General features: G+C 31.8%; 1 protein-coding gene across 1 annotated transcript; it reads right to left on the bottom strand.

Annotated features, from left to right (window-relative positions):
- Positions 1-58,157: 58,157 nt before the first annotated feature.
- On the bottom strand, positions 58,158-64,803 carry LOC143079377 (uncharacterized). The gene is made up of 4 exons (XM_076254662.1): positions 64,667-64,803; positions 62,511-62,638; positions 61,278-61,515; positions 58,158-58,373 (listed from the first exon to the last, which is right to left on the bottom strand). Exons 2-4 carry the CDS (start codon positions 62,601-62,603, stop codon positions 58,336-58,338), a joined length of 369 nt encoding a protein of 122 aa, XP_076110777.1. The 5' UTR covers positions 62,604-62,638; positions 64,667-64,803; the 3' UTR covers positions 58,158-58,335.
- Positions 64,804-72,089: the final 7,286 nt, after the last annotated feature.

The following is a 72,089-nucleotide window of genomic DNA, read 5'->3' as shown; positions in this document are numbered from 1 at the left end:
CAGTTTCTAACCTGTGTCGTAAGTTGAGGAAGGACACACGGGAAAACTTTTGATCCATCTTTCGATTCATTCTTGAAAAATAAATTCATATAAAATTGAGAATGGAAATGGGGAATGTGCCAAAGAGACAACAGCCCGACCATAGAGCAGACAACAGCAGAAGGTCACCAATATAGTTTGATATAACTCGTCTAAACATATATATATATATATATATATATATATATATATATATATATATATATATATATATATATATATATATATATATATATATATATATATATATATATATATATATATATATATATATATATATATATATATATATATATATATATATATATATATATATATATATACATAACATACAAAGCATTAGAATATTTAAGTAAGTTGTTATAAATCATTTATAGTCAAGAAATCAACACATTTTTGTTTAAAAGTGTCCAGGTCTTCACAAAGTTTTATTTCATTTGGTAGTTTATTCCAAAGTATAGATGAGCTATATGCAAAAGATTTCTTCATGGAATTTGTGTTCGGTCGTACAACAGCTAAATTATTATTTGCAGATGACCTTAGATTTCTACTACATGTAGGTTAACAATTGGACAACAGAGTTCCTCCAAGTAATCAGGTGCTTTATCGTTTAGAATTTTATGAACAAGAATAAGTTTATGATATGAAATTCTAGATTTGAAATTCAACCACTTTAGCTCTTTAAATAAATTTATACTAGGTGTTAGTATTGGTGCATCAAGTATAATCCTTGCAGCTCTTTTTTGCATTTTAAGAATTTTTTTTATATCCATCCTCATAGCAATTTCCCCATATTGAGCAACAAAAATCAAATATGGGCAGAATATAAGCATTATAAAACAGTTTTCTACTACTTATATCCAAAAAATTCTTAATTCTAGATAGCAGTGCGATACGAGAACTTAAGTTTTTACATACATAGTCAATTTGAAATTTCCAGTCCAAATTTTTGTCAATATATACACCCAAAAGTTTCTGTATTTCAACGGGTGTGATTGGGCTATCTTGTATACATATATTCATATCATTTTCTAGCAAAGTCCGTTTCTTATTTGTTCCAATCAACATAGAAGTAGTTTTTAAGGGATTTATAACCATCCTATTGTTCAGACACCAATTATTTATGGTGTTGGCATCGTAATTTAGTTTCCTTTCTATCTCTTCCTTATTTGTTCCATATGTATAAAGTGTTGTATCATCAGCATACATATCAATGGCTGTATGAGTGGCTTCTAAAGTCATGTCATTTATGAATAAGACAAACAAAAGGGGACCTAAAGTGAACCCTTGGGGAACCCCATATTTGATACATTTAGACTATGAGGCTGTATTACCAGAGCACACTTTTTGTTTTCTATTAGACTGGTACGACTCATTTTATTGAATGATTAGAAACTTTGTATAAATGTAATTTATGGCAGAGAATGGTGTGCTTAACGAGATCAAATGCCTTTTTTAAATCTAGAAAGACTGTTCCTACAACATTACCATTATCAATACATTTGAGCCAGGTGTCAATTAATTTGGAAAGGGCTGTCTGACATGAGTGGTTAGATCGAAATCCAGATTGTGCCTCATGTAATACTTTATATTTGTCAGATTTAGATAAAAATGTTTTGCGACATGTTTTTCAAATATTTTTGATAATGTAGGAAGTATTGATATAGGTCTGTAGTTTTCTGGCATATGTTTATCACCATTTGTAAATATTGGAGCTACTTTAGCTAATTTAAGATTTTCTGGGAAAACACCCTCTAGTATACTTAAGTTTATTAAATACGTTATACTTGGAGCTAAAGCTTCCGATGACAATTTAATGACAAACAGACCAACTTCATCAAGTCCAGTTGCTTTTGATGTTTCTAGTTTGGAAAGTAATTTCTTACTTTCGTCTAGTTTAATAAACGGAATCGTAAACCTAACACCAGCGGGTATTTTATCTTGAACATAATCATTTAATTTATTTGCTTGATATTGCGTGTTATTTGTAACATATTTATCACCTATTTTTGTAAAGTGAGTGTTGAAATGATTTACTATATCTTGCACATTATCATACTCTTTATTGTCAAAATTCATGGTAGATGGATTTTCATTTTGGGTTTTGGGTTTTAAATCTTTGAGTAAAGCCCAAATTTCTTTAGGTTTTTTGTTATTTTCTATTGCTTGCTTGAAATGGGAATGTTAAGATTTTTCTATTAATTTAATACATTTGTTGCACCATTAACGGAATTTTTCCCAATCCCTCTTGCTTTGATGATAGTTTCTTTTCTTTTGAGCATCTTTTATCTCATCTGTAAGCCAATCTGGTTGGCGTATATGTTTAATTCGTTTTACTTTGACAGGAGCGTGCCTGTTAATAACTGACAAAAATAGTTTATACCACATGTCAGTGGCAGATTGAATGTCACTTATTTGTTCAATTTGAGCAAAATTTGTCTTATTTAAATCCTCCAAAAACTTGTTTTCATTAAAGTTTTTGAAACATCGATACCTAATTTGTTTATGTTGTAAGCTTGGAACATCTTTTTGGTTTATTTTTCTCGTAATACATACTAGATAGTGATCACTAAGGGCTATTTTGGGACATTTGTTTCAACTATACACACGGAAAAAAGTATTGCAACACCTTGATTTGTTGAAACTTGAAAAATCAGCCTCTTTTTTTGGATGAAATATCATAAAATATGTGTATAATATTATTGAAACATAGTTTATGATAACATTGGCATTGAAACGAACAAAAAATGTTTGAAAAAAAATGATTTATATAATTACAATTTTAATAACAAAATGAAGTGTTTTTTTGTACAAAAAAATGCATATTACAACTTTTACTGTAGTCGAACTTTACAATGTCAGACATTTCAAAATTAATCTTCAGATGACTGTTCACATCATGGTTGATCGTTATATGCCAAAGAATTAATACTTTGTGCGCATCCTCCATTCAAACGGATAACCGCATCTTAACGTCTTCTGATTCCTGCCATAAATCGATTAATTTGTTGCTAAGGTAGCAGCAACCATTTCTGATGAAGGGCATTGTTTATTTCATGATGTGTTTGAACTGGGGTGTCCTTCCGCGCACTTTCCGCCCAATAGTGTCCCATATATGCTCGATATGGTTCAAAGTCGGGCTACGATCGGGCCATGGAAGATGAACCAAATTCCATTTGAACATTGGATCTTCCTCCACGATGCTAATTTCCAACTTTGGCGAGCTCTGCAATACATTAGATACGGAAAACTGTGTGTCTGTTCGTTAGCAAAGGTCTCCGAAATGGTCTTATCGCACGATAACCAGTAGCGATGAGTTGATCTCGAACAGTTCTTGTTAAAAGGCTCCTGTATGGACACCACTCTCTTCTTAGGATTGTCTTGTATGCAATGGGTTTCCTTCTGACCAACCTTCATTATGCTTGATTTTCTCTAGCAAATGGTATAGGGGGTCTTCATTATCTCGGAAGGTCTTTAACAGCGTTTATTGCCTGATTTTTATTCTCAAAACGACTTATAGTGGAATGGTGATGACCGACAATAACTGCAGTTGCTACAGCGACATCCCTTCTTCTCTTATGCTGATAATGTGCCCTCTTGCTGCAGCTAAGAATTGTCAGGGACCCATTACAAGGTTTCAATCACATAACTTTAAAAACTTGGTTATTTAAAGTGTTGAAAACAATGATGGTAAAAACATCTGTTTTGCTGTTTACGGGTACAGTAGCTGCATGTGCAGATAAAAACTTATCGAGTCGATATTTATTGATTAAACTCAGGTGATACTTAAATAATGTTTAACTAGTTCTATTTTACCAAATTATATCACAAAAAAATAAAGAGTGTTTTTTTAATTTCAATTTCAATTTGGTGTTGCAATACTTTTTTCCATGTGTATATATTTTCAGGGTGGTTAGTATAAACATGATCAATGATAGTACTTGATGTTGATGTGATACGGGTAGGAGTATCAATTAATTGTACAATAGATTGTGTTAGTAAAAGATTTTCCTATTTGTTGTTCAAGCACCCCCCTGTAAAATCGATATTGATATCGCCCATTATTATAATTTCTAGTTCTAATTCATTTGCCTTCTCGATTTCCTTTTCAAATTCATCAATCCACGATTGTGGCATATCAGGAGGTCTGTAGATAAAACATCAATAGGGATTTGGAGTTTTTGAAATGAATCTGAAGCCATATACTTTCCAGTGAACTTATTTCTAAATCAGTTCTTCTTTTGTATTTTAAAGAGCTAGAAACGTAAGCAACTACACCCCTCCCTTTTTCTCACCTGTTTCACATCGATCTTTGCGTTCAAGTTCAAATCCTTTAATACTAATAACACTGTCTTCCGTGTTACTTGCGAGAAATGTTTCACATATTCCCATAATATGTGTGTTGTTTTGTTTTTTTTATTTATGAATAATTTCATCTCATCAAATTTAGAAAGCACCCCTCTTATGTTTAAATGAGAAATTTTTAATCCATTTTTCTTAAGGCCAAAATATGTTTCTTCTAAACATTTTGTAGTTTTATTTTCATTATTTTGATATTTTGTTGCTTTTATTGATTCTTTTCTGTTATTATTTAAAGATCTGTTGTTCTTTAAAGTAGTGTTCTGTAAGTGTAAAATTTTTTCTGCACTTATGGAAGAATAATATTGATCATTTTCCATTTCTTTACATTTACGTTCAATATTATCACACAAGGTACATATGTTATTTAAACATTCAAAATATGTTCATTGTTTGTAAAAGAAAAGTTTCGGCATTACATGCATTGCCAGTGTCCTAATTTGATGAATACCAGCAGTTTTTCATTTTATGTCCATATTTTGAGCAGGTCCAACACTGTGTTTTTGTCTCGTGGCGGCAAAATCGAGAGTTGTGTCCTTCTTCGCCACAGAAAAAACAAACACCAACGTGAGAGTTGTTGTGATTTAAAGATGTTGTGTCAGACTTTTCTTTGGTGACTTTGACAAGTGTATCGTATAGTCTGAGAAGTACATTTGCGTATAGCTCCAACGTACGCCTGGCGTGGTAAAAAAAAATGTACGCTGCCAATACGCTAGTAATTTTGAATACATTCAACCTTCTTATCATATCTGGATCGTGTGCACAACGAGCTTTAAGCGTGTTTTGGACGTACGAGAAGCGTACCTGAGCGTTTATCGGGCGTTCAAGTAACGTACGTTGGCGTATGTCCGGCGTTTGTCTAACGTAAATGGAACGCACGCTACGGTGGAAAAATATCTTGAACGTATTTGAGGCGCGTCCCGGTCGTATCTATGACGATAATTCTTGCTTTCGGCGTGTGGGACGTTTAATTATGGCGGGTTACAAACATACCTGCATACGTTTAAATTAAAGTCTAACGATCTTGAAACTTATACAAAGTGTTTCAACCTTATATGTAGCGTTCCACGCGCTTGTAGCGTATGTATTGCGTGCGTGTAGCGTACATGTATTTTTACCACGCTCGGCGTACTTCGAAGCTATACGCTGAAGAGTGACGCCGGTATTAGCTTTTCTCTGGCGTGCAACTAACGTATACGGACTTTGTCAATTTTCTGTGTACGTCTGGTGCACGCCGGTCTTTATGCAAATGTGTGACGCCGGCATAAGGATAACAAATCAATCATTTTAAGTTTCTCGTTGAATATATGTTTTATTTTATACTTTTTTAAGTTTCTGTTAGTAAAAAAATCCAATTAAGATATATTAATAATTCATAATATAAATTAAATTTTTCGATAGCATACTAAACCCAAAATGTACGTTTCGCTAATTATATGCATATATATGTCGTGTACATGTTATAACATGTACGAAAATATGGTACATGTTATAACTAGTACAATGCTTAAATACAAGTTATAACATGTGCAAAAAATAAAAAGTTTGAAAATAAAGATATATTTCTATGTTGTACATGTTATAACATGCACTAGGTCCTTTTTTGTAACTTGTATTTAAGCAACAAATTATAAAATGATCAAAGAGGGGCAAAGATACCTTAGGAACAGTCAAACTCATTAATCCAAAATAAACTGACAACGCCATGGCTAAAAATTCAAAAAAAAAAACAGACAAATAATAGTACACAAGAAACAACAAAGAAAACTAAAGACTGAGCAACACAAACCCCTCTGAAAACTGGGGGATCTCAGGTGTTTTCCTGAAGGGTTAGCAGATTCTGCTCCACACTTCGTGTTGCTCGTGTTATTACAAACCCGGTAAATAGTCTAATGCGGTAGGTCACATACATGGTTACGACGTAAGAAACATCTTCGATACCGTCTGTGAAACGGTTATCCAATAACGGTCAACCAACTCGTGATGGCGTCTGTAAAATTAACGAAGGGATGCAAAACGCAACTTACGAACGACCTATATATGGTAGTTAAGAAGAGGTAATCCTCTCTCATGAATGACCTCTGCAAATGTACGTAGGTATTTTTTAGACAGCCACTCTTGAACAAGTGAAGTTAGCTTTTGACTGGTATTGTCATAAATTATGTCTAGCGTCTTGGATAGAATGTAAGATAATTCATACAACGGCCTTTGAAAAATTGGAGAGATATCTTCAAGTCAATATGAAAGTCTTCTCAAAACTATACAAAGCCTTTCTATGCCACTTGCTACTGTTCCATTGTTACATTCAATTTTTGGTGGGATTCCAAAAGCAACACGCAGTCTATCAATGTCCTGTTTCGCAAATCGAAACATAAATCTGCATTGTTCATTAGTGAAAACGTCCAAATTATATGTTTCTCCATTGTATACATTGCCGTGAGATTGGTTCATTTTAGTTGAAATAAGGACCAACTCGGCGTTATCTTCAATAGCAGACAACAAGAGAATCTTGGCAGAAGACATATTTAGCGAGAACAAAGTGATGAATTAGCCAGCCAATGAAATTGTTGTTTTCACAATTCAGTCATACAACTATCCGTAAAGATATTTCTTCCGTGTACATCTCGGTACACGTACCAGTACACGTGCGACAGCAAAATCTCAACAAATATCTAGATGTTTCTTCGTGTACGTGTACATGTGGTTACAAGTACCCGTGCAAGTACAAGTTTCCAATCTAAACCTCTCTAATTACTAGATCATACTCATCTTTTACCACTCTAGAATAAATAACATGAATACGTAGAAAACGTTAATGTAAGCGATGACCTTCTCCTCCAACCACAGGTATTTCAGTCAATACTATGATGTCGAAAACGTGAGGCACCAGGGGAGGCCACCAAAGATCATTAATATATAACATGTATAAGGGTCAGTCAGGATATGTTGATTAGAATTACGAAGTAAGTTACAACCAAAGTAAAGACGAGATAATTCAAAACAATAAAATTAAAGCAAGTTTATAAATATTTATAATTCGTCTAAACATCAGCCCAACAATGTTAGATCTGTAAATTTGTTTTTCGCAATTTTTTTGTTCTTCCTTCGATGGGTTTCGAACTCATGGTACTGAGATATCGTGATACTGTCACTGTATTCGACACGCTGTGTTGCTAAAAAAAGAGGCAACGATAACCTATCGCACATTCAGTGCTCATACTTCGAAAAAAAACCAAACCTATCAATTTCAACATATTGTATAGTAGAATTAAATATTGATTTCTTTGATTTCATTTGAAACTTTTAAAGTGAAAAACACCGAGTGATAATGATGTACAAATATGTCTTAGGAGTTTTATATATACTCATCACTTCTGCTGATGTATTATTTTCATATTGCATAAATACTGTTAAGAACTTCTCAACTCATTTTTTTAAACGTTTACAAACATTTTTTTAAAAAGAGTCGTGAAATACAAACGGGAAATTTAAAATTGATAAGTCCGACACGACAAAACAGATAATGGCAAAAGACGAACAAATTCCACAAACAACAAATAGGAAACTAAAGATTTAGAAATAACACCAAAACCGAAGATGAACTCAAGTGTAAGCAGTTCTTGAATTACATAGGTTTTTTTAATATTGTCGTAAGTGAACAACCATTTAACTTCAAAAAGGGTGACATGTTTTTTTTTCTAATGCAAGTGTTTTGTATGTGTTTTCTGTTGATACAAAATTCCATGCCTTGCCTAAGTGTAGCATATTTTACAATAGCAATATAAATGGTACCAATATCACTGTATGAGATGCGCTTTTCGACAAGTACTAGTAATGTCGCATCATTGATGCTCGAGGCTATGGTATTTGATAGTATTTCAATACGCTAAACTAAATACGAATGATGAAGATCCAAGCAAAACGTAAATAACCTATAGTCAAGCCTAATGTTTTCCATTTTGCAAACAAGGTCTGTATTTAGAACACTGCTAAATGTAGTGGCGTAGCTACCTAAGACTCGACTAGGCACCTGCGTATACATACATTTTGCCAATTATGTACAGAATAAAAAGAAATACACATTTGAACTTTAATGCATATGATTATTTATATGTGGCCCGCGCGTATTCCAATCTCGAGATCATGAGATCTTACTTTGATTCTCTGAAGATATTTTGTGTTACAAAAAATAGAGATTTTGTGATGGAGATAATATTGAGATGTTACATCATCTCTGAAGGTGTATGCTGTTAAAATAAAAAGATAATTGTGTCTTATGAATTGTATTGAGACATTTGAATTGGTTAAGGACTCGTTTTTATTTAAACATCGACAATGGGCGTTTCATCGACAACAAGTGAAAAGTAAAATCACAAAAATACTGAACTCTGAGGAATATCTAATCGGAAAGTCCATAATCACATGGCAAAATCAAATGACAAATCACATCATTAACGAATGGATAAGAACTAATATTCTTGACTTGGTACAGATCCTTCAGTCCGATGCGACGCGCCAAGAACTACCTGAGATCGACAATGGGAGATGAGAGACTTTCAAATTTATCTCTTCATATAGTAACCTACACCTCAGTGTTGATGTTGATTTGAGTATATCGGATTTTATTGGCAGAAACAAACGTCGACTTTACTTTGAATGAGTGTACCATTGACTTTGTGTATGAAACTCGATCTGAAAGGACCTTAGGTATTGATATTACTTCAGAAATTTTAGATTTATTTAACCAATTTTTGCCCAATGAGTTAAAAGATTCGTTCGAAAAAGTTGAAAATCGTTTTCCTTGAACCTCTATGGGCCTTAAGGTTAAAATAGTATCTGCACGCTAAGAAAACTTGCAACAACTCTTTTAGGGGTCTTCTAAAAGACACAATGTCTGTCCCTATCCATTAAAACAGTACTATATTATCAGAAACTTTTCAAACTAACAAACAGTCGTAATTCCAATCTAATACCTTTCTCCTGTGAACTAGTCCGTTGGTTGGTATGGAATTTGACTGATGAAGAATTATAGACCTTTGCAGGTAGGTTGCAAGCACTAAATTGACAATATTAAAACAGTCTTTCTAAAATACCGAACTCCAAGACAAATGTAAAAATAAGTGAAGTCTACCAAAACAGACAAAATCAAAGGTTTTCAATCAACAGATCAGTGCAAAATATTGGCTATATTCGTCATATAACACAGGCATTTTCCGAAATAGATAGTGATATAAACTTGGTTTAACAAATGATAAACAACTAATTAAAAGAATCTAAAAATGTATCGGTAATTGTTTGTTAATTGAACCGTTCGATATCAACAATTTCTCGTTAAGCTTTTTTGGATGTAAATATTGCATTTAAGAAACCATATATTCCTCGTATAACACAGACATTTTCCGAAATATATGGCACGTTAAACTTGGTTAAACAAAGGATTAACAACTAATAAAAAAGAACCTAAACATGTATCGGTAATTGTTTGTTAATTGAACCGTTCGATATCAACGTGCATTTCTCGTTAAGCCTTTTCGGATGTAAATATTGCCTTATAGAAACCCTAATTTTTACCGGATATGTATATTGTGACTCTGACCTTGCCGTTGATGGAGACATGCGTGATTGTGTACAAATTGGAAATTTTGTAAATCAGCTAGGCTGTCGACTTATAGTTTGTTGACTATTGAATATATAGATATTTATTAACGGACAGATACTCGTCGCGAGTATTACGTTTTGATGTATATTAAAGAAAATACCAAACTCTGGGGGAAAATTCTAAACAGAAAGTTCCTAAGCAAATGGCAAAATCAAAATCTTAAACACATCAAACGTCGAATGGATAACAACTCTCATATTATTTGGTACAGGGATTTACTTATGGATCAATTCAGTACCACGACTTTATATATCGCAATAAATTCATGTTTTGCATTCTGTTATTAAGTTATTCTAAATTCAATGAAACCTCATTACCCAGATCAATAATAAAGTATTATAACGTTGTATCTCCGGAAATTAAATGTCTTATTACGATACTTTCTTAAAGTATGAGTTAATAAATTTAGAAATGAAATGAAATTAATGTTCAAACAAGTTCAGTTTTCATAAGCATTGTAAATGAAACGCGTTAAACAGTCTATATTAGATGTTTCCGGAAACTAAGTTTACAATAACATTTAAGTTGACGTTGATAACAACAGGAAAACTTACCTGTGGGTCATCTCAAAATACATAATGTCTCTAAAAATGTGGCTACATGCTTAATAAACGAAAACAATGAGAGATATAATTTTAATGAAAAACAGTTATTTTTCACCATTTTTATAAACAAGTACTGTTTTTATTCGTCTGAATCAGACGAGGAGCTGACTCCCAATGCTTCCAGTAATTAAGGAATTTTCTTTGCCATAAAGTTTTCATAGGTAAGCTGATTTTTTTTACAAGCTGCATCAATGATGCTTTTTTGGACTCCGCTTTTTTTTCTTAAACGCACTAGGTCCGGGCTGCTGCTCGTGATGTAGTTGCACTCCCTCAAGATCCTCTTCCACTGTCCATATTGAGACAAATTGGAAATTATGTTTTCCAGAATGACACTGGCAGGTTATACAAACTTTCCCCGAGAAATACAGTTATGTTGTTCATGCTTTGGCTAAGATCATATCCGTGTTACCACATGCTTACCTTGATTTTTGATGTAAGCGTTACCACAATACATGATGAAATTAATCGGTGCATTCCCGTGTTTTACCAACATTTTCACCATCTGGTACATTGGCCATCTCTTAATGAATGGACAGCAAAGATGGGAAACTGGGAAAAACTCCCAATGGCAGTGGGTGCTACCTCAACGGAAATTTACAGGCCACTTGTTGAGCCTCAGGAGCTTTATTATTCTGGACATCGCCACTTTCATTGCGTACATACTCAGGTCGTCATCGATAATTTAAGCAAAATATGTCTTTTTCATTTTTAGCCATTGCGTTGTCAGTTTATTGCGATCTACGAGTTTGACTGTTCTCTGGGTATCTTTCTCCCCTCTTTTAGTGCCATCAATGATTTGAAAATTGCAATACTCAATACGTTCATCTTTGACACATAACATTTGAATGTCCTTTCTACATATCCTATTGTTGAATATATTTTAACTTCAGTATTGACAATGTTCCATTCAGCCTGGAAAATGGTTGATTTCTTACTTATAATCAACAGCATTAACGTAACATATTAAATGGTGCTTTTTGCAATTCTTTTATTATAAATGTGAACTTACATTATAATAATGTATTCTATTTCACTGAATGAGTTATATATAAAGCAATAGTAGTATACCACTGTTCAAAACGTCAGATAAACTATAGACAGATTTACAACTGAATGACCTCAAAATTTAAACATGCATATCACTCCAATTGTTCCTTACTAAAAATAGCAGTTGAAAAGGTAATTATGTAACAAATTGAAATCTATAATCTGTTGGAATACAATATTTATTGATGTATCAATGTTTAGTTATTTATAATTGTTTAAAATCTGTGAAACTCACTTGTGTATAAAACTATTTTGATTCATTGACCGAAACATTACGTAAGCATACAATTCATTTTTTACCTGTTTATCAATTTTCATTTGAACACAACACGACTAAACAAAGATAGCTGATGAACATATCGTTTTATGGACCACTGGGTCGATGCCACTGCTGGTGGACGTTTCTTCCCCGAGGGTATCACCAGCCCAGTAGTCAACACTTTGGTGTTGACTTGAATATCAAGTATATGATCTTTTTATAAATTTCCTGTTACAAAAATTTGAATTTTTCGACAAACTAAGGATTTTTTTATCCCAGGAATAGATTATCTTAGCCGTATTTGGCACAACTATTTGAAATTTTGGGTCCTCAATGCTCTTCAACTTTGTTCCTGTTTGGCTTTATAACTATTTTGATCTGAGCGTCACTGATGAGACTTGTGTAGACGAAACGCGAGTCTGGCGTATTAACTATTTACTCTTATCGAAATCAAATTTAATGTTTTTTATTTAATTTGAAAACTATTATTATTCGCGAAAGATACCAATTGGTTCTTTCTAATTTATACTTTATTTATATACAGACATAAAGGGTTGCATTCTAAATAATGGCTGGATTCCAACACCTATCAGCATTTAGCATGGGATTCACCAAGGATCACCTGCGAGGTCTATAGTTTTCGTTATTGCAGTTGAAATCTTATCATGGCTATTAAGAGAACATATTTATTTTTAAGATTTTCAAATTAAAATAGAACTTAAAAGTAAAGCCAGTTTGCTGATGACACCATTTTATTTCTATATTCACAATAATTTTATTCCCTCTGTTTTATATCGATTTAGATTTAGGCCTGATTTAAGTGATCACTTTAATGCAAAGCTTTTAATTTTATAAATATACAATATTAGGTCAATGTCAGGAAAATATAAACATTTTTGTATGAGGCTGAGAAACTTGGGAAGGACGAGGTTCTATAGAGCCCTGATTGTGAAGAAAGTGTTTCATGATGAAATTGACATTAAACAACATATAGCTATTTTACTATATTTAAGAAATAAACACAGGTAGTTGCAGTATAAAACAGAGGGAATATGACTCTGCAATTTAAAGTCTTGTTAAGATAAGGTTGAAAATATTAAGGGGCCTCAAGAATAGATAAAGTTGTAGGAAATTTTCTTTGAACTTAATGAAATCGATTATAAAAAAATTATACGACAATCTGAAGAAAAAAAAAGGAAAAATGGAATAAAAGAAAATTAACTGTAATAGGAAAGATAACTGTTGTTAAATCATTATCCTTACCAAATTTAACCTATGTTGTAACATTTAAAACAATCAAATATAGTTTTATATAAAACAATTAACCATGAAAAAAATTAAAGGGCTATAATAAGTAAAAATTATCAGAATGGCGCGCTTAAAATGATAGACATAGATAAATGTATAGAATTCATCAATATTAATTTGGAAAAAAACGACTCATTGGTAACGAAGGCATTTTATTCATTTAAATAACTTCAGACATGTTTTTTATTGGCCTTCTTGTCTGCAGATCAAAACCTTCTTTATCATTTATACTATAACGTTTCAGTTGATGCATGTATTCAAAAAGAAATTGCTTTTATAAAAAAATATGCCACAAATACATAATAGAGTGTTGCCTTAGTATTGACTGTGTGTAAAAAACCAACTTTAAACATGGTACTCTAATGTGACTCGAAATCATATTGCTATTCACATTTGTGTTGCACGTGTTTATAAATTACTAAATTACTATCGTTACCATGGTACCTGTAAGTTAGGGATGACTTCCTTTATTGATTCCAAATGCAAATGAAGAAGACAGAAATTTACTCACGTTCCAATCTCGTAAATCGATGAGGAAAGGGCAATTAAAGATATCAAACAATTACTGAGGAATAACAATGACCTCAAAGAGAGCAAGACTAGATTCGTTTGCACGATAAGGACAAGCTTAGCCAGCAACACCTGCCATAAAAATTCACACTAAGTCAAAATTGAGAATTGACAGATTTGGTAAAATTGTAGCTCAGACGACTATACATGTATCTGCAAAGAAAGATCGCATAAACATGTTGCTGATAATCAATCCGTAAACTAGAAATACTTAATAATTGAGATATATGAATACCATGCGAAGCAAATCTTGTTATAACAGTGCTATCCCTGACGCAAAAAACGAGTGACTTCAGGTTATTTAGAAGTTATAAATATTGCGTTTATAATATATAATATGGTTTTTTCGTTACACTTTGTGACTGGATATGACAAGAGAAAACTAGATAAAACTGTCTTTAGAACTGACATGGAAATTGCAACAAAGGAAAAATTACGTGTAATTATTGCAATCATAATGAAACCTTTCAAAAATAAGATCTGTTTTGCTCCTGTCGTGTTAAAAATTTCAAAATGGCTGTTATAACAATAGCAACGAAGTTCGAGTGACATCCGATCTTTTATAGATAACTGTCCTAATTCTTTCTTTTTTCTCTCGTTTTCCAACACCTTAACCTGTCTGCAGCAGATCTCAAAAACCGCCACCATGTATTTTTAATTAGAATAAGGCCTTGTAAAGGTAAGTTTAGAGGGTGGTGCAAAAGAAGGATGAGGTTAAGTAAAGAACCTTACGGGTTGTTTTATTTTAATTTCATGTTGAAATGATAAAACTTTAGAACAGCAAGGGATCCCTACAAGAAGATTAAAGACTCAATGGTAATTTAGGATATTAAATAATAAAGGCAACAATAGTATGTTTAATACCGTATCAGTACAAAGGGTACTCTAAGATTGTAACAGATATCATAGAAATTTGTTTCAGGAAAATAAAATGTGCAGAGCTACATGTTGAGTTGCCGGCAATTTGTGCTATCTGAAGAATGTATTTTTTTATTGTTGTTTTTCTTTGCTTAGTGGTCGGTTATATCCGGTGGAGTAGGATTTTGTTTGATGTATTGTTCTTTGATTACTATCCAGCTTATTGCATAATCACTTAAAATGTTAAAGAGGGACAGAAGATACCAAAGGTAGTATTCAAACTTATAAATCGAAAGCAAACTGACAATGCACTTGCAAAAACTACAAATAAACCACAAAAGATACACAACAGTCTACCAAACACAACTCATAATACGAAAACCTTAAAAAAAGAACCCCAGCAGAAAATAGAGTTTTTAAAGTTAATGTTTTAATCACCTTCGAAAGATATTAAAGGAAATAACGATGATAAAGATATCAGAAGATGTGGTATGAGTGTCAGGGAGACAACTCTCCATTTAGTTAAAAATTTGCAAACCCTTAAAGGTTAAAGTACGGTCTTCCAGACGGAGTCTTGGTTAACACCCAACAGCAAGCTATAACGTGTCAGGATAAATTGTAAGGCAATTCCAAAAAATCAAAGTGTATATATTCAAGGAAGCATGTAAAAGCATGTTTAATCTGACTTATTATGTCTTGCAAAGATTTGCAGGAGATGTAAATAGATCACACTACAAAGGAAAATTTCTGTCTTATGCGAGAAGGTATAATCCTACAATAAATAAAAGTCACTGATATACTATTAGATATCAAATTCAGTAATCACTTTTAATGGAAATATAATTTACGTAAATATATGATTCTTTTCTTTTCAAAAGAGAAATACCGCTCAACCGCAATTTCTATAATTATTTTAAGTTTTATTGTAGATGGGTAACAAAAAGGCATTTATACAAATCCTATCATTACACGGGTTGCTCAAAGTAATTCAAGTAATAAGCTTATATTTCTAATACGAAAGGTTTTATAAGAACTGACTGCATCAAATTATATAGTCATGATATTGTAACTTCACCTGCATATGGGATATATATTTCCCCACTTATTCGATATTCAAGAGCTTGCAGCTCCTACTCAGACTTTGTAAAACGTCATCAGTGTATAGGTAGAAAGTTGATGAACCAGGGGTATATCAAAGAACGTCTCGTCCTTTTTCTAAAAAAGTTCATCGGAAGGTAACAAGACCTTGTTGATAAATATTCCGTATCAAATTCACAAATAATACACGATGGTCTTGATGTATAGATTCTGCGTACTGATGTTGTTTATCATCTTAACAACGTGTTTTATAGTTCTTTCATTTATCTTTGTTCTATTATTAATATTTACTGTTGAATGGTTTTATGTGATATCCGTTTGACGTGGCTTGGTACTTATACATCTCGTCAATGTGTTTTTATTGTCTTTCATTTTTTGGTGGCGTGTTTTGTATGTGCGACTTTTTGTATTTCTGTGGTTCTTATAACGTGACTCTGTACTTTAAAGGATCCCGTCAGTGTGATATTGTTCTATTTAATGTCATTGTGATATATTTCTATTATGAATTACAAAATACGTTAAACCATAAACATCAAAATTATCAATCGCGTAGTGGAATTAACTATTTGTGGATTCTTATAAATTCTATATATAACTTTTGGACTATTTTCAATCTCGGTCTATTTCTGAAATTTATTCTTACATACTTTTGATTTTTTAACCCTTCATGCTAACATTGCCTATGTAAATTTTAAAATTGTTTGTATGCACATTGAACGACAAATCTATGTGACGTATAAAATTTTCTGACGTAAGACACACAAATCAATGAATGTGTTTGTAGATAGATGTTTTTGTGTTCTGTTAAATTGTTCCTTTTAAAATTGTTATACGATGATGACTGATGTCCCATATTTCAACTATTTCATTTATTGTGTCTGTTTAGTTAAAGCATCAATGTAAATATAACAAAATTTGATGAGACTGTCATCAAAGTTAGAGGGTTAGCGCTATAAAACCAGGTTTAATCCACCATGTTCTACATTTGAAAATGCCTGTACCAAGTCAGGAATATGACAGTTCTTGTCCGTTCGTTTTTGATGCGTTTTGTTATTTGATTTTGCCATGTGGTTATGAACTTTCCAAATTGATTTTCCTCTAAGTTCAGTATTTTTGTGATTTTACTCTTTTGTAGGCATTTGATTCTTTTTTCCTGAAATGAGACTCGTATCACAGATTTTTGTGTAAGTTTCAGAAAGAACTTTGATTTTTTTTTTCTGTTTTCCTTCATTACGTACACAAATCATGACGTTAATTTTCTCGTTTGAAGCGTTTTACATTTGAGGCACTTTTTGTTTTTTTTTTTGTATGATGATCCTGAAAAATAATATGTATCTGATATTCTCGTAAACAATATTATGAAAAGCGACATATACTGTTATAAGACTAATGGATGGATTATCCATAATCTATGTTTTCTATTAAACAAAACATGCAGTCGTGTTACAATATACTAAGGATTCAAGTACAATTACAGAAAAATTATAATCTTTGGTAGGGTGTTAAAGAAGCACAACAAAAAGATTTTATACCTCCAATTATCCAGCTTTAAAATGTCGTAGCTTTCTTTATAATGCTTGAAAATTTATAAAAGTGGTATTTATGAATAGTTAAAAGATTACTTTTTCAAATTAATACAATGTTACTATTATACAACGATTATGTAATCATATATAATGTTGACTGTTTCTAACAAAAAATACAAGAAATTTCCACTTTCCTTTGAAATTAGCTTCTTCATGGATACGCCGAGAGGGTTGATTTTATTATATGTTGTTCCTAAAACCATTATTTACAAGAGGGTGTCTCAGATTTTGTCTTGGATAGAATGTATAGATCAAATTTTACACCTAATCAAAGATTATCTACTTGTATGTGGTAAGTATGTTTACACTAATTACAGATTTATGAGAGAATGGAATACGATAGGGATAAATGGAGATACCCTTTTGTAGCTCCTGCTGTGTTGATTAAGTTACAAATTTTCTGTATAGTCATAGAGATTATAAAGCTAAATTCATTCAAGTGAAGTGACCATGATTTTGCCATTAATTGCATAATAACTGATTACATAATGATTACATAACAAAAAGAGTGCATTCATTTAAAAGATTAATCTTTTATCTACCAATATATACCTCTTTTATTATTTTTTATACAGTCTTTAGAAAGCAACAGCATTCTAAAGGTTGGAAAAATAGGAAGTAAAAAATAGTTGTATTGTGCTACCTTAATCATATAAAAGAAGATAAGATATTCTACCCTTAATAGTATAAGATGTTGTATACAAATATTTTCTTACTGAAAAATCATTAGTACATTAGTCTCGTTATTACTAAACTCGGCTCATTTGAAGTCATTATATTTTAACTACCACTAATGGGTTGTTTTCCCCATTTACAGATTCTTACAATTTTCATAACAAATGGATCAAAATAGTCTTTGTTCTAATGAAAAAATGGAAGTCATATTCTTTAATCATCACTGCCATAAATGCCTTTTTTGGCGTAGTTCACAAATACATTGATATATAAACATTGTTTTAAAGGGATTTTAAGATACAAATAAAGTAAAATATTGTATTCTTTTAAAAGATTAACCTTTTATCTATCTATCACTTTTGAGAAAGTAAAAGCATTCTTAAGGTTGGAAAAATAGGAAGAAAATAAAGTCACAATACAAACAAATTTATTCAGTAAATATGAACATCAATAAAATTATGCATACGTACAGAAAAACATAAACATGTTTAGAGGATTAAGATATTATTTTTACTTATCAATCCATTCAATATATTAATCATGCTAAATTAATAAACCGTAGCCAACTTGAACGTATAAAAACTTAAAGCAAAGCGTATCTCATTTAAATTGTAGGATCATATAATTGTTAATGTGTTGTCTACAAAATCACTCAATAATTTATAAATAATGCTTATATATTGAAACTTATTCCGATGAAAGCGAAATACAAAATTGTGTTGATTATGCACTATGAGTGAAAATCTATTAGGTCGACTGCTGTGTATCAGCTCTTTCTGTATTTGCACATGAAAGGCATCATTCAACAATAATCATAATAAATATCCTTTATAAAAATTGCAAATCAGTTTGCTGTATATCTTCAATGCAATATTCATATCTGCCGAGGTTAAAAATTGAAATAAACAATTAATTTCCCAATAGGCGACAACGATGGCCTTTTTCGAGAAACAGACATTAGAAAGTTATTTTTTAACGAAACCTTGCTAGAATTAAAGAAAAGTTATTAATTGGTTAAAAAAATATAGGTTCGCGTTGCTTTTCTTAGCGTAGTTTGTACTTATCTCCCATGCCTATCAATTTTTCACTTAAAAAAACGTGTCTTAACGTAGTGATGAAAAGACATATAAATTGCGTAAGGGTTATTGAAAATAATTTATTTTTCCTTTTGTTTAAAGCAGAATGCACGAAGTCTCTAATAATAAAAACAAAATAACGGGCGCATATATCGACCAATCAGGATTAGCCATACTCTTTTCATTCTTAATACCATATTATGCTCATAATATGGCTGCGCCCATAAAATCTAATAATTTATTTTAACCTATAGAAATCGTGTATTTTCATAGATTATTCATTTTCTAAATGCTTTGATATTACATTTCCAACCAAATAATAAAATAACGATTTATAATTGTTGAATTTCTCAGAACAGGTATTGGATAGGAAATCATACTACATGTAAGTTTACAAAAAAAAAAGTTTATTCTTGTTGTTTTTTCTTCTTTTTATTGCTCTGTTTACCTCTTGATTTTCTATTATGTCGGATCAAAATAAAGTAAAACCCTTATAATTAAAAATAGTCATTAGACTTGGGGTATTCTCAATACGGAAGACTTCGACAAACTATCGATTAAATTGTCATAATGATCCTTTGCTCAAAACAATCATAAAAAAATGTTTTAAGTAAAATAACAAAAAGAAAATGATGGATTAAACCTAGCTTTACAGCTAGTTAAACCCTCACTTGTATGACATTCGCGTACATTTTTTTTAATATTGGCAAAAAGGGGGGAGGGGGTAAAACAGACATAATACGTAAACATTTTAACGATCAGTGTACAGCAGTCGACATTGTGTTATAATCGTACTCTATACAATAAAGAAACAATTTTCTCAACAAAGAAGAACAAAAAGAGCTAATGGACACCATTAGACAAGGTACATGAGCAAAAAATGAAAGTGAAGACTATATAAATAACCCTAGAAAAATACCACAATGGTGAGATGTATAAATGATGAGCCACGTCAAAAAGATGTTAAAAAATCCCATAAAGATTAAAGATATACAAAGAGCGCTGAGATAAACTTTAGCTGAACTTAAAGTTCTTACGAAGTCAATGAGGAGTACATATGGTCCAGGTTCAGATATAGGCTGCTTAGAGGATACTAACGATGTAGTATATGTATATAGTATATGTGAGGCGGATATGAAGACTAGAGCAATCTTAAGGTGCATCGACAATGTTTTGTCTTCCTCGACCATGTCCCAAATATCAAACGCCTAAAGTATACGAATAAATATGTTATATTTCAAACACAACAACGTTAACAAAACAATGAAGGTACAATGTCAATGTCAAATAAAGGTCACGATGGTATTCGACCCACCGTCGCATGTTAATACACCTTCAAGCCAGACATTATGTTTATGTCAATGTCAAATAAAGGTCACGATGGTATTCGACCCACCGTCGTATGCTAATACACCTTCGTGTCATGACAATGTCAAATAAAGGTCCCGATTATATTCGACACACCGTTGTATGCTAATACACCTTCCTGTCAGATATTTTGTATATGTCAATGTCAAATAAAGGTCCCGATGATATTTGACACACCGTCGTATGCTAATACACCTTCCTGTCAGACATTATGTATATGACAATGTCAAATAAAGGTCCTGATGATATCCGACACATCGTTGTATGTTAATACACCTTCCTGTCAGATATTATGTCTATGACAATGTCAAATAAAGGTCCCGATGATATTCGACACACCGTTGTATGGTAATACACCTTCCTGCCAGTCATTATGTATATGTCAATGTCAAATAAAGGTCCCGATGATATTCGACACATCGTTGTATGTTTATACATCTTCCTGCCAGACATAATGTATATGTCAAGGTTTAGAACATGACAAGGAGAAGAGACACCAGGAGAAGAACAATTATTATAGAAACTAATGTATCCTTTCGTCGATTGAAAAATCAAATAAAATATTTCCATAAGAAAATAATTTAAAAAAAACTCGCTATTGATATTAAAATATGTTATATATTATGTATCTTCTTAGCTTTCAATCGATATATACATTATGGTAAGATAAATGAGTTAATGAGTAAAACGATTTTCCTATTGCACGTAGGATAACTTGAACTTCATATTACTTCCCATGTATGCTTTTTTTTGTCTCCGAAGCTGTCTTTTAGATTCGAAAACTATATTTGGTTTGGGATACTTATATCTAATAACCTGAAAATATCTTTCTTTTTTAAGAAACGTTTTATTAAAACTGAAAGTATAGCAGTTTGTTATCAGTTGTACTGCAAAAGATTGTTACGATATAGGTTTCATGTTAATATGACGTCATTAATTGCTGATACTTTATATCCTTATTTATGCCTAAAATCAACATATAATTGTCTCCCCTTCAAAACCCCTATTGAATAAAAAATACTTGTTTGTCATTGTCTGTGTACAAAGATGACTGCGTTCCATTGAGACATTCTCCTTTCAGTGTACAAACGTTTGTGTTCTGGTCATACTCTGCAGCGGAACATAAAGTCTTTGTGATGCACGTGCTTGTACACTGAATGTTACTTTTCGTTACAGATGACCTTAAAACAGGACCGGAATATCCGTATCCGATTTTTCCACATGCATAGATAGAAAGAATACTTCCCAAACCTTAAATAGAAAAATGAAACTTAATTATATATGTACATACTATTTCAAAGTTGTTACAATATTGGGTTTACAATCCGCTCCATAAAAATACCCCTGTGAGTTCATACAGTTTTTAGTCACCATAAAAGTATAAGGACATACCAGTGTTGCAATAAGGAAAACAGGTTTGATCTTATTCACTATATTGAAAAATAATCTTACATTGTGTTTGTATTGGATATCTGTACCAAATTTTGCCCACAGAGAAAGGGGGTCTTTAGAAATAATTTAAGCCTTATCGAACAATTTAGACATCTTTAACAGATATCCGAGGAATTATCACTCAAGGACAAGAATATACATTGAATATCAATCTTTCTTCGTTACATAGATTTTTTCCTGAGCGACGCCACATCTAACAGTTGTTTATTACGCATGTGGACTTGGCCTTCTTTTCGAGCTAAGTTTTGTTTACATTTGAAAACGTGATTTTTATGAACCGGGGGCCTGAAGTTGGGGAAGTTTTGCGAAAAGTAGGTTAAAATCAGGAAATATTATTTCTACTGTTGAAAGATGTCTGAAATCTTGAAATGTTGAAAATAATGCTTTTTTGAAGCGAGTTTTTGTTTTTGTTCTGTCCTTGAAATCCCGACAATTTGAAAACATGTGCGATTTCACGGAATACGTCTTTTTAATCACGCGCATTTTTATCGAGAACTGATTACTATTGAGAACAGATGATTACACGATATACCACCAATTGCCATATATTGAAATTGAAAAATCATCCAAAACAAATAATGCACAATGCTTGTCAACATGAAAATGGTAGCATACACTATAAATGTATTACTTTTGGATACCATACGACATATTTTATACAACTGTCATACAAGTTAGAGGCTAAGCTAGCTATAAAACAAGGTCTAATACACCATTTTCTACAAAAAGAAACTGTACCAAGTCAGAAATATGACAGTTCATTTGATGTTTTACTTTTTTTCTTCTCTATCTTACTTAAACATCGTTTTGCTCAATTGGTTTTAAATTTGTACAATAACATAAACTCGTGTCATCTTACTTAGACTTTTTATTCAGACTTGTTATTGGGCATACTTCTAAAGGTACATGCTTGAAGTAGATGAAGTTATTCAACTTATCCAAAATAACAAAGGTGTAATTATAAATTAAATCAATTATCATACCTGATTCATGGAGGCTGTTTACTGGATATCCATACACTTCTAGTTCACAAATGATTAGGTATCCTGTATCCCTGCGTTTAATCCTGACATACCTTCCTTTCGTGTTAGGAGGGCAGGTAACCGTGATTCTCTGACTTCCTGTTGCCTGATAATGACAACTAATTGTATCTCCTTCCTCTAGATTATTCCAATGATTGCATGTACATGTTGGCAAAATAATTTCAACATCAAAGTTAGCGAGAGCGTAAGCTGATAAGAAAATTATTAACAAAAATAAGTATGTAATTGAAATGAAATGCTACGATATGAATGCCTCAACACGAGCTCAATAATTTACACAAGAAGGTACGAATGTGAGTCGTCTTGATCAATTTCCCTTTATCGGGAAGTGTGTTTTTGTTTTGTTGTTGCAGCTCTTTAAGTTTTGGTAAGGTTTTGGAATTTCAAAGATTGTAATAAAATTGAGAATGGAAATGGGGAATGTGTCAAAGAGACAACAACCCGACCAAATAAAAACAACAGCAGAGGGTCACCAACAGGTCTTCAATGTAGCGAGAAATTCCCGCACCCGGAGGCGTCCTTCAGCTGGCCCCTAAACAAATATATACTAGTCCAGAGATAATGAACGCCATACTAATTTCCAAATTGTACACAAGAAACTAAAATTAAAATAATACAAGACTAACAAAGGCCAGAGGCTCCTGACTTGGGACAGGCGCAAAAATGCGGCGGGGTTAAACATGTTTGTGAGGTCTCAACCCTCCCCCTATACCTCTAACCAATGTAGTAAAGTAAACGCATAACAATACGCACATTAAAATTCAGTTCAAGAGAAATCCGAGTCTGATGTCAGAAGATGTAACCAAAGAAAATAAACAAAATGACAATAATACATAAATAACAACAGACTACTAGCAGTTAACTGACATGCCAGCTCCAGACTTCAATTAAACTGACTGAAAGATTATGATTTCATCATATGAACATCAGGCACAATCCTTCCCGTTAGGGGTTTAGTATCATACCATCATAACATATTTACGGTATCCCGGCCATAATACAGTACCTCGATACGGATTTTGTTTGATTTGATGTACCGTCCTCATGAGTAACTCTAATTTCTTGTTTATGTTTGGATCTACTTTTGGTTCTTTTTTTTTATTATTTAATTGTCGGAATTTTTTTTCTTTAACGATATCCTTTATCTTCATGTTTTTGTCTTTTTTCGACTTTACACAGATAAAATATAAGTAAAATCATCCAACATATTTATGTTAACATGTAACACTTTTGAACATTACCCAATATGGATCAAATACACAGGTAAAGAGTTGAGAAACATTTTGTTTTAACTATTACAATATTACAATATTATGAATGACTAGTATAGAACAGCAATACTATCTATCAAGCAAACAATATTTTAAACTGTCTTCTTCTTACAAACATTATGTAGCTTTCGAAAAAAATTAAAAGTAACAAAAGCACCCAAACAATTATACACATAAAATACAACTGATGTGCCCCTATTTTAGACATTTTTACCTATCATGTCTGTTTGCTTTGTTCACACATCGTTTTCAATATAAAAGAATTTGATGCGACTGTCATACAAGTTAGAAGCTTAGCTAGCTATAAAACCATATTTAATCCACCATTTTTTTGGCAGAAGCTTAAACTACAAAATACCTAGGAAAAATACCTGTACATAGTAAGAAATTATGACAGTTGTTGTCCATTCGGTTGATGTGCTTGAGCTTTTGAATTGCTATTTAATTAGGAACTTTCCGTTTTGAATTTTCTCGGAGTCAGTATTTTTCAATGTCCCCGTGTTATCTTTCGCTCCTCTTTTGTTTTACCTTTTTTTTCTCAAAAATAATCAAATAATTTTCGTATTATACATGGCTCTCTTTTAAATAACTCAATTACATAATATGGGGCATATCGTCATTCAAACATTGAAAGTCAACACTACTGATACTAATTTACATTCAGTTATATTGAAAAAAATATATTTTGAAAGTCATTACTTTTGAATTTTCCAGCCTTGAAAGCAGCTCTCCTACTTCAAAACATCATGTTCCATAATATTTGTGTAGAAGATGTTATCTAGGTATACATATCAGAATTCTGAAAACCCTTATTCGTGCAATGAACAATTAGTTTTTGGCACTTATAAATATCACATGTTATATTTATAGCCATGCAATCAAAATATTTTATCTTATTTCATAGGTGTTTTTATGCTACTCACGTATTTATATCTTCAAGTAGATCCAGACATGTACTTTTTATACTAAAATATTGTGCTGTATTTGTATATTATAGTTAACCAGAGAACATAATAACACTTACTGCAACAATCTGTACGTCCAAAAATATCTACTTCATTAATGACATAAACGTTTTGAAGGTCCACTACCCACCATGACTGTTGATAATCAAGACTGTCTGACTGTGCGCAGATAAATTCCCCATGTACTGATCTATCTGACCTATCTCCATCCAGGGCAAATGTAGAGTAATATTGTTGAAATGTGGAAGAAAGCTTTGTTGGTTTCCTTAATGCTACATTTACATCCGCAAAAGCTTAAACAAAAACAATGCTCATAAATATTATGCGTATAAATATTTAAGTATTATTTATATTGTGTGGCAAATTAAAAACTAACAAACCTGATATGTCTCCATCAAAGGCATGTGTAGAGTTGCAACATATATTAAAAATCATTTCTCCCTTGACTAATTTAAAGATAAAATATAAATAAAACTATGTGAGTCTCTTGAATACACTATTAACAATTGCATCAGCTTAATCTTACAAATGTAAATAAAATATCATACGTATATTTGTAAAATATATATATAATATCAATTATTATTTTAAAAAAAGAGTGAGAACCCTGATTGGTTAGGTAGTATTTGATGATTATTTTACACAAAATTATAGCTTGAATTTTATTTTTAGATAACAGCAAAAGTATGAAGAATTCAAAGAGTCTGATGCGGAAATTAAAAACTCTTAATAATATTTGTTTATTGTTTGATATGTTAAACAGATTTTATCAGAAGATGCAAAACTCGTAGAATTACCAATTGTATAGTAAAGTACGTCATAGTGGCGTGTCATCATCAAATTCAAAGTGGAAAAGCTTTAAAAGCCTACATTACAACAGGATGTGTCCTAGTCTCTCTGTACGCCTGGGAGTGAACAAACCGTGGTGTTTCAAAGTGAGATAAACATTCTGCAATTGAGATCTCTAATTTGCTTTAAAAACGGGCATAAACTGCAGATTTCAATTCTTCAAAACACACTTTTTAACTTGAATTCTGAGATTTTGGTCCGTTGGGAATATATTTCCCTATTTCGTATAGATTTTTCCAATTATTTTAATACTTCTTTCAATGCCTATACCAAGTCAGGACTATGACAGATGTTTTCGCATCGTTAGAATTTACCATTGATAAACGTCTTTCCGTTTTGATTTCTCCTTGGGGATCGGTATTTTTGTTGTTATACTTTCTGTCTTATAAATCACATCAAGCGATATAGTGCGGTGACTGAAGGCAGATTTTTTTAATTTAATCTCCCCGCCGAACACACACCTACATAATATATCATTGGAAAAAGGAAATCGTGTACTATAATAATATGCCTCTCGTCAGGACTTGATGTGGTCACATTTTTTTTAAATTGAGGTCAAAGGTCATATGTAAAAATCTGTGAAAATTTGGGAGGTTTCAATTTTGACATTTTTTTCTATTTCTAAACTCTACCTAAATACAAATGATACCGTTTTGGCTTTAGTAATGTTTGTTATTATACATAAACCTTAATCATTGAGATTTTTTTATCAAAAAATTCCTAAAACGACGTTTTATTAACAAAACTTCAAAAATCAAGTTTTCAACCTACATGTATACAATGTTTAGAGCACCTTAACCTTAAGAAAAATATCAATTTCAGATACAAAAAAAAGTGCCATGCGTACAATACTTTAAAATTATTTTTTAAACTATCTTAGTGGGTGAGGTATCAAACCAAAGCCATAGAACACTACAGTCAAATATGACCTCAAATTGAATTTGCGGATACTTCAGGTTTTTTTATAGACTACTCGTTGCTTTTGGAGTTTTTTTTCACAATTATTACTACTACCATAGTATTATCTTTTGTTGTATATTTAACTTTGGTTAATATCTATTACATTATAGGTTTTGCAACTATATCCCCCCTTTTTTCGCTTGCAACGTACCACAAACTTCAAAAGTATTCCATATACAAAAAAAAGAAGATGTGATATGATTGCAAATGAGACAACTATATATCCAAATGAGACCAAATGAGACATAAAACAATTATAGGTCCCGTACGGGCTTCAACAATGAGTAAAATTCATACTGCATAGTCTTCAATTCCCGAAATGAATAATGTAAAACAAACAAAAAATCTAACGGCCTGATTAATGTACAAAATAAATAAGAAAGAAACAAATATAGTATATAGAAAAAAACGACAAACACTGCGTTACCGTCTCTTGACTTGAAACAGACGCATACAAATAGTGTTGAACTTTTTTAAGGGCACGCCTACACTCCCCTAACCTCGGGGCTGGAACCGTGTGTACCAGTGCAACAACCTTTATACCAAATCAACCGCTATCTCCATCATCTTCATTTTCATCAACAGTCAAAAGATATGTTTTAATATTTATACACATTTCTTTCATGGCCACAGGTCTGCATATGAAAGGTTCTGCTCAAAGCAAACACGTTATTTTGAGTTTTTCTTTACAAGTACAGTTGTTCCTAAAAAAAAATACCAGGTTCAAACCATCCCTATCAATTCATTCAAGATTTAACAGAGATCTAAAAGGGGGTTAGGAAGGTGTGATGACATTCATATGCTTGTCTGCAAAGATGCTGGGGAAACATTATACGAGACGTACACACTATCTTGGATTCGCTCAATGTCATGGTTGGCAACAAATTATATAGCGTCGCACTTTACTTTAAGAAGCATAAAATCCATTGGCATTCAATGTTTCAACAAGGTGTTTTGAACCAATTTTAAACTCATCGTACATTTGTAAAGTCAATTCTGAATGAAAAGGAGTAAAACAAAAACGATTGCCTCAACAATTGCTTAGCATTTCCACAATTTCTCTGGTGCCATTTCCTGAGAATAGTCTTGGCTGTATGCAGTTTCAGTGAGTAACCATAGAATGAATTGCAATAAATACGAAGGCATTGACTGAATTAAGAAGGAAGAAACAATTCATCCGAAGTTGGGTAGTCTTCTTTAGAGTTTCGATGTCTTTTCTGAGTAAACTTGCAGCGGAATGAAATATCTGTCCGTTATTTGTGTCTATTACAGTTGACATTGAGATTTTGAGGTCAGTTTTCAATTGACTAGAAGCTTTTATGGCATCTTAAATAGTTATTTAGCTACTAAATATTATGTTATATTTGCCTTGAACTTGTTGACGTTGATTGACAACTGAATTTCTATAGAAATAAATAAGTTTAGACTGCATTTTACATGTAGAATATTTTAAATTAGAATCAGCCGGAAGAAATGATCTATATTTATCAAGTAACGGTGCCATGAGGAATGACCATTAAATCGTTGTCAATAGCCAAAATAAAATTAGTAAAAGCAGTATCGTGTTCTGAGATATCTGCTTCCACAGGTTTGGAATTTTTTTTATTTCGTTTTTAGCAAATAATTTGTAATACAACCAAAATGACAGTGCTTGAAGTTTAAAAGATGGAAACTATTTCAACTTTAACTTTATCTGACATGCATAAAACATTTTTAATACGCTCATCTGATTCAAACTTGAGTATTTTTTTTATCTTTCTAAAATGTTTTGTTGCAACAAAATATACAAGCACTCCAGTTGAACGACTGCATTCTTGAACGTGTACAAATACCCGAAACTGAGGGATAACAGTCAGATAATTGTATGTCGTCATTAAATATCAGACTAGAAGCTTCCTCGCTCTAAAAGGGGAAACAAATATGTTTACTTTGTAAGTTTTGTAGCATGAACGATGATAAACTGCCTGCACAGAGTGCTTCAAATTAACAGCTTTCCCATGAAACATCTTGATGTTCACCTCATGATCATCCAATCCTTTGTGCAATGCAGATACAAAAATCGACTTCCTTAAACTGGTAAATTGACTCAAAATGTCAATCGAGGGTTTTTTTTTGGAGGGGGGGCATATTATGCACTGCATAAAATTTAACGACAGTTGTCTTTTCTTTGGACTTAATGGAGCAATTTGCAAAGGACTTGACATATCATGGAATATTTACTGAAACTATCCGTCAATTATTTTGATTTTACAATAAGACTTTTCTGACAAAGTATTTGATGTTTTATAACGAAAAAAACATAGAATATAAACATATACAAACAAAGTATGTGCATATATCAGTGCACTTTAATTGAAAATATGTGTATATAATAGCGAAAAAGGTAGTAATTTCATATATCATTTGAGAGCAAATAATGGACTAATACACAAAATGTGACGGAAGGCAATTGATTGAGTTCCGTGTTGAAAATGAAGATTTTTACTCGATTCTTTTTCCGTTGATTTCTTAAGGTTTTTTTCATATTTTGGTTCCAAAATTTTTATCACTTATAAGTTTTATTAAATACTATATGCTTAAAATATTATGGGATAATTTTAATTACTACTATGAAGAAGAAACTAAAGTTTGAGTTTGGATTTGCAATTAAAATTACCTCAATTTTAAATAGTCTAAACTTCGCAAATTTTATAGATTAGAAGAAAATAAAATACTGAATAGAATATTTTGACATATATAAATAGCTTCAGGAAAACATATTTCAATTAAATGTAAGCAAACATACACATTTTTTTCATTTTGAAAAAGGGGGGTTGATACTCTCCAATATATTACCAGTCATTAAAACGACTTTTTAGAAAAAAGTGACCGTACGAAATTCTGACGACAGGGCAAAAACTAAAGAAGACATATTTGTCCTTAAGTTAAGACCATTTTTAGCCGTGTGTTATTTGGGGAGATTAAACTCGCGATCTAGACGACTTTTTACACTTCTGTCACCGCACTAATAAACAGCTTATTCTGAATTCGCCTTCCTCAGGTAAGTATGACATAAAGTATTGTCATAATTTTAAAAAGATGTTGCACTTTGACGTGTATTCGAAATTTAATGTAAAAAAAATGAAAGAAGATGTAAGGCTAATTTACAGTTAGGCCAAATCCATTCAAGAAGATCAAAGAAACCAGATTATTTGATTTCACTTTTAGACGATCCGAACTTTTCTGATTGGGTTCCATAAATATATTCCCCTGAACTAGAAATTAAAGAATGTGTTTTTTTTTAATTTGATAGATGCATTTTGAGTTTTTTTGTTTATGTTTGTTTGTCTTGAGATTGTAATGACTTCTGTATCCATATTTTGCCTAATTGACCGATTATGTCTGTTTTGCTCACGCATCGTTGTAAAAATAACGGAATTTGATGCGACTGTCATAAAAGTGAAAGGTTTAGCGTAAGAAGACCCGGTTCAATCAACCATTTTCTACATTTGAAAATGCCTGTACCAAGTCAGGAATATGACAGTTGTCCATTCGTTTGATGTGTTTTATCCTTTGACTTTGCCATTTGATTAGGGACTTTCCCTTTTGAATTTCCCTTAAAGTTCAGTATTTTTGTGATTTTACTTAACAATTGACAGCCTTATAATCTAAAACAGTACAGATGTAGGAGTGATAGAATCGTTACAATAAAGTTGTCAGGACATTCTAAAACATCTGCTGGAAATGTAGTATGGCAATGAATTATTTAATTCATGTCAAAATCGAGACACCTTTCTACTGGGACCTTGACATTATAAGTTGTTAGGATAAAACTAGAAACATCAAAGTGTACGTAGAAAATTGACAAAGTGTGAAAAGAAACAAATTCTACTTTAATACAAAAGTAATGTAGCTAATGATATCTATATATTATAAACCTGGTATATTTGAATCCATTTAAACCTAGAAAGGGGAAATTATTTCATCAGAAGAATATTGTATCACCATCAAATTTGTATAAATGTTCTGCATATAAATGTACATTTAAATACAAAAGAATGATACTACTGTAGTGATAGACTACCAAATAAACTCATCATAAATACCAGGATCAAAATTTTATATTTACGCAAAATTAGAATAAAGTCATTCAATAAAATATTTGTACTAGGTAATCAAAATAATACATTACCCCACGACATCATTAAATATATCAATCCTAAAACATTTCTGTCTAACATTATGCCAAGCTATATCCACTGTAAAGTTGACAGCAACCCGTCCAAGAGAATAAATAAAGTCAACGTATAATTATTGTTTTTACTTTTTACGTTGATTGACAGAGCTAGAGTGTATCAGTTTTCATGAACTGCTCCATTTTGAATTTGGGTTTTTTGTTATTATTTTGTTTTATATATATTATTCAACAATCTTATTATGATTGGTTGTTAGTGGTGTAATAAATAGTGTTAGCAGTATAGAAATTATCCGTTTTCATTTTCAAGTTTTTTTAGATTTCGATAATGACGCTATAAATTCCTCATTGATTCTGATTGAAAAATATATATTCTTTCAGAGAAAATTATCAATTAAGGATGTGTAAGAATGTACCATTTTACAGATACTAATAAGACATTTAAAATTCAGATAGATTTCCTTTTAAAAATATTTTAAAACGAATTCTTTTATCAGATGTACTATTTGCAAACTGTTCTTCTTTCTTTATTTCTCATACTTTGCAATAAAACTCGTTCATTGTATGATTCTCTTGTATTTTTAATTTTTCTCTTTATGAATTTTCTAATGAGTTTTGAAATCAAAAATGTAAACGAAAGCGATGGACAAATACAAATAAATTGTGCCTTCTCAAATTCTATAAATGAGTTGTTGAATGTTTGCCTTTTACAACTTTTAGTTTCAAGTACTGTAGTTCACAATTGACATATTTTTTTAATTCTAAATTTGTTGTTTAGTTTACAAGAAGTAATAGGTTTACAGAGAAATTCGTGGCTTTGAATATCGTTCTTGGGATAAAAGTGAATGAGGTTATACTTTGTGAAATCGCTATAAAATAATGACTGTCGCTACGCAACAATAAACGTCTGCCAAATCAATTACAGACGTCTTTGTTTTGTAACAGTGTTGTATACGCTTAACTCGTATTCTGGTTATGTGTTATACTTTGAGTATTGGTACTATTTATGTCGTCATGTCACTTATGGTTTTTCTTTTCATTTAAAGCGTAAAATGGTTTTTGCATAGAAAAAAACATTGACACATGTCTGTTTTATATCATAGATACTTAGTATATACATGTTGATAACGACATTGATTTAACCGGAACTGCCTCTCCAAAAATGATCGGTAATTAAGAATTTCAATATTCGAAGAAACCGTAATTTCATTAATGTTTTTCATTTTCAAAAATACGATGGTGAGAAAATATTATAATCATTTTTTTTTTCTAGTGGACTTATAGAGTGAAAAACACTTGTTTGTGTGTGTGCATGAATAGGTGTTGTCACGTGATTTATTAAAATAAATCCTCGATTTGATACCCCTCTTGATGTTGCCTTATAGACTTGTTTGGAAAGGTATTTAAATAATGCGTTGATGTTAAATAAAAATACCGGAACAAGTTTTAATGGGTAATTACTTCATCCTAATGTATTTTTTTTTTATTGTAATGTTCAGGTTGCAGTTTTGTAAACATAGACAATGTAATTTCCCTTAGGAACTCCCTTTTCGGCTAAAACCGTGCCACTTTTACTATGAACTTTCGTGAAAATTACATCCCATAACGGAAAGTGATATAAACTATTATTTTATTCAAAGGTCAAAATATACAGCTGGGCGGCATATTTTCAACATGTACATGCTCTGAACTCCTAAGAGTTTAAACTCTTACTAGAATTAAAAATACACCTACCGCAACTTTTGGACTTCCTATGAGCTAAATTTTAGGCGCTATCATAACTTTCTATACTGGTAACACGCCCAAATTATGTCTCCATGAGATGAAAAACAGAGATCATATCTGTTTACTAGTACGTTAACATATTTACATATCTTTGAATATTATATATCTCCCCAAAAGAGGCGTGACTTGTGAAACAGCTATATTAAACAAGTGCAACCTTTAGGTACAGAATGGTGCTATATACTATTACGAAAGACCACCAAAACAGAATACAACTATCCTATACAATATATGTATATTACGTTATTAACATAATACTACATTACCCCACGACATACTTAGATATATCAATCCCAAAACATTTTTGTCTAATAGTTGCATAGTGGACAAAACAAAATGTCGAAGAGTATAAACTTATTTATAATTGGATTTTTTTTAGGCGCTATCATAACTTTCTATACTGGTAACACGCCCAAATTATGTCTCCATGAGATGAAACACAGAGATCATATCTGTTTACTAGTACGTTAACATATTTACATATCTTTGAATATTATATATCTCCCCAAAAGAGGCGTGACTTGTGAAACAGCTATATTAAACAAGTGCAACCTGTAGGTACAGAATGGGGCTATATACTATTACGAAAGACCACCAAAACAGAATACAACTATCCTATACAATATATGTATATTACGTTATTAACATAATACTACATTACCCCACGACATACTTAGATATATCAATACCAAAACAGTTTTGTCTAATAGTTGCATAGTGGACAAAACAAAATGTCGAAGAGTATAAACTTATTTATATTTGGATTTTTTTTCTATTTCATTTATTGACAGCTTGATTTTGTCAGTTTTCATGAACAAACCCTTTTTGAATTTGCTTTGGAGTTCTGGATTTTGGAAATATTTTTTTAATCATACCGCATCTTCGTTTTTATTGGTTGTTGATGATGTACTGAATAGTGTTAGCAGTATATAAAGTAACCTTTATATTTTTTTAAGTTTTTTGGATTTCCTTTATGAAATCATCATTGATTCGGTTTCAAAAAAGATTTCAAATAGTATAGTTTTCATAGGGAATTATTTAGTAGGAACTATTTGCAAAGACAAATCTTCAATCTTGATGTTTTGTCATTTACCGGTCACGGCAATTTACAACTACTCAAAACGAATTATAAATTCTGATAGATGTCATTGTCCCATAACAGCTTATATCAAGTAAAGAACGATTTTTAATCCCCATAGATGTCATTTAAAGAAAATATTCTATAAAACAATGCTGTTTACAAATTGAGTATGAAGAAATTATGTCTCATACTCTTCGTCTGAAATGTGGTGAAAACGTCATTTATGACCCATGGTTAATAACCAAATATTCATCCGAAAGTCAAATTAGTAATACGGAGAAGCACAGCCATAAAATCAAATCAAACCTTTGTACAGACTTATTCACAAAGGAGATACTTACTAATAACAATGAAGTCAAATCCATAAAGATGTTCTATTTGAATTAATATTGATTCATTCAAGAGGTTTTTGCATCGAAAATAAAATTATAATATGCAACCATTTTTTTTACATTATACGGGTTATATTTTTCAACCAGACTGATTGTCGTTTATTTTCATTTGATGAAGACATATTTTTTCAATCAGTTAAAAACATGTTTTGAACCGACATGTCGTTAGCTACTGATTATCTTTTGTGATTTTTCGTTGATCATTGGCAGTTTAGATTATTTCTTCTGTTGCCTAGTTTTGTATCGAACTCGGATGAGTTTTTTTTTAATTATTGTGCGTTACGCTGTATGTTAGTTTATTTAAGGAATGACTGTCATATGTTTTCAGTTGAAAACAAAACTTTACGACAAAAGAGATGATTTCAGCTTTCCAATTGTGAACTTTCCATTTCTAAGTAGCAACATTCCAGCAGCACCTGCATACGGGGTATATATCTCCCAATTGATACGATATTCCCGTGCTTGCATTTCCTATCATGATTTTCTTGATAGAGGTTTGCTGCTCACAAGGAAGCTATTAAACCAAGAGTTCCAAATAGTGAAGTTGAAATCATCCCTTCGTAAATTTTACGGACGCCATCACGAGTTGGTTGACCGTTATGGAATAACCGTTTCACAAATGATATCGGATATGTTCCTTACGTCGTAACTACAATCCCCTTCCCTTTCATGAATATGACCTACCGAATTAGACTATTTACCGGATTTGTAATCACATAAGCAACACGACGGGTGCCACATGTGGAGCAGGATCTGCTTACCCTTCCGGAGCACCTGAGATCACCCCTAGTTTTTGGTGGGGTTCGTGTTGTTTATTCTTTAGTTTTCTATGTTGTGTCGTGTGTACTATTGTTTTTCTGTTTGTCTTTTTCATTTTTAGCCATGGAGTTGTCAGTTTGTTTTAGATTTATGAGTTTGACTGTCCCTTTGGTATCTTTCGTCCCTCTTTTCTGTCTATGAAGAAATAACATAAAAAATGTGGTGCATACTGAGTAACGAGCGTAGCGGGTTATTTAACAGTGTGCACCACGTTTTTTAGGTTATTTCGAATAAACAGAAAAAATATTACAGTTATTTCTTATAATTTAATTCTAAATTCCAGTTTAAACCGTAGAAAACCACGAAAAACGTTGATGACGTCACGGTCACATGACTAAATAATTATGTCTATGGGCTCATAACAAAATAATGTCAGCCAATCAGAAGACGCGTTACATCCAAATTTAAATTATTCCACATTGGCTACAGGTATTTGGTGAGAGTGTGAACTCATAAAATACGTTCAACCTGAGTGCATTGTTTGCACCTGTCTTAAGTCAGAAACATCTTTTTTTAGTTATGGGTGTTTAAAAACGTGTTTATTGTATGTTTCGGAGTTTCGCATGGCGTCCGTCTTGCTGAACTTATATTCATTATAGTTTAGTGTCATAATGAAGTGCGCATGTCAATCTGGTTCGGCATTTAACTTGTAAATACACCAGCTGATTTTCATTTCTGTCACGTAGTGTTGTCATTTCAATGATATGGTCTTTTTTTAACATGGTCAAAAAGTGGGGGGTTGGGCTAGCCGTTAAACCAGGTTCAACCAACCATTTTTCTACAAATGTCCTATACATTGTCAGGAATTTGACAGTTGATATCAAAAAGCTCGTGTCTATGTATGTTAGAGGTGTTTCTGTTGTTCACGTCAGTGTTCTTGTTGTTCTTTAGTTTAGCTCTTCAAGATGACGTGTTTCCGTCAGTTCTAATTTCTAAACCGGATTTTTTTTCTCGAATGATTTATGACCTTTCCACACTGGTAAAGTACTGTTGTCTTTATTTATACCTACATTGTACTACAAGAAGTAACAATACTAGACTGCCAATCATTGTAGTTTATTTACAGCTATAAGTAAGCTTTGTTTTTCATATACACTAGAACACACCCGCGAAATCGCGGGCATAAATAGCTTGTTAGCTGTTGTAGGATGATTTTTTGTAAAAGATATTATGACTATAGTATTTCATATAAGGTATCAAAAGCCCTCTCCCTTTTTTTCAAAGTCCGTTGTGTGTTTCCTTTCTGTTAAATTCATTTTTTTTTCGTGTTTCTGGCCTTATACCACAATTATTCTTTCTCTTTGCTACAATGCTTTTTTGATAAAAGTCAAATTGAATTAAAAATTTGCACTGCTTCAACATGACATAAATGAAACTTCTTATAGACCATAATTATTCTAATAAAATGTGCTTCTACATGTTCTAGGACAAACAATCAGTGCTTTTCCTTTTGAGAGCCCTATTAACATGCCAATAATAGGATTTGAATCTCGTATAAATAACTAAGGCTCATTTGAGGGTTGGTCTGAGGGCCCTGATCCCGAAATCCCGGGTGTAAAAACATGCTATCCCGAGGTGCGTATTTCAACGAAATTCATATCCCATCATCACGAAATTAAAAAAAAAATCCCTCATCCCGTAGAGATCAATCCCGAAATCCCGAGTTTAAAACACCCGATCCCGACGTCCCGAATAAGTCCTGCCTCCCTCTAATCTCTACCCTACTTTCATTTTGGCCAAATCACTACTTTCACTTTCAACAATAATGTTTTATGTCCATTTATGGGAATTATGTTTTCTAGTCTGTTCGTCCGTTCGTTCGTTCGTTCGTCTTTCTGTCCGGCTTCAGGTTACATTATTCACTTTCAACAATAAATTTTTATGCCCCATTTATGAGAATTTTTATGTTTTCTTGTCTGTTCGTCCGTTCGTTCGTTTGCCCATCCGACTGTCCCGCTTCATGTTAAAGTTTTTATCGAGGTAGTTTTTGATGAAGTTGAAGTCCAACCAATTCGAAACTTGGTAAATATGTTCCCTATGATATGATCTTTCTAGTTTTAATGCCAAATTAGAGATTTTACCCAATTTCACGGTCCACTAAACATAGTAAATGATAGTGCCGATGTGGCATCCGTATACTATGGACACATTCTTGTTTCCACATTTTTACTTATTTCAATATATATGCAACTGGTATGACCCCTTAGATAGTAAATATTTCAGAAAAAAAATAGACAGAAGAGAGTATATTATAGTAGTATAATCGTAGTTTACAGGTGGATAAACGCGAAAACATAATTGTCTCTAAGGAGGTATAATAGTTTTGGTTCTTGTGATCTGAAAACCATGATATTGAGAACGCTCTGATTGGCTTATTTATTTTTCATTTTTTTAATTTATCATACGATTGGTTGTTCTTGTGCATGTTTAAAACCGGAAGTTTTATCTATGACTAAAAGTCAGTCTGATAACGGAAACAATATCCGGACACCTATTTTGTCGTTTTTCTCCCAAAATAATTCAATCTGAATAATCATAAGAATGGATGACAAATGCGACTACGCATGTTACCTAAAGAACACAGAGGCATGATGATTCATTTATTGTGGAAGGAAGAGAAGCGACACACAAAATGAGGTCTTCTCGTTTAATAGTATAGATAACAACATATGTACATGCAATAAATACAAAAAAGACATATCGATATTACATAGATATGTTGATGCTATACAAGTCAGCTATTAGTAGAAAAAATCTTGAGAGTACCCCAATTGTAACTATTAGGTTTCTTCACGTACGTTTTGTTAAGAAAAGGACAAAGGTTTATTTTTTAGTCGTATCCCTTGTTTCTTCATTTAATGTATACGTAGTTCCCCAAAACATTTTGAATCAATCAGCTGAACCAATCTTCAAACGATTCTGCAGTGAGGATTAAACCTAAAAGGAATCCATGCTCATTTTTCTCTTTTCATTAAATTCTCTTATTCATTAAAAAAAAGATTAGGAACTTAATGTTCAGTGATTGTCGTTTGTTTATGTAGTTCATAAGCTTTTTAAAGACCATGATTCGAATGTTTACATTGTTGCTAAGAACAATTGTACAGCTATTGTTATTCATTCAATATTTTAATCCATTTATAGTTACACATTTTCCGCAAATGAATATCAAAGAAACATAATAGGAAAATTGTAATAAATTTAAAAAAACAAAATCAGGAGGTTAGAAAAAATGGGAAACAGAAAGGATCATAACTGTTTTCATAAAGTATAAAAAAAGTCAAAAGTCTAAGGGTGCTACCATTTTATTTTCAGTATAGGGTTGGGGCTAGAATTAATAATTCTGTCCTGCATTTTTTTTAAAGGTGTAATAATCTTCCGCCTGCATTTCGATTTAACATTCCTTTCGGACCTGCCTGTTTTATTAGTTTATCTTGACATTTTTTACAGAAAATTGTCATCCTTTTTTTTTTTGAAAAGTTTATCATCCTGCCTTTTTTAAATTAAAACTCCCGTCTTTGGTCTTTTTTCAAATTATATCAAAGCCCCATTCACCCCACCCTCTTTTTTCTCAAATGATAGCTACTTCACAATAAAAAATTTAACCAAATAAATAATAAACCATGGACAGTTATATAATGCTTCGTACCAAATCGATTAACATCAAAACTGAATTGACTCCATGATACTTTCTTTTGAAAAATGTAGTTTTTAATGAAATACACCGTGGGCTTAGTTATAATAATGTAAAATTGTAGGTTACGAATAATTTATAAACGACAAGTGTATTTGTGTGTTGATCAAAGCTAGCAATTTTTTTTAAATTTCAATTTAAACAATTATTACATGATTTATATTCATGCAAAAAGTTAGAAGATAATGAGGGAATAATGAACCACAAGTGGAAGTGCATCATTTACATGTCTAGAAACAAAGACCAAACGAAGAAGAAAAAACTTATCAGATTCAGTCCACAAAACACTACACATAATTAAGCACTCTTACATTTATCGGAATAAGAAAAAAATATATCTTTATCGTCTATGTTTTCAACCTTTATCCTTTAGGTGTAGAAAATAAACGGGTGTCTTCTTTTTAGTCTGCAATTTTGGGGAAAGAAAAGTCTAAATTTATAATCAGGGTTGAAACTGAAACCACACATGAATGATTTAAATATAACATGTTAATTTTGCTTTATTAAACTCTAATAGCCAAAAATGTTTTTTTTTCTCTTTTGTTGTGCTTATGTCATGTTTGTGTATCTTTCCGAATTTAAAAATGCAATTTTGAAGTAAATATATAAAAGAAAATGTGGTACGATTGCCTATAAGCCAAGTGAAAAATTTTCTTCGCAAGTCTCAGTTCAAGATTATGACTTAATAAAGTTAATGTATGATAATAAAAAAATATGTGACACTTATTACTGCAGTTTGAAGTTTGGTGGAATGAGAGGTTAAATGAAAGAAGATGTGGTGTGATTACCTATGAGACACCTCTCACAAGAGACTATACGTCAAAGCAATGAACAACTATAGGTCACCGTACGGCTGTCAACAAAAATAATGCCCATACCGAATAGTCAGCTATAAAAGGCCCTAAATGACAAATGTAACACAATTCAAACGAGAATACTAACGGCCTAATCTATGTACAAAATATGAACGATAAACAAATATGTTACACATAAACAACCGACAATCACTGAATTACAGGCTCCTGACTTGGGACAGGCACATACATACAGAATGTGATAGAGTTAAACATGTAAGCGGGATCCAAACCCTCCCCTTATCTGAGACAGTGGTGTAACAGTTTAACATAAATGCGAACTATAAAAATGAGTGGAGAATGGCTTAATTCATCAGATGGATACAAATAGAAATACATTTAGGTATACCGTAGAATGTAGATACTGTTAAATTAGCTTTGGTATCAAACAATCAATGCGCTGGTACATATAAAAAACATAAAACACATTTTGCAATACGCAAACTATCAATGGTGAATTAGAAAAATTCCTTAAGACCCATCACACAATTGATTATAGTTTATGCACGTGCATATCCGTGTGTATTTTGACACCCTGAAGTATCAATGTATTAAAGGGTTTTAGATACTCATATCTACGGGATATGAACGTCGATTACGAATGTATCTCCAGTGGAAGTCCAAATTTGCCGATTTTTCGGGAAACTTGACCACAAAGTGTAACGGTTTTTTTCATGATGCCATGATGCAATCAAGTATTATCAAAATTTGAGATTTTTACATATTTTTAACGGGGTGTAGGGTACTTACTGTGGTAAAACCTTACAGGTAGTCAAAGATAAGACGTTTCAATCCATGGACAAAGAAACTGGAAGAAGTCAAATTATTCGAGACCTAACTCATTTCACCGGTGCTACTTCACAAACTGTCAGTATTTTTTTTTTTTTTTTTTTTTTATTTTTTATTATTTTAAAGATTAACAACAAATACTTATGTTAAAAAGGAACAACCATCAGTATGAATTAGTTAAACGGGGGCGTGGCTAATTATTTTCACGGAGGATAACTTTACATCTCTTTGATACATTTCCCGTTTCCATTCCCAATTCAAATTTGACTATATTATATTTACTGACATGTTTCATATACAGAAGTTTTCCTTTCAAATATTGTATTTTAAAAATAGAATCTGTAAACAAAAATCAAATACAATGTGTGCTTAATTACAATAATACATTACCACTAGTAGCAAATAGATATAACAATCCTAACACACTGTTATACATCATGATCACCATGTGTTTCACTATGAAACTTGACAAAATGATGTCTTTTGACTAGTTAATTTAAATAATCAATACTATTTTACCATGCAGTGTCTTAAAATTTATATGTTACATTTATACTTTTCAGATTTAAATGGCATCTCGTAATTTCCGCCTCTGATGTAAATGATTTTTTTTTTCACAATGATATACATTTTTGTAGTGTAGTTTAAAGTCTTTCTGATTACCATTTCGTGTGGATCCTGATGAAATATCTACTATGTCTTTACAGATAAAATTTACTAGATTAAATGTGTTCAGAACGTTTTGAAAAGAGTTAACGTGCCATGAATTACAAAGACTAGAAAACTAATGTACGGAAATGATAGTCGTTTACAAGAAAATTCACAAAAACAGACTATTTAATGAATTAATCCTGAGATAAAGATTTATTCTAAGGTGATTGCGTCATGTAATATTCCTTATCACATATGTAAATGCATCTTTTTACATTATATATTAATGTAATATGGGTTTAATTCGGTCGTTTCAAAAATATTTTGGATATATATTTTAATACTATAACTAGTGAAGTGATAAATTTATGTGAAAGCATTTCATACTAAATCTATTTGTCCGACCAGAGCTTGAAGTGATACAATAGTCTTCATTTGTTGTTTCTAAGTTAAACATGATTTGTATCTTATTCGTCAAATTTTGAGATTTGATAATCGGTTAACAACAGTTGCCTAAATATATTTATTTTGATTGGAGTATTTTTTGGCATATTGTATATTGAAAGATTAGTCTATTGACTACAATAAAATGCGAAATCACTTGTTATTGATCATTACAATTGACCGTTACGCGGGGTGTATTAGCAGAGTAAAATTGCAAATCATTCGTAACCCTGAAGTTACAAAATAGTTTTGTGTGTAGTTCGATTGGCTACATACTGGCTGTATGACTTTTTGGTTATTTAATCATTAATTGTCGCATAAGCAATTGTGTTATTTATGAAACATGTAAAATAAAAATCAGTTTTTGTCAGGTTATTTTAATGCTCAAACACATCTTGATCAAACGACTTGACAACTGAATTTTTTCTCGGAGTTCAGTATTTTTGTGCTTTAACTTTTTATAGCATTTCCTTCTGTAGAAAACTGCGGATAAAACCTGGGTTTATAGTAATGTAAACCTCGCAATGTCATGACAGTCACATAAAATTCCCATACATTGACAACAATGTGTGAACAACAAAAAGAACGGACATAAAAAGTTGATAACGTCAAAAATGCGGTACAGCAGTCAACATTGTGTTATAATCTTAATCCGAACTTTTTTTTTTTTTTTTTTGGTTGAAAAAAGGACGAGAGTTTTTTGTCATAATCCTGGTATTCAACTTTCTGCTCAGACACCTATGACGTTTTATAAAGTTTGGACAGCAGTGTTTGCTCTTGAAAACCGAATAAGTTTTGAAATGTATATCCGATATGCAGGTGAATTGGTATATTGCTACTAAGGCGGGGAACATTTATAAATTAAAAAATCTAAACTGTATCGTTTTTCATAGATTCTGGTATTTCGAGGACTACTTATGACAAATTCGTGTTTTTAGTCTTAAACATAAGAGGCAGACCTGTCTATTGTTCCTTTAATCTCATGATCTGGAGGATATATCAATGGACTCTATCAGAATAAAATGGATTGTTAAAGGAAAGAACATAATAAATATTTTTTAATGTGAAATTATTAAATTTGTCCTCATTGCATCTCTTGTGTTTTACAAGTTTACGAATAAGCTCCAAAATATATGCAAATGACGATAAGTTGACAAGGAGACGCGCACTGTTCGTTCCCATATAAATGTCGACAATTACAAATTCAAAAAATCTGTTGCCAATTAGAAACTGCAGCATACTGATATTTGTTTCCCCTATGTAACATTGTTTATCTTTTGTTCACTGCTCACAAAATATGCCATATTGTATCCCAAGGTAATACATGTATAGAGTATGCTACCATTTGTATATTGAAAAGTATTGTGGACTATTTCTGTAAGACGATTTTTTCAATTTCACATGAGAAATGTTAGCATACAGGGTTAAAAAATATGAAGTTTTGAAAGAGTTAATTTCAGAGACAGATCGATATTTAAAATTATCCAGAGTGTTAACACCACCATTGATTTTCCCCCTATTAGTCTGTTAAATTTGCACTTTTCAAAAAGAAGTGCAGAAGTTATCTTTGTTTCAAATAAAGAAATACTTGGCATGAGTAACGTTTTATCCTGTCCAGTACTATAGAAAGAAATAAACATAACATTGCATTGCATACAATAAAATAACCATCACTGTAAGTTTGCCAATCAAAGAGGTATGGTCATTTTCCCGTGGATTCTTTTCATTCGATAAGATAGGCAAATCATCTTTTAAATAGCCCAATGGATGTTAATTATAGTACATGAAAATACGTCACATTATCTATTTTATATCTTGAACAGGTATTCCTACAAAAAAACAAGGCCAAGACTATTGATTTTTTATATTGATTTTGTTTAATTGTTAACACCCTTTATGTGTGTAAGGTACCATACCACGTAACTTGTCAAGAAGCCAAATAATATCGAACAATTTTAAATGAGATGTTGTTTTTTCTCATTTTGAGTACAATGATATCTGTATTTGTCCTGGTCTGTTAAGGTTTCATCGTCTATAAGATAAGATAAGATGATATATATTTTAACCGGAGAACATCTTACATCAGTTGGTCATAGAACACCTTGTGTTTCTTACACATGTTATATGGCCTTTTCTGACATTTTAACATATCGGCCCTTCGTTGTGATACATATACAATAGCTTCTTGATGTTTTAACTACAATCACGATTTGTAGTGTAACTGATTTATTCTGTGTGTTGTATTATTTTCTGATGACTTAGGTACCGGTGCAGAGACGGTGGTAAAAATATCAGTACTAGTATCTACACAATGAATTGGCGACAAAACTGATTGCTGTTGACTGCATTTGTTACATATTATACCATGTTCAAAAAAGGTTCGAAAAATTGTTTGTGTTGTTTTGAAACTTGTATGCAATGGCCTTACTTTATATAATGTGTATATTACACACGCAACATTTGGGATTCGTTGCTATAAATCAATTCTCGTGTTATTGGTTATGTACAGGCACTTACTTCATTTTGACGGCAGTTTTTCCTTGCATATATGTTATTAATGTAAACACATGAATTTAAGTAAGTCCAGAGTATGGACAGTCATAGGAATGCACACAATAAGCGATACAGTATTTTTTTCTTTAATAGAATGATTTATACTATATAGTCAAAATGAACCAGAATGACTCTATGAATTAAGCAACATCCTTAAAAATATGATAGAAACATTAAGATTTATTGTAACAACACACAAAATGCAAAAAGACTGAGTGTGATTCGAACCCAATCTTGAAAGCAATCCCTCATTTGTGGTTCTATGCTCTGCTGATTGAGACACGGCGATGCTTGACAATTATGATCTTATTAAATAAGGAGCTAAACGCTACAATTTAGCGATGTTACAATTTTTTTCATTAAAAAGTTGTTTTTTTATATAATAAGGACACACTAAACCAATTTCATTTTTGAGGGAAGAAGGTAGTATAAATCGCCACAGTCACGAAAAACATAACTTTTTTTTTGTTTGAAATTTCCTTCTTAGGGGGGATTCCCTATTTTTCCCACCTAAAAACTTCGGATATTGGACTTTCATCCTTTTTTAGGGTTGAATTAAATATCTATCACACATATCATAATATGTGTAGATCGAGCATTTTTTTTATAGTAAAGTTTATTGTGTTGGCCCTTCTGTGAAAAAAAATCAGTCAAATTGGCCCTACCTCTTTCTCCCTTATGTAACCAGCTGTGTACAAGGTTTAGGAACCATATAACCTCAAGTTTACAAAATATTCTATAGAAACCCTAAATATAAAATAATGATAGTGATTTGAAATACCCAAGACATATGTTTATGAAACATGAATGTTTTACTGCAATAAAATGTAGGATTAATTACCTACAACTGTCAAATTCAACGGAATATTTTTTCCGACCTATTTTCGTAAACAAGCGGATGTGACGTACCATGATTTGGTGGTATTACACCTAGAGGTTTTTTTTTAAATATGATTAATATCACTACGCAGTCAAAACAGTTCATTATATTTCTGGAGACCGTCGTTCATTGCGAACTGAATTTTGTCCATCTAATGAACAATTCCTTTGTAGAACATGCAGATGAGCTTGCTATGTACCGTTATGTGTACGGAATTTTGTAAAACTTAAATATAAAATACAAACAATCCTAAGATTTGATGTAATGTTCATTAAAGCCATGTATGATTTAAGATTCATGAAACTTGTACAAGACACCCGTAGTATTACGATTTATAACATACAAAGATAATACTACATGAAGCTTTGTCTACAGGAACAATTTGAACGCATTTGTCAGCTTCCTTGTCTCTGACAATGGACTAAACTAAACAATTCGAGGTTTTATCAGAGACCTGACTGTTTTGACTCATTCTGACAAATAGTCCGATTTAACTTCTCGTTAAGCCCTTCTCTGGTGTAGTCCTCAATGACATCAATAATCATATCAATTGATGTTTTGGGCTTCTCTTAACTTAAGACTACGAGATGTCACCTTTGGAGAAATTCATGTTGAATTATGTTAATGTACGGCGAGTGGAACAGTCACCTTTCATATGTTTTTCTAGTTATTCTTCTCAATACATTAAATCATCTTAAAAAACGGAAATCGTTCTAACATTTAATCGACACAAAATTATATGAAAAAATGTCACTATGTCTTAGAAATTTAGTTTATCTACCACTTTTAACAGTTGTTTATATAAAATAATTACAGATAGACAAAACATTTGTATTTCAAATTAATTCCCATAGCTTATAATGATTATTCACTTTATTCATGTAAAAATCCCTTAAAAAGGAATTAAATACAATGTATGTATTGAACATTCATTAATTTCATGTTGAAAGTGAATATATCACATCCAAAATTAAGAAAACGACACTTTATGTTACAAAGTGTCTTTTTTCTATTATGTATGTTTGTTTTGTTTTCACATTTTTGTCAATATATTGGTATTGTATACGACTGTCAAACAAGTTAGAGGTTTTCCTAGCTACAAACAATGTATAAAACAAGTTTTAATCCACCATTTTCTATATGAGCAAACTATATAGCTAGTCATGAATATAATAGTTGTGTTCCATTTGCTTGATGTGATTTGGTCTTGATTTTTCATTTTTTTTTTTTTATATTTATTTGGATTTATTTTTTTTTTTTTTTTTTTTTTGTTATCTTTCTTTATACAGTGTTCATATTATCGCATTTTATGCTATCAATATTTCAATAGAAGATGATAAGAACAAGTCAATATACCGCTGTTAGAAAGTCATAAATCGGTTGAGAGAAAACAAATCCCAGTTACAAACAAAAACCGAGGGAAACACATCAACTATAAGAGGAAAACAACGAGACAACACAAATGCTGAAGTGCAATAAAACAAAACGACAATGCAACCTTTTACCTTTCATCTTGATCATTGTTTTATCGCATATATGGAGAACCAAAAAATGTTATAACTGACAAATTAAATTAAAAAAAATATAGCGAATATAGCCATAAAAAATTGAAATGATCGAAATCCTTACACATAACAATACATTTACTATAATTTACTATATTTATAAAATTATATAAAATTAATTGCCAATAATACAATTCTCCACTGGATACCAGCTGATACAGAAATTACCACCTAAAGGTTACCGTACGGCCTCCCACAATAAGCAAAACCAATACTGCAAAGTCAGCTATAAAATCCCCCAAATGACAGTTATCATACAATTGAAACGAGACAAATGACTAATTTATGTACAAATAAACTCATCATAGATACCAGGACTAAATTTTGTGTATACGCCAGACGCGCGTTTCGTCTACTAAAGACTAATCAGTGACGCTCGAATCCAAAAAAGTTTAAAAGGCCAAATAAAGTACGACTTTGAAGAGCATTGAGGACCAAAATTCCCACAAGTTTTTTCCAAATCCAGCTAAGGTAATCTATAGTTAGCAAAGTTACCAGGATTATAAAAATGACCAAGTCAAAGTACTGAGGTAGAAAAGCCTTAGTATTTCAAAAATTTTAAATTTTGTAAACAGTTAATTTATAAATATAACCATATCAATGATAATTCATGTCAGCACAAAAAGTGCTGACTACTGGGCTGGTGATACCCTCGGGGAAATAAATCTCCACCAGCAGTGGCATCGACCCATTGGTTGTAAATAAATTTGTCATAGATTCCAAGATTAAATTTTGTATATACGCCAGACGCGCGTTTCGTCTACAAAAGACTCATCAGTGACGCTCGAATCCAAAAAAGTTAAAAAGGCCAAATAAAGTAAGAAGTTGAAGAGCATTGAGGACCAAAATTCCTAAAAGTTTTGCCAACTCCAGCTAAGGTAATCTATGCCTGAGGTAGGAAAGGCTTAGTATTTCAAAAATTCTACATTTTGTCAACAGTTAATTAAAACATTTAAGATGTACGAAAAACAAATATGATACACAGCGACAAAGGCGACCACCAAATTAAAGTGGTGCAGAAAAATTGGTACCGTTATTGTTATTACTACCACTGGGTCGATGCCTCTGCTGATGGACTGTATGTCTCCGAGGGTATCACCAGCCCAGTAGCCTGTACTACGGTATTGGCATGCAAATACGGATATTTTGTTTTATTAAAACTTGCTGTTACAAAATGTTAGAAATTATTATAAATTAAGGAATGTATCTCTCTCATGCAAAGTACTGATTCCTTTCACAGATTTGGCTTTACTTTTTGGATTTTTTGGATTATAGCTCTTCATCTTTTATATAAGCTTTGGATTTCAAATATTTTGGCCACGAGCATCACTGAAGATACATGTATTGTCGAAATGCGCATCTGGTGCAGAAAAATTGGTACCGATATCTTACTGGAAATATTTTTTTAACTCTTGCGAAAAGTATATTAATTTTTGATGTTATGAATTGCCTTTAACATACACTAAGTAATTTCATTACGATCAAAAAGATTGAAATCCGATAAATCGGTCAATCAACTCTTTATCAAAGGCCATCTGCGCGTTTACAAATGCAATGTTTCTACAGGTGGTCGTATTAGTGTGCGTACACTGGTCCGTCGACTTCATAGAGGCAATCGAAAAGTTATTCGTGTTGTCAAGAGACATGCCCTAACAGTCAGGAACTGTTTCGGCAGGTTTCAATAGGAGAATGACTATCTATGCTTGAACTTCAGAAGCTAGCAAAACGCTCATTGGTCAAATGAGGGACGGAATATGTTTCGACCAGTAGACGCCATAATATGAATTTCGTGGGGAAATAAAATGGTCTATGACCAAATCAACATTTGCCTAATGATTTCAGTCGGTTCTGGTGGTATTACAGTACGGGGTTGCTGCTTATACCGTTGTAAGCCGGCTATGCACAATCTGTATGGTCACATTAACGGACAGACATACAGAGATTTAGTGCATAAAAACATTGTAGGTCCTCATTTTTGATAATCCCCCACTTGCGATAACATGGACACGACGCTTGTACATGGATGACAACGCTAAACGTCACAGGGGAATGATTGTAACCGAGTCCAAAGAGCAAAAATCCATTTACACTGTCTTTTGGTCTTCCGTGTATCGATACATAAACCTTATCGAACTGGTCTGGGATGCCATTGACTGAAATCTAAATTCACATGCTTATGACTCAAAAATTGACATTAAAATTTGTCAAACATACCAAAGATTATTTGTGGAAATTTTTAATGATATTGCGTGATTAATTGTTGTAAAAAAATAAAATCACAGTGAAACTTAAATTCTGTCTGATTTGTGTAATTTACACTATTATATAAAATGTATAACGTTTGGACTATTTTAAATCTCGGTCTATTTCTCAAATTTGTTCTTACATACTTTTGATTTTTAACCCTGTATGCTAACATTGCCTATGTAAATTTTAAAATTGTTTGTCAGCACATTGAACGACAAAGATATGTGACGTATAAAATTTTCTGACGTCAGACACACAAATCAATCAATGTGTATGTAGATAGATGTTTTTGTGTTCTGTTAAATTGTTCCTTTTAAAATTGTTATATGATGATGACTGATGTACCCATATTTTGATTATTTTATTTATTGTGACTGTTTAGTTAAAGCATCAATGTAAATATAACGGAATTTGATGAGACTGTCGTCGAAGTTAGAAGGTTAGCACTATAAAACCAGGTTTAATCCACCATTTTCTACATTTGATAATGCCTGTACTAAGTCAGGAATATGACAGTTCTTGTCCATTCGTGTTTGATGCGTTTTGTTATATGATTTTGCCATGTGATTATGGACTTTCCGAATTAATTTTCCTCTAAGTTCAGCATTTTTGTGATTTTACTTTTTTTCTATTAACGTAAAACATAAATGCATAGTCATAAGTGACAAACATTATATTGATGGTTTGTTTATGGCATATGTTAGTAAAATTGCTACATGAATGTTTTCTTTTTTTCAAGGAATAGTTGATTTTTTAAATTGGAAAAAAATCGATGCAATGAAAATAGGTGGTGCTTAACCTTTGGCGGACTGTATATATATATATATATCTGAAATATTAGTTCAGTCTATATGGCCGATTGGAGAGAGTAAGTGGTTGAGATCCCAGGATGCATAGTGTAAAAGAGGGGCGAAAGATACCAGAGGGACAGTCAATCTCATAGATCGAAAATAAACTGACACCGCCATGTCTTAATATGAAAAAGACAAACCAGACACAATATAGAAAACTAAATACTAAGCAACACAAACCCAACAAAACAAATTTTGATCTCAAGTGCTCCAAAATGTTAAACAGATCCTGCTGCACATATGGCACCCTTCGCGTCGCTCATATTATTACAAATCCGGTAAATAGTCTACTTCGGTAGGCCATAATCGTGAAAAGGGATGGGGATTGAAGTTACGACATATAAACCATATATTCCATAACGGTCATCAACTCGTGATAGCGTCCCTAAAATTTACAAAGGAATGATCTCAACTTCATCATTTGGAACTCTTGGTTTAAGTGTGAGCCAAAATTTGTTTAGGTGAAAAAAGTCCCAGTGAAACTAAATTAATAATATCACAGGAAATATGTTCTAGGAGAACTTTTTGCACTGATAATTTCAATATAATTTGTTCCATCTCTATAAAAAAAAAAGGGTTCCACACTTTACCTGGTTAAATAAGTACAGGGTTCGTGAAAGGACAAGGTATGATAAGGGCTATTTTTGGCCCCCTCTCCAAATAAGTTTATATTGATATCAATGATGGTCTTAGTGTAGACACTTGAAAAAATAATGATTTTATTGTGTTCCGGTGAAAGGAAGGTTGCCTAGCAACGGTTTTTATTAAGAATGAAAATTATCACCTAATAATTGCTTTATCAGTAAAAATTTAAATATTTGCAAATAATATTGTTTGTCCAAGAAGAACTTGAAGTCACAAATGAAAATACCCTTTAAATTTGTTTATTATATGTTTAAAACAACCTTGGCAACAGAAATGTTGCCTAGCAACGGTTAAAAAATTGGTGCTTGCCACTCTTAAGTATGAATTAACCAGTTGTTTGAAGATTTTTCTTTCCATTTGGAGTTTCATTCCAATATTTTTTCATATACATCTTTTTTTATTCTTTACAAATTTCGTATTGAGCATAGCAACACAAGTGTTGCTTAGCAACAGCAAAACATGTTTGAATTAAAGCCAACTACAAATCAATTAGTCATTATATTGAACAAATTAAATTGAATGCAATGCAGATTGTCTGTTTGTGAACATGTTTAGTTAGAAATGAACACTTAGTTCAATTGTAGGTCACTACACGCTGATCAACAACTAAGATACATAACAAGTGCATATCAACTATGCAATAATAGGTTCTTTATATTTTTTGAAGTATGAACTTAGTTATTTCTTAGGAATATGCTTCCTAATACTGTGTTACACTATAATATAAACATCTAGATTATCATTATTTTTTGGACGAATTCTATATCGAGTATAGAATCCCACATCTTGCTTAGCAACAGCAAACATTTTTTTTTTAAATTGTAGACCACTACAACACCTTTGTTTGACTTTTAATGTGAAAGTTTTTTCATGAAAACAAGAATATATAGGATTTAATAATTTGAGATGAGTTTGAACAGCTTTCAAAGATACTTAACAGTTAATGGAATCAAAGAGACGTGACTTGTACCACATACAGACACATAGTGTGGAATAAAATGTCTAATCCAGGCAATTACGAATTAATATGATGTAGGGGTTGGAATTGGAATGTGTCCTCTGCATGGGTACAAAACCTATAGTGAATTAGAAACGACTTATCAAGGCAAAAAGGGTGGTGTTTAAATCATTTTTGAAGTTATTAACGAGGCATTAATTGACCTAAGAAATTAATCCTATTGTGCAGTAAAAAAAATGGCATAGCCTGTAAGAATATATATATATATGGTTTAAGGGTTGGACAATCATTTAAGGTGGTATGGGAGTCTAAAATAAAAATGATAGAATTTGTTCATACTTTGCCAAAACGTTGTATCTATTGATACATGTTGAAAAATATAATAAAAATGATAGGTCACCGCGTATTTTCTCAAGCTACAGGACGGGACAAAATGACACATTTTGTATGGATTATACAGGAAAAAACACCATTTTGTGATTAGAAACTAAACAAAATGATAGAATTGTTAAATACTTCAGGAAAAGATAGCTTTCAGACACTGCTTTGAGAATATCAAAAGAAAAGGTAGGGTCACCGTACGTTTTTTCCGGATAAAATACAAAATAGGAAAATTCCATACAGAATCCTTCAACAAATGCACTTTTTTAGAGTTACCTCCCCTTAAAATGCCAATTTTTAAAAAAGATAAAAACAACCAAAAAAAATTAACATTTGCAAAAATATCAATATTTAGAAGTTATAATCTTATAAATTGGTACTTTTAAATGAAAATGTACATTAAACATCTGCATTCGTGCATCAAATTTTGCTAACTTGATGGAAAATCTGGACCTTTGATTCTCTGTTTTTTACAATCCAAGATGGAGGAAGACACCCATACCACCTTAACCATGAAAGTTAAAGGTCATTTAATTGTATCTTGAGATCAACGGTAAATGTCATAATGATATTAGACTGTCATGGCTATACACTGTATGCCAAATATCATAAGTCAATGTATAAAATCTAAATAAGTGTAGACCCGGACAAGTGTGTATGAGAATAAAATTCCAAAAAAGAAGAAGAATAGTTATGTTTAACATAATGCATCCATTCATTTCATCTTGGAAGCCAGGGAAAATTGACAAAGACAAGTGAAAACTGAGAACAGAATAAACTGATGTTTCTTTCACGATGAAATGGACTATGGTTTGAATGGTTTTACAGTAGTAATTTTGGGGACCTTTATAGCTTGTTGTTCGGTGTGAGCCAAGGCCCCGTGTTAAAGGCCGTACATTGACCTATTATGGTTTACTTTTATAAATTGTTATTTTGATGGAGAGTTGTATCATTGGCACTCACACCACATCTTCCTATATCTATGGAACATTTTTGTTATCTGTAATTATGATGTGGATACTGGCAATGACGAAAAATGTTTTCACTTTCCTGTCAGTGTCAAATGATTTGTGAAATATCATGTAAAATGCATGTATTTTGATTAAGTTGCATTTTGTATTGTTTCGTTTTGTTTTTGTGTTTTTGTAATTTGTTTATCAAAATGAACTACAGTTATAATTGGACATGCAAGTTACTAATAAAAGTATATAAGTTCGGGTTAGGGTGAAGGTTGTCGCCTGTTTAAACGTTTTCACCTGCTGTGTTTGTTTGCAACAAGTAAGGAACCTGTTCGGTGGTTGTTTTGGTTCATACGTGTTCCTCGTTTCTAGTTTTTTTTTATATAAAGATTAAACCGTTGGTTTTCCTGTTTGAATTTCTACATTAGTCACTTGTGTTTCCTTGATAGCTTGCTGGTCGGTGTAAGCCAAAGCTCTGTGTTAAAGGTCGTACTTTGACCTATAATTGTTTACTTTTTACATGTTGTGTCCTGGAAGGAGAGTAGTATCATCTTCTTATTTCTATATATGTTGCAAAAGTTATTTCTTTTGGGTGGATGTGTATGTTTAAGCGTGGATTCATATAAGATGGATTCTTACAGTATGCACCCTTTTATTAATTCATTGTACAATTAAATAAATATAATAAATGAATTAAAACGCCTGATATCGTGGGTTCTGACACCGGCCTGGTCAAACCTAAGACTCAAAAATCGGTATTTGCTGATTTCTGTTAATCAATTGGCATTAAGGGGTAAGAACAAAGACTAGTTGGATCGGAGTGTCAAGTTAGGGTAATATGTCTTCCTGTGGACTGTAACCTTTTTAGCTATAGCACAATAAAAATTAATGAAACAAACAACCCATGCAGCAACACGATGTCCAAAAGTTAGCACTTTGTGTAAACATGAATTATTATTAAAATAGTCAATTATATGAATTAACTGTTTACAAAACTTTATATTGTTTGCAAAAACTACGGATAATATATTCAGGAATAAATAACCTTTATTAGCTGTATATCGCAAAAAAAAAAACGGAATATTGAGCCTTTTATGGTCTTTTGACATTTTTTTATTCGACCGTCACTGATGAGTCTTTTGTATGCGAAACACACGTCTTACAATCAAGATGTCTTTAATTATGATGCGTTTTATTCCTTTCATATTCAATACTTATTTTTATTCTTTTGAATATGTTTAAATTCATTCTACATGTAGTGCTGTTATTTAAGAAGACATATGATTGATTGAATGTTGTTTCCTGACCGTCCAGTGACAAATACTTTATGCATGCAAATTTTAATGAAAAGATATGTAGAGAATGATTTGCAAACAAGAAATACGAAGTAGCACGCGTTGTCGTCAAGATAGAACAACGGGAAGGCGGGTGACAATTACAAATAATAAGTCCAATAAATTCAACACCATGACCAAAACATAACTCAAGATACATAATTTAGATCATAAAAGTGTTGGATAGTTTTGTTTAATCTTGATTATTGTTATACTTACACAATTAACTAATTAAAATTGTCACATTGTGTCTTCTTATGTCATATGAATTACAATGTATGTTATTATTCACAGTTCTGTAGTTTATTTCGCCATCGCCATCTGTATAAAAATTTATATTAAATGATTGTCTAAAATGTTAACTTGGCATGCCATACTTGGTAGAAATGCGGACGTGAAAGAAAGCACTTTTCACAAAAGTGTCATCGGAGATTAAAACATTCCAGGTTGACGATTTCGTCAATTATGAAACAAAATAAGTATATGCACTGTTTGAGTATGAACCAGTTATTATATTCACTCACAATTACGTTCCCAGAATTTCTCTGAAGTTTGTCACAGTTCCGTCTAATTTGGGTCAAATTTCGACGGTCTGCTAAAATGTTACTTTAAATTCAAGAATAATGAATTATACAGGAATATCCTGTTTTCCTGTCTCAAATATGTTTATTTTTCGTCCTGAATAAACTAGCCATTATTATAACGTACCACGAATACATTTCCGTCGGATCCAGTAAATACCGGAAATCATCTCCGGTCCGCAATTCGGTTAAAAATTTCGATGATTCAATGAAAACTACCGACGATTTTTGTCACTTTTTTGAATTTTTAACTATGAGCGTACTTACGACTCACTAAAATATTTGAACTGCATCAACATTTATGTTCAAGGAATGTCTGGTATAAATATGATTGTGGGTCGTAGGTACGCTCATAGTTTAAAATGCAGAAAAAGGTTTAGAAACTGCCATTTTTCTGACCTTTTTTGCGAATCTTGAGGTCTTTACAGCAACAGAGCATGAATAATATCAGCGGAAGTTGAAAAATCTATTGATGTTTACAAAAATATAGGTTTTAAACTTTAAAAATAATGTATTATAATTAATGGCAGGTCACTTTTAATTTGAACGAAATTAGGGGCCGTTCTCTGATGCTTATCGTACCTTGTCCTTTGTTCCTTACCTATTGAAATAAGTTCTGGGTTTATGAGATTTGTTACTTAGCTGGTGAAACAACTTTTTGGTTTGCGAGATTTGTTCCTCACCTGGTGAAATAAGTTCTTTGTCTGTCTAATATGTTCCACTGATAAACAAATTATCTTATATAATGAACATCTGTCATCAGTGAGTTTAAAGTTATCATTCAAGTGCATTACAAAAATTAGTAATATATTAATAATAAAATGAATAAAAATTGTAAATGATCCAATTCGGATTCTGTGGAGAAAAACGAATGTTTAATTATATTCTCCGTAAAAAAAATAACACTTCTGAGCCAGAAAAAAATTGAATAAAAAAAATCATTTAGAAAAAAGTATAGTTGAAGACGAACGTATGTACTTATTTGAAAAGGACAAAGAGAGTGATCAATAATATTAAAAGACATGTAGAAACAAAAGAAAAACTTTTTTGAAACTGTACCATGATCTTAGTTCATGTATGACCAATGATGAATAGAACACGGGGTATTGACTGTTAACAAGAACCAAGGAGGCATACCACATAAAACATAAATTTACAAATTATGAAACATGACTTTTTTATTCTTATATTCATCCTATAGTTACACTCATGCCTTCAATTGCAAATGTATCCCATGTAAACATACTAGTATAGCATTAGGATTGCATCATAGTTTAAACATAACAAGAAAATGTTTCGCTGTGGAATATGTTGCCAAGGTACTTATTTACTGTAAAAAAAAGGTTTGAGTATTCATTTATGTTTATGAAATATGTACATGTTCGTTTTAAACTTATTATCACAGGAACTTAATTAACTTTTTAAAACTTTAATTATTAATTGGAACAAAATTCATGGAGCTATGATTTTTTACAGCACTGGAACATATTTTCAGTCATATTAATTCAGGTGGATCATATTTCCTATGAAATTCATGCCGGAACAAATTTTGTGTTACATAAGTGCATAGGCGTAAATATGCATAGGAATTCGTAAAGGATCCGTAACAGTTATTGCATTGCCATGACCACAAGACGTCCACAACAATTACATTTCCTATATCCGACCAATACTTGAGAGTTAAAGTATAGATGCAGTAAACTACCTCCCTTGAAGAAGTCGGATGTATTTGATCATTAGTAGAATTTCTAGTTAATTTTGTAAATATCAAAATAAACCACTGATTTTTTTTTTTTTTTTTTTTTTTTATACAGTCATCTACAATTAGAGCAAAATAAAACCAAACATGTGGTTGTATTTTCTTGCACGCCTGAGAAAAGAGTATTTCATTGTGTTTGTTTATAAACAACAAATAGATACAAGGGGAACAACCAGAGTTTTTCTTTGACATTTTCTTATACTAAGAGGAATAACTCAATGTCTTCATTCACTATTTTTATTAAGTATAGTCTGTTTCATCAATCATCAAGCAAAGAACGAAATCATTTTCTCTGTAATAGTTTATACCACCTCAAAAAATCTATCTTGTTTGGTGGATTGATATATTTTTGAAATTCTTTAATTAAAAAAAATGGGAGGTGGGGGATTTTTCTTCTTTCTTTTTTTAAGTGGGGATCATACTAGTTTCTTCAAGATTGATTAAAATTTCAATTAAAACAAAATTTGAGAGGGGGGTCTCATATCTAAGCAACTGTTGAAGACAAATGAATTAAAGAAAGATTTTCATTCATTACAGCTTTCATTGGTTGGACTATATCCCTCAGACCTCAGACAGGTCAATGTAATTGAACCAAACCAGTCATATAACAGTAGAGGCCTCAGTCTGTCAAAGGAGGTTATAAATGATTTGCGTCAATGCAAATACTAAACTTTAGAATACAAATAAACATCTTTATTCAATGAATTCAAAATACTAATATCTATTCAATTTCACAAATATGTGCTGAATAAGCATCATGTAAATCATTAAATAAAGAAACATGAAATTTACAGTTTTAAACAAGGGAAATAAAAATGAACATTCTGAAACTGATTATACTAGTAAGGGAGACAACTACATATACACTTTCATATTCAGTCAACGGCATCATATGCATTATCTATAAACTTTGCGGCGAAGAGGAATGATTTTGTTCAATACAATTACTGTACCTATTAAAACAAATAGATGCTAACAACAGAATCAAAGGTGGAAATAAGCAAAGTTTGACGGTCCATTCAAGATAATTGTCTGTGTCTATTGAAAATAAGTTGTGATTGCATTGCGCATTTCAACTTCCTGTAAAATATAGAGTCATTGTCCTTCACCCTAGTTAGAAAGGTTATCATTTGTCTTCGTCTTTTTCTGTTTAAAATACACATTATTCAAACAAATGTATTTTATCTTTATGTCTACTTTTTAAGTACTGATAAAAAGTATTAAGGTCCGCTGTGGATCAACATTAGCATAGTTTCAAATTCAGGTTTTTTTAAAGGAAAAGTATGTTTGGATATTGCTAGTATATCGCAAACTATCATCATTAACAACGTGTTGATGTTCTGCATCTTGGTTTTCAGAGTATATTCAATGAAGTATGTTTAAACAAGACGACAACTAGATTTTAATTTCAAAGTGAATATTTGATTGGTTAACTTATATGCAATGGAATGTTATGTGAATTTTTTTCTATACTACTGGACAAGATAAAACCTTACTCATGTCAAGTATTTCTTTATTTGAAATATAGATTAATTCTGCACAATATTTTGAAAAAGGCAAATTTAACAAATACTAATACGGGGAAATCAATGGTGGTATTACACCTAGAAGCCGCTATAAGGAGCTTCAAAATATTAAAGTGTAAATATATATATATATATATAAAAATTAAACCTTAAATGATCAAATTTGTTTTTTGTGACTTTGTAAATTCAGATTACATTTTAGGATCATTTATTTCTTAAATGTCAGACAATGCAAACGATATTACTTTACATGTTATTATACTGTATTGCTAACAATTACAGATCCACTGTTTTAAGCAAATGTATTGTCACATTCATGTTCTGTCCCCATCAATGCAATTTCTCAGCTTTTCTTTTCTGCACTCCCATTCACATTCTCATTCCAGATTTAATCAGTTCAGCATATTCTAAAAAAAAACAAGGGAGTAATCTTTCAGATATAAGAAATTGACTATGAAAAAACCAATAATGTCACACATCATTTTTGATATTTTGGAATTTTATGCCACTGTCATACAAGTGAGAGGTATAGCTACCTAGAAAACCAGGTTTAATCCACCGTAAGAAAATGCATTTACCAAATCAGGAATATGACTGTTGCAATCCATTCGTGTAATGCTTTTGCGCCTTTGATTATGGATTTGCCGTTTTGAATTTTCCTCGGAGTTCGGTATTTTTGTTATTTTACTTTTTACTGTACTCCTGTCTAACTGAGAGGTTTATCTTTCTCCGTGTTGAAGGCCTCACTGTCCTACTTCGATTCGTCCAACTCGGGTTAACTCTAGTTGAAAGGTCAGTGCTAATACTCATGTGCGCAACCGTTCCGAATCGAAGTCAAAACTCTTCCATCGAGTTAACTATTATAAGGGAGGTGAAAAAATTGTTTCTGCTGAGCATTAAAATAAAAAAAAATATTACATAGTGTTTCATAAAGAAAAGTCCTGATCCTGTTTGCTTTTGAAAAACAGTTTGTTAATGAATTAAAAAAAAGTTGAAAAAAAAATCGTTCAAAGAAAAAAAAATAATTTCTATTTTATTTCTAACCACCACCGACAGCTGATATACACATGAACAATATTGGCTGATTCCGAAATACAGGCAATACTTAATTCCCCTTGTCAGCTTTATTCTTCGGCTGTATTTTGTCAAATACCAGTTTATTTGTATCACTTTTATTTGTTGCAACTACTTGACGCCATCTTGAAACTCGACTAAACCTGTCCCGACCCGGGGTTGATGTCGAGTTAACTCGGGTAGGTTCAAAAGGTCAAACACGGGGGGTTCGGTTGTCAGTCGAGTAAACTCGATATACTCTACTAACCCGAGTTGGACGAATCGAAGTAGGCCACTGTGACTTTAGGATGACAAACAGCAATCAAAGCGCTGTTCTTTTGCTTTGTGTGCGTGTGGGTTTTTTGGGTTTTTTTTTTTTTTGGTACATGTACTGATTCTAAAACAATTAACAAAGTAATCAACATAAAAGGCTAGTGTTATCATAATTGTTGTTGTTGTTGTTGTTGTTGTTGTTGTTGTTGTTGTTGTTGTTGTTGTTGTTGTTGTTGTTGAGGAAATAAGGAACTGTGAAGAGGGGAAGTTTTTATTCTCAAATTGCGTGCTGGTTTATATGTATTGAAAATTATGGGTTGATTTTGAGATAGATGTATTCATCAACAGTCATAAGTAAATCTCCTCATACACTTAAATTGTGTTTCGTGTTTACTAGTACAAAATGTATATAGCTTTTAAATCGTTCATTACAAAAATTTTAGTATGATTTAGAGTTGACATTCCCTTTGAATGAAAGAACTGGCGGGTCTCTCGCGGTAATAGTTTACATAGTATATGAATGTTATTAGTTTGACCATACGGTGTGCTAAACCATGTAACGTGTAACGTTTTCTACATATTTAATACCAAAGACCAAATGATAAGAGTATTAAACAAGATTGTGTTTTGTAAAACATGTTTGAATAAATTCAATGTTTTGATTGTCCTCCATGGAACCATGTATGTATGTCATGAAAGCAGTCTTGGTTGTAGATATTTAGCAGAACGACCTTTGTTTTTTTGTATATATTTAAAAAAAAAACAAAAAAAAAACTTAAATAAATTTACTACACTCGTCAATGTAACTGTTCCTGTACATTAGTGTTTCTTTATTTGAGTTTTATGTCATTTCAATAAAATAAAATAAAAATCCAAAGCACAATTGCAAACTAGCATTGCCTTGTATCAGATAATTTAGAAGCATTATTGGAACATAAGTTGGTCCGCCCAGTTTCTCTATATGTTCATGTTTCATTATATTCTTACTTAATTTGAAGTATCAGATACGTATAAAAAAGAATTTAAGTGTATCAGGTTTGTTTATGATTATTAGTATAGATCACTCAACCTTATTGATTGACTTGTAAGTATATATATATATATATATATATATATATATATATATATATATATATATATATATATATATATATATATATGTCAATGATACTTTTATATTAAAAAGTTATCAAAAGTACCAGGATTATAATTTAGTACGCCAGGCGCACGTTTCGTCGACATTAGACTCATCAGTGTCGCTCATATCAAAATATTTATAAAGCCAAACAACTGCAAAGTTGAAGAGCATTGGGGATCGAAAATTTTAAAAGTTGTGTCAAATACGGCTAAGGTAATCTAAGCCTGGGATAAGAAAATCCTTAGTTTTTCGAAAAATTCAAAGTTTTATAAACAGGAAATTTATAAATATTACGTTTGGTACATTACATGGTACTCGATATTCTTTATCTTTTATCTAAAGACTGATTGAATATATCCTATAAATATTGCCTTACTATTGGAAATCAGTCTTAATTATTACATGCTGCATTTACTGCAGGAATTTTTTTTAAAGAGGGTACAAAATGTATTTCGTTTCAACGGTCGTTTGACCTTAGGTTTGCAAACAATGTACTGAAGTTGTTTCACTTTGCTAGGTTCCATATAACTAAGTATTGCACAAGCTCATTAAAAAATAAAGTAGATAGTCATGTTTAAAAAATGTAAATAGTTGATGACAGTCTAGCATGCAAATTGTATGACATGATTTCTAGAAATACCTTTCATAAAGGTGACGCGAACTGGACAGTTTTGGAAGCAAATTTATTGCCCTGATAATGTTTTCAAAACGTTTTTTTGATATAGATTGTCTACAGATGATTATCTTAATGCTATTGTTTATGTAGCATATGCTGTAACAGGGAAAATGCACATAAATCTAACACCTATTCTATGTCTGTATTGTTCTAACGTTAATGAATTCATACCATTTTCCTCGAGGGATCCGTTTTCATTCAGGTCATATTGTGGATTACCAAATACAACATTGAAGCCCTGTCTCATTTTGTTGTTAATCTTTAGGCCAGTGCTACCAACGACAGAGTCTATAATCTCGTCCACTGTAATATGTCCATCATGGTTTTCGTCTGTATTGATGAATACCGTGTGTAAAGAACTCTCAATATCAGCAGGCATTGTGGATCGTTTTACTCTAGCCTGGTGCATCTGTAATTTAATTTCATTACATTTAGTTTGATTCTCGTCTGTATAAAAGAAGAGTGAGTCATTTAATTTTCATGAGCATTTATTTTCTGTTCAGTCAGGATTCTACTTCGTATAAATTATCTCCCCATTACGCCAGTTCATTTTCACAATCGTAGAAATGCAACCATTGTAGGGATGACGCGCTGCCAATTTTGCTCTTGAAAACCGATACATTTATCCACATAGCACCATTACGATCCTTATATTTCATTTACATTTTAAAAGACAAATGTATATACTAGCTAATGAGCATCAGTAAATGATCTTGTTTGCATTGATTCAACTTAAAACTATTGTCTGATCGGTTGTCAGGTGGAATTTTCGAAAAGTCTTAAATATTTAAAAAAAATCTAATTAAATATTTCGTGAAAGGGCAGACTAAAAAGTTTCAGTGGTTTAAGACTATAAACCCTAGTTATCACACACAAACAATTATATTTTTTTGAAGATATGCATTTTCATCATCCAACTTCAAACTTGTAAACTTTAAAACGCCCGAATTCAAAACATGACTAAAATTATCAGAGATTCATATTTTCTGTTGGATCGAAAAATGGTATTTTCCAAAATATTTTAGTTCACGCTTTTGACAAATATGGTGTTTTCGAATTTGTTGAATACTTAAATTTATTGGTCATCCATACACACAAAATGCACTAAATGATCAAAAGTAACTAATTCGAATACAATGTGAACAGATGCATAAGTCAGATTTTAACATAATTCTAGTAATTACTATGACAACCTATTCTTGCTACTTGCAATGATTAAAATCCTCTAAACTAGTGTGATGCATTTTTTTGTCGTATTGTTTAACAACATTTTAACCAACCGAATGACAATCCAACAACGTTTGCCTTACCCATTTACAATAAAAAAAAAATCTTTATATATTTTTGTGAATAAGTTTGTAAAATGTAAAATAATAATTGCATTTGTGACACTCCTAAATGTACCTCAAAAGACTTTACTATCAGATCCACAGCTCCTTTTCTAGCAAACGTCATACCGCAACAAATTACAATGCCCACTGCTAGTGATATTTTCATTTTTATCTGTAGTGATTCAAATATGAAGCATATACCTAAAATAAACACCTACACATCATAATCATATCTTAAATAAGTAAACTTATGCATACATCCCCTTATAATATGTTTGCAACAAACAGTAACTAAGTTCAAAACCTTGGCTTAATGATAGTCTCTGGGATTTTGATGATACACCTATATCGTGATGGACTTAATTTCTACTGCATAGTCAATTTTAATACAACCATTTCAAATAAAAATACATTTTTTACGAAGAGAAGTTAATGCAAAGCTCTGATTCCTTTCAAGGATTTGGCTATACTTTTTGGACCTTTTGGATTATAGCTCTTTCATCTTTTATATAAGTTTTGGATTTCAAATATTTTGGCCACGAGCATCACTGAAGACAAATGTCTTGTCGAAATGCGCACCTGGTGCAGGAAAATTGGTACCGTTAATGTTATTACTACCACTGGGTCGATGCCTCTGCTGGTGGACTGTTAGTCCCCGAGGGTATCACCAGCCCAGTAGCCAGTACTTCGGTACTGGCATGAACATACGGATTGTTTGTGTTATTGAAATTTGCTGTTACAAAATGTTAGAAATTATTATAAAGTAAGGAATGTATCTCCCTCATGCAAAGCTCTGATCCCTTTCAAGGATTTGACTATACTTTTTGGACCTTTTGGACTATAGCTCTTTCATCTTTTATATAAGCTTTGGATTAAAAATATTTTGGACACGAACATCACTGAAGAGACATGTCTTGTCGAAATGCGCATCTGGTGCAGGAAAATTGGTACCGTTAATGTTATTATGAAAATATCAAACATAAGAAAATTTTAAAAATCCCAATCGGTAAAACTCAGTAAAACATAACTTACTCAAATGTTATTTTAGTCATCCTCATTAGAAAATAAATAGTTTACTACATCAAACTTTATAATTTTAATCCATTAATTTTACCGATTATGTTAAGACATATAGGCTATTGAACTAACGCAGATAATGAGGTGCTTGATATGAATATTCTGATAAGAGGAAATAATTAAAGATATCACGCAATAAAACTAAAAGTTAAAGAAATGATAGAAAGGCACTGACAGTTGATAATAATGTCCAATAATTATAGAGTTGATGTATAATAGTTCTTTGTCTCGACTTTAGATGGGGTTTGTAAGACATATGGTTCCGAGACTCAAACCTATTATTTGTATATAAAGTTGCTAAATTGATAATGACATAAAACCTAGTTTTATTACTAATTGGCTTTGAGTTTTTTTACTTGATTCCAGTATATAATTTTTGCGGTTTCTTTATGAATATTCAAATATAGATCAAACAAATAAAGATCTTCACTTATGTTCGAAATATAACACTGAAGTAAAATCTGTCTTTATTCGGTTTTTACAATACTCTTGAAAAGGATAATTTATTCTCGATATTAATTTCGAAGTAGCAGAAAAGAAAATTAATTGTCAATTCGATGCCCATTCATTTGTTCATGAATTTAATTTCAAAATTTGGAAAGAAATAAAAAGTATGAATCGGAATATGCAATTGATAAACCTCTTATACTGATGATAAAATTGAACGTTGTTCTATATTTAAAGAAAATCACTGATTAAAGACTGTATTCTGCTTCTTTCTTTTTAACATGTCGAAATGTGGTCAAATGGAGGTCAAATGGCTTAAAATTTTTAATATTGAAAAATCAAAAAATTATCAAATCGTTTTTTTCTTATTTGACATAACAAAACTCATCATTTCAATAACGGATAATGTCTGACAATCGGTGGCTTGATGACAAATAAACAATTAATGAAGTATTGTACTGATTTACATCTCGTATGAATATAAATAAGAAGATGTGGTATGATTGTCAATGAGACAACTCTCCACAAGCGGTCAAAATGATATAGAAATTAACAACTATAGGTAGCACGAATGTTATAATCATTTGAAATGAAACTGGTTGATCATGACCAAAAAACCAAACCCGTATTATATAAGTTATGATACAGTTGAATACAGTTTGGGATTTCTCAATATTCCCTTATTGCTACAAAATGTATTCTTACCTTATATCACACTGCTTTTCTTCAGAATTGACGTCAATTCTCGGCTGTAATTCTTTTATACCAAACTCTTTCAGAGTTTCCATCATATTTAAAAATAAACCTTGCATGTCTTAACATGTTTGTAATAACACTTTCTATAAGTCATGTATACACACTTGACACCAATAATTGACTTCCCACTTGAAGTTATATGAAATCTTTACTGGTTAATTGCTTTCACATGCTTATGGTGAATTTTTCTTAACTATTAATAAAGATTACAGTTTCACAATTACGTCAAAAAATTTGAAATAACAAGTTTTAACATAAATATAAATTTTCTCTTGACCGCAATCTTGTGGTCATCCTTGAAGCTTTTTTCTCCATGTAACCCTTTCCTTCTATTCTTCACCCCTACTGGGTTCTTTACCTTTTGTTTATATTATATATTTGGTACCATCTTTTATCTCTACTCATTCATATCTTCCTTGATATGCGCACGTATAAAAATGTGTTCATCGTTATATCGTTTTTAATGTAATTCATTCTGCATTTTTTATTTTGTAATACTTTCAGAAAACAATATTTAAAAGAACACAAAAAAAAATGAATAAAATCATCCAACCAAAATCATTTCATCTTACTGAGCTTCTATTTTAGAATGCTGAAAAAGAAAGGCGAAAGATACCAGAGGGACTTTCCAACTCATTACTTCAAAATAAACTGACAACGTCATGACTCAAAAAGAAAAGACAAACAAACAAACATTATCGGACCACAGATGAATTATCACGTTGTGATTGGTTAAACGCCGTAACTTGGTGACCCCTATGAGACCGTATGGGGTTAGTAAGTTTCATATGGGGTTCATGACGCCGTAATGGCGACGTAATCTATTAATGTTGTTGTGTTTCATTGTTTATTTTTCAACAAAACGCCGCAGAAAAAGTCCAGCATCCGATAAATTCGTTATATGGTTAACTACCGACCCCCTACGGATCCATAGAGGGTGAATAAAATTCATAGGGGACTCGGCCTCCGGCCTCACCCCCTATGGATTTTACTAACCCTCTATGGATCCGTAAGGGGTCAGTAGCGAACCATATAACTTATAATAGTACACAAAATTTAACATAGAAAAACAAAGACTGCGCAAAACGATACCAACCAAAAAAGTTGCGGAAGAATCCAGGTGTTCCGGATGGATGAGCAGATGATGTTCCGCATGTGGAATCCGTCGTGTTGCTCACGTTAGTAAATACCCAGCAACAAGTCCAATAAGGTAGGTCACATTCGGGAAAAAAAGAAAGCGGGATTGTAGTTATCGTCGTCAAATTAGGAACATATCTGCTATCAGCCAACCATCTAGTGATAGCGTCCGTAAAACTTACGAAGGAATTATTTTAACTTCAGCTTTCTTGTAAGCAGCAACCCTTTATCAATGACATCATGATGGGAAACACAAGCCCTGGAATATCGTATCAACTGGGAGATGTATACAACGTATGCAGGCGCTGTTTAAATGTTGCTACATATACATGTTAATAAAAAAAAGTTCACAATTGGGAAGCTGAAAACATAATTTTTGTTTTACATTTTTGCTTTCAATCGACCTTCATTGCAAATTTTTAGATGAAGTCAAGATATGAGGTCGACTAGACTGTATCTGTTGTATCCTGTAACTCAAGTTCAATGGGATAGATCGGTTCAACATAGTCCAAAAAATCCAAATTTTGATTTAGTGAGATAACATCAACTTTATAACAGAAAGTAAAGTTGAAGGTTATTGCTAACTTCTTTTCTTTCTTCCTAAGAAATTCTTGACGTCAGCATTTAAGAATAAAGGAACAAGTCGGTAAAAATAGGAGCACAATTAGTTCCCATGGGAATGCCAATAGTTTGATGAAAAACACATCTAATCCTCCAAACGTAACAACTGTGTTGTCAATCAATAAATCAAGCATCTTGCTAATGTCCGTCTCCGAGAATTGTTTGTCTGAATCAGACTGATTGATTATTTACACAGTAGGATTTATCGCTTCCTAAGACAGGATACTTGTATCTACATTGACCATTCTTTTTTTGAAACAAAGCAATACCAACTCTTTCAATTCATCCTTAAGTTTGGAATTGGAAATACTTGTTTACAATGTAGAACAGTCAAATGTTTTAATACTACTGTAAGATGAAAGAGTCTTAGATTGTAAGTGCTGTAAAAGATCTTTAATTTTTTTAGTATCCACGTCTGATTCACACCACTAGAATAGGCAGTTTCACATTAACATTGAAGCCTGGCTTTGATTGCTGGGAATTCCAGCCGAAATATTGAATAATAACTTCATTAAGTCTGTTGAACATAACTAATGAATATAACAAAATCAAGTAAAAGTTATCAATGTACTTTCTCAATTTAATATATGTTTCTCATAGCTGTGGTATTTCAAAAGGAACGAAAAGCATTGTACTTGGTAAGCGAACTATCTGACATGAAAATGGGAAAGTAAAGCAGATATGATATATGTTTTTATTGTTTGAAACTGGATTTGTACCAGGTTAAAAGTAAAATGAAAAACTTTGTTATGTCAATGATAGTTTTATGTTAAAGACACGCTACTAATTACATGTGTTGTCAGATGCCACATATTTGCTTTTCATTGACCTTCTGATTGATTGTGTGAATTCACTCTTCCAGCAATTTCAAATACGTTTTAGAGATAAATAAATTTATCTAGCATATACAATTCATGTTTTTTCCATCTAAATCACATAAAAAGTCCTATTTCATAAAAATCAAATGAGAGAAGCTTTATTGGCAGATATAAAACAATGTTTTCTAGTTTTTGTCATTATCTGAAGAATCACACGTCGCCATTAGCCAATGAGCAAATTCTAAGCATGTATATTTAACGAAAATTAACCCTTTGAAATTGAACATATCTACTTTATTAAAAAAAATAATGAATCAAAAGTCCTTTTTGAGTTTTTTATGATCTCAAATAGACTGCGTATCGCCCCTCTTATTTCATTAAATTATAACCTGTCTATGCATATGAAAAATAGAAAAATATACAATTTTAGCACTCACGTTTAATTTGCATTACGTAAAATATGAACCCTAAAGGGCACAAATATGTCTTGTTTTAGTTCTTTTATATCATAATCATTTTCTTTTTTTATTATTTAAACCCTACACAACAATTCTATGAGATATATTACATTCAAATTCCATGATTCTATAAACTCAACAGAAAACAACTAAATATTCCTCTCATACACCTTTGGACCTGTTTTCACAATAATATCATCGTTAAAAACTGCTGTATAAAGTTTGCATTGACCTTCCTTATATGCAAATGACAGACAGACTAATGACCTTGAACAAACCACAGCACAACTTACCATACCCTGCTCTACTATTATAGAAAGAACAGTTACTGATGTGTCAATACTGATGTCGTTGTATATCAAAATAAAATTCGCTGAAACGTACGCATTGATTTCTTTTTGTGTTGTTGGGTTTATGATGTGTCCAGCTTCCGTGTAATCAGTAGTTGTTTCGAAATCATTCGGGAGTTCTAACAAGAACTATCTTTAAAAAAGATATCCGACGTATTTAAATTTGAGTATATGTTTAAAACTATTATTTCGATAACCTTCAGAAGCACAAAGATACCATTTAAATAACGTTTTCTCTGTATGTGTTCAGTATTCCCGGTCCTCGTATCTTTCTGTTTATATTCACCAAAACGCGCGCAAATCTCACATGCGTAGGTGCGTTCTAAAAGTCATGTAAGTTCGTACAACAATGTTTACATTAAACATTATATAATTATATAATTGTCCCGAATAAACAGCTGTCACGGATTCAAAGAGCTATTGGAGAAACAATTATTTTAATAAAAATATAAATCTTTGTAAGATCTAGTTCAAATATTTATAGTTTTTCACTTGCTTTCCATCACGATATAATTAACGAGACGTTTTTTCAAACACAACCAAATCACCCACCATGACAGCATTTTGTCCAATCACAGAAAGGATTTTCGAGCATGCGTATTCTGTTGCCATAGTTAAGCGTCCTTAAGTTCAAAGGGCACAAACCGAAACTATACCGACTACGTCGGAAAAATATAAAAATTTGAACCATACAACTTACAGGAATATTTCTATTGGATATATTAACCCCTTTAAGTGTTCTGTCCCCCCCCCCCCCCATAATATCCTGCTGCTTAATAAGATCTAATAAATGTTATGTAAAGAACAATTCAAAAAAAGGTACTTTGTTTTCCTTTGTCTTCTATTCATATTTTACCTGATTTAATTTATTTCTTTTTTGTCTATAACTCGGGTATTTTTCCTCAATAAAATATACATTTGCACTATCAGAGGCATATTTACCTGATGTAACATTTAGTGCGGTGACTGAAGGCAGATTTTTTTTAATTTAATCTCCCCACCGAACACACACCTACATATTATATCATTGGAAAGAGGAAATAGTGTACTATAATAATATGCCTGTCGTCAGGACTTGATATGGTCACATTTTTTTTAAATTGAGGTCAAAGGTCATATGTAAAAATCTGTGAAAATTTTGGAGGGTTTCAATTTTGACATTTTTTTCTATTTCTAAACTCTACCTAAATACAAATGATACTGTTTTGGCTTTAGTGATGTTTGTTATTATACATAAACCTTAATCATTGAGATTTTTTATCAAAAAAAATTCCTAAAACGACGTTTTATAAACAAAACTTCAAAAATCAAGTTTTCAACCTATAAAATGTTTAGAGCACCTTAACCTTATGAAAAGTATCAATTTCAGGTAAAAATCAAGTGTCATGCAGGACAATACTTTAATATTATTTTTTAAATTAATTTTTCATAGTGGGTGAGGTATCAAACCAAAGCCATAGAACACTACAGTCAAATATGACCTCAAAATGAATTTGCGGATACTTCAGGTTTTTCTATAGACTACTTGTTGCTTTCGTTTTTTTCACAATTATTACTGCTACCATAGTATTATCTTTTGTTGTATATTTAACTTTGGATAATATCTATTACATTATAGGTTTTGTAACTATATCCCCCCTTTTTTCCCTTGCAACGTACTACAAACTTCAAAAGTATTCCATATAAAAAAAAAGAAGATGTGATATGATTGCAAATGAGACAACTCTCCAAATGAGACCAAATGAGACATAAAACAATTATAGGTCCCGTACGGGCTTCAACAATGAGTAAAATTCATACTGCATAGTCTTCAATTCCCGAAATGAATAATGTAAAACAAACAAAAATCTAACGGCCTGATTAATGTACAAAATAAATAAGAAAGAAACAAATATAGTATATAGAAACAAACGACAAACACTGAATTACCGTCTCGTGACTTGAAACAGGTACATACAGATAGTGGCGGGGTTTAACTTTTTTAAGGGCACGCCAACACTCCCAAAACCTTGGGGCATGGAACCATGTGTACCAGTGCAACAAGCTTTATACCAAATCAACCGTTATCTCCATCATCTTCATTTTCATCAACCGTCACAAGACATGTTTTAATATTTCTACACATTTCACTCATGGCCACAGGTCTGCAAATGAAAGGTTCTGATGAAAGCAAACACGTTATTTTGAGTTTTTCTTTACAAGTACAGACAAGATATTGTAGGAAGTCCGAAGAAATTTGTTCCTAAAAAATACCAGCTTCAAACCATCCCTAGGCTATCAATTCATCCAAGATTTAACAGAGATCTAAAGGAGGGTTAGGAAGGTGTGATGACATCCATATGCTTGTCTGCAAAGATGCTGGGGAAACATTATACGAGACGTACACACTATCTTGAATTCGCTCAATTTCATGGTTGGCAACACATTAGATAGCGTCGCACTTTACTTTAAGAAGCATAAAATCCATTGGCATTCAATGTTTCAACAAGGTGTTTTGAACCAAACTCATGGTACATTTGTAAAGCCAATCCTAAATGAAAAGGAGTAAAAAAAACGATTGCCTCAACAATTGCATTTCCACAATTTCTCTGGTGTCATTTCCTGAGAATAATCTTGGCTGTATGCAGTTTCATTGAGTAACCATAGAATGAATTGCAATAAATACGAAGGCATTGACTAAATTAAGAAGGAAGAGACAATTCATCCGAAGTTGGGTAGTCTTCATTAGAGTTTTGATGTCTTTTCTACGTAAACTTGCAGCGGAAATATCTGTCCGTTATTTGTGTCTATTACAGTTGACATTGAGATTTTGAGGTCAGTTTTCAATTGACTAGAAGCTTATATGGCATCTTAAATAGTTATTTTGCTACTAAATATTATGTTATATTTGCCTAGAACTTGTTGAAGTTGTTTGACAACTGAATTTCTATAGAAATAAATGAGTTTAGACTGCATTTTACATGTAGAATATTTAAATTAGAATCAGCCGGAAGAAATGATCTATATTTATCAAGTAACGGTGTCATGAGGAATGACCAATAAATCGTTGTCAATAGCCAAAATAAAATTAGTAAAATCAGTATCGTGTTCTGAGATTTCTGCTTCCACGGGTTTGGATTTTTTTTTATTTCGTTTTTAGCAAATAATTTGTAATGCAACCAAAATGTGCTTGAAGTTTAAAAGATGGACGGGAAACTATTTCAACTTTAACTTTATCTTACACGGATAAAACATTTTTAATACGCTCATCTGATTCAAACTTGAGTGATTTTTTATCTTTCTAAAAAATTTTGTTGCAACAAAATATACAAGCGATCCAGATGAACGACTGTATTCTAGAACGTGTACAAATACCCGAAACTGAGGGACAACAGTCAGATGTCGTATGTCGTCATTAAATATCAGACTAGAAGCTTCCTCGCTCTAAAAGGGGGAACACATATGTTTACTTGTGTAAGTTTTGTAGTATGAACGATGATAAACTGCCTGCACGGAGTTCTTCAAATTAACAGATATCGCATGAAACATCATTATGTTCACCTCATCCAATCTTTTATGCAATGCAGATACACAAATCGACTTCCCTAAACTGGTAAATTGACTCAAAATTTCAATCGAGGTTTTTTTTTTTGGCATATTATGCACTGCATAAAATTTAACGATTTTTGTCTTTTCTTTGGACTTAATGGAGCAAGTTGCAAAGGACTTATCACGGAATATTTACTGAAACTATCCGTCAATTATTTTGATTTTACAATAAGACTTTTCTAACAAAGTATATTTGATGTTTTATAACGAAAAAACATAGAATATAAATATATACAAACAAAGTATGTGGCATATATCAGTGCACTTTAATTGAAAATATGTGTATATAATAGCGAAAAGGGTAGTAATTTCATATATCATTTGAGAGCAAATTATTGACTAATACACAAAATGTGACGGAATGCAAGTGATTGAGTTCCGTGTTGAAATTGAAGATTTT

This window comes from Mytilus galloprovincialis, chromosome 6 (assembly GCF_965363235.1).
Source record: "Mytilus galloprovincialis chromosome 6, xbMytGall1.hap1.1, whole genome shotgun sequence".
NCBI lineage: Eukaryota > Metazoa > Mollusca > Bivalvia > Mytilida > Mytilidae > Mytilus > Mytilus galloprovincialis.
Note: the sequence above shows the minus strand (reverse complement) of the source record. Positions and strands in the feature narration are given on the sequence as shown.

Coding starts and splice junctions, on each gene's coding strand:
- LOC143079377 (XM_076254662.1), bottom strand. CDS start 62,603: ATGAAAATATCACTAGCAGTGGGCATTGTAATTTGTTGCGGTATGACG. Junction 61,516..62,510: donor TGATAGTAAAGTCTTTTGAG/GTACATTTAGGA, acceptor ATTAAATTACAG/ATGCACCAGGCTAGAGTAAA. Junction 58,374..61,277: donor CGGATCCCTCGAGGAAAATG/GTATGAATTCAT, acceptor GTTTTTTTTTAG/AATATGCTGAACTGATTAAA.